General features: G+C 36.4%; 1 protein-coding gene across 2 annotated transcripts; it reads left to right on the forward strand.

Annotated features, from left to right (window-relative positions):
• Nucleotides 1–13,042: 13,042 nt before the first annotated feature.
• Nucleotides 13,043–46,425, forward strand: NUP35 (nucleoporin 35). Of its 2 annotated transcripts, XM_058549379.1 has the most exons (10): nucleotides 13,043–13,143; nucleotides 16,507–16,677; nucleotides 19,042–19,169; nucleotides 22,322–22,382; nucleotides 35,619–35,657; nucleotides 39,746–39,887; nucleotides 42,320–42,389; nucleotides 43,430–43,558; nucleotides 44,635–44,799; nucleotides 45,769–46,425. In XM_058549379.1, the coding sequence occupies exons 1-10, from the start codon at nucleotides 13,104–13,106 to the stop codon at nucleotides 45,844–45,846; spliced, it is 1,023 nt and encodes a 340-aa protein (XP_058405362.1). In that variant the 5' UTR covers nucleotides 13,043–13,103; the 3' UTR covers nucleotides 45,847–46,425. The 2 variants fall into 2 exon arrangements, with proteins under 2 accessions (XP_058405362.1, XP_058405363.1); XM_058549380.1 differs by lacking the exon at nucleotides 35,619–35,657 and having other exon boundaries at nucleotides 13,044–13,143.
• The last annotated feature ends 25,664 nt before the right edge of the window (nucleotides 46,426–72,089 follow it).

Consider the following 72,089-nt stretch of genomic DNA (forward strand, 5'->3'; position numbering starts at 1 on the left):
TCTTTTCACAGTTCATTTCTTCTACTAAATTTGTGAATTTACTTAATAATAGTTGTAATTACTGCTAATGCAACTTCATGAACTCTGAGGGGTAAATGAAAACAGATAATGTCTCACCACTAGAGATTTGTTTATATACACTTTTTATAAAAGCAAATGCATTCTTTTCTGAAATAAGGGCCCTAGCTCTGAAGTCAGATTGTCTTAATTTAAATTTCTACTCCACTGCTTACTTGGGTGAGTTAACTTCTCTAGGCCTCTTCTCAGAGTTGTTTCAAGGATTAAATGAGATAATGTAAGCTCATCTTTTTGCAAGGGCCTGGCACATAGTTCTCAATAAGTATTAGTTACTATTATTATAGTAGTAAAAGTGTAATAGTTACTGGGGTTGGATCAAGCTGGAAGCCTCAGATGATAAACCTACTCCCTCAGAAAAGACTGAAGAGACAGATAAGTACATATATAAATCTTCCAGAGCACAGCAACGCAAGAAACAATGTCACCCGTGGAGTAGAAATTTTGAGCAATTTCTGAAAGATAGCGTGTAAGATTAGAGATAAAAGGAACTACAGCTCAAATCATGTTACTTAGGACTACCGTGGAGGTGGAGTCATTCCAGAATTGCTCTAAGCTCAGAGACTATGGATGGATATTGTGCGGAGAAGGAGTGTTTTGGAGATGGCTCGGTGTAGGGAGCGGGAAGGGGGTGAGACTCGCATTTGGCTAGCTCCTCCCCACTTGTGCTGAAGAACTAGCAGTGAAGGCCTTTAGCCACTGGTTAAAACAGGGATGTAGGTGCTTTGGCTAGTGAGGCAGATAGCTACTGAGGAATAAGGAGCATTCCCCTCACCCTACTATTGAAAAGACAAACTCCCCAAATGCCCCTAATGGCAATTAGTGTCATTCAAATAGTGTGATTTTTATGCAAGAAGAGACAAATAGATCAATGGCACAGAGTGGAGTATAGAACAGGTCTATGTATACGTGAATATGACTTCTCTTGTTCTGGCCACTGATAGTTGCACTAGAGCAACTCAAAGTTTTATGCTTTCTCAGAAGCCTCATCACATCTCACATTGCATTTGTAATTAACTATAACTCCTGCTTTTTTTTTTCACATCTCCGTATTATACTTTTTTTTTGTCCCCCAATCTAAATAGAATTTAAATATAGGGGGGAAAGATGGCATATCAAAAAGGAATTAAAGATAATTCAATAAAGAGTCTATTTACAAAGATGTGGACAGAGTAAGGGAACATTCAAAGAGATGGAGAAGCACCTTGGATCTAACAATAGTGGACAGGCATTGCAACCTCTTGGATGGGAAGTGCAGGGGGGAAAAGAAGGTACCAGAATGTTGAGAGAGCTGTAGCCATAGAGAGGAACTGCTGGATAGGTGCAGTGGCCTTAGGCAGAGGCACACAGCCACTGCCAAACTGTGGCCCAACAGGGAGGGAAGCCCCTGGACTTTTCTTCCCTCCCATTCTACAATCTCTTGCCTATGACTTTAATTGTCCAAACTCAACTGGAAGCAGGAAGTCAGTGGAGCCCAGGATGATGCAGTCTTTTGATACTGATCTCCTAGTGTACAAGGCAGGACAGAAAAAGGTGGAAGGTAAATCTATACAAGCCAAGAGAAAATATCCAGCACATTAAACATTGAAAATCATTTTGGATCCTCATTCTGTCACCTCCACATTTATTACTATTCTTGGTATCATAAAATCTGTGAACTTTGTAAGAATGCCCTAGATATCTTTATTCAAGTTATTGACAAAAGGGTTGAACTGCCTAGGACAGATCAACTCTACTTATATATATACTTACAACTTAGACAAAATGAACCACTCCCTTGAAAAACACAAACTACCACAACTCACCCAACATGCTTAGATAATTTGAGTGGCTCTATAATGTTGGTTTGCAAACTGGCCCCTGTACATGGAGGGCAGGGAGAGACTGAAGAACGAGGCAGACCACTCCAGATTGGTAGGTGGCAGGTTTAATAAGCAAGGGAACTTACATATGAGGCTTGTCTTGGGTACCCGTGGGAGGAGTAGATCTCCACATCCACCAGCCAGAATCTTAAAAGTTTATATAGAGGCCCTTACTGGGTTCAGTCACATATACCATGCAGATGGTCTCAACAACACATTACTATCTCAAGGCTGTGTCCTTGAGACAGCTTCTAGTTCGAGGAAGGCAAGTGGAATGCACATTCCAACAGGGGAGGAGAGAGATCAGGAGCCTCTGATTGCCCGGGTCCAGCTCGAGCACATCCTCTTGATGACCTCCTCCAACATAAAACTATTCAGTAAATTGAATTAGTCATTTAAAAGCTGCTACAAAAAAGAAATATCCATGGTCAGATTTTCCTAGAATTTCATCGGAGAATGCTACTAAATGTTTAAGAGGCATTAACACCAATTCTACACAATCTCTTCCAGAAATAGAAGAAGGGGGAATACTTCCCAATTCATTTTATGAAGCCAGTATTAGTCTGACACCAACCAGACAAAGACAGTATGAAAAAACAAAACTATAGCCAATATCACTCCTGAAATATAATTTCAAAAATTCTTGACAAAATATTAGCAAATAGAATTCAGCTATACATAAAGAGAATTATACACTATGACTGAGTGGGGTTTATTTCTTGGATGCAAAGCTGGCTCGACATTAGAAAATCCATCAGTATAATCCACCATATTATAAGGCAAAAGAAGATAGATCACATGATAATGTCCATCAATGCAGAAAAAGCATTTGACAAACTTCAACACTCATTCAATACCATCCCAGAAAAATTAGGCAAAGGGGGAACTTTCTAAACTTGGTAAAGAGCAGCTACAAAAAACCTACAGCTAACATTATACTTAATGGTGAAAGACTGAATGCTTTCCTCTTAAGATCAGGAATGAGGCAAGGATGTGCACTCTCACCACTCTTCTTCAAACATTGCTGCAATTTCTAGCAAGTGCAATAAATCAAGAAAAGGAAATAAAAGGTATACATTTCAAAAGGGAAAAAAATAAAAGTGTTCCTTTGGCAGACAGCATGACTGTCTACATAGAAGATCCCAAGGAATCTACAAAAATACTAGAACTAATAAGTGAGTTTAGCAAAGTTGCAGGATACCAGATAAATATACTAAAGTCATTTGTATTTCTACATACTAGCAATGAACACTTGGTCACCAACATTAAAAATACAAAACCATTTACAATCACTGAAAAGAGAGAGAGAGAGAGATACTTAGATGTAAATGTAACAAAATATGTATAGAACTTATATGCCCAACACTACAAAATGCTGATGAAAGAAATCAAAGAAGATCTAAATAAGTGGAGAAATATACTGTGTTCTTGGATTGGAAGACTTATCATAGTAAAGATGTCAATTCTCCCCAGATTGACATACAGGTTTAATGCAATTCCTATCAGAATCCCAGCAAGAATTTTTGTAGATATAGGTAAGATTATTCTAAATTGTATATGGAAAGGCAGGGAACAAGAAGAGCTACAATAATTTTTAAAAAGAAGAATAAAATGTACTTACTATATAGCTATAAGACTTATTATATAGTTACAATAATCAAGATTGTGTGGTATTGGCAAAGAGACAGACCCATAGATCAGTGGAACAGAACAGAACAGAAAACCTAAAATTAGACCCACACAAACATGCTTTGTTCAACTGATTTTTGACACAGGTGCAAAAGCAATTCAATAGAGGAAAGATAGCTTTTCAACAAATGGTGCTGGAGCATTTGGACATCTGGACTTTCATAGGCAAAAAAATGAACCTTGATGTAGCCTCATACCTTCAACAAAAATTAAGTCAAAATGGAGCACAAACTTAAATGTAAAACTATAATAATTCTAAAAAAAAAAAAAAGGAGAAAATCTTTGGGATCCAGGGCTAGGCAAAAAGTTCTTAGACTTGACACCATACTCATGATCCATAAAAGAAAAATTTATAAATTAGACTTAATCAAAATAAAAGATTTTGCTCTGTGAAAGACTTTGTTAAGAGGATGAAAAGATAAGCTAACAGAGTGGAAGAAAATATTTGCAAACCATATATCTAACAAAAGAACAGTATATAGAATATATAAGAACTCTCAAAACTCAACAATAAAAAATTCATCTAATTAGAAAATGTACAAAAGACATGAAGAGACATTTTACTGAAGAGGATATACATATGGCAAACAAGCACATATAAGATGTTCAATATCGTTAGCCATCAGAGAAGTGCAAGTTAAAACCACAATGAAACATCACTACATACCTATCAGAATGGTTAAAATAAAAAATAGTGACAACCTCAAATGTTGGCAAGGATGTGGAGAAACCAGATCACGTACATGTTGCTTCTGGGATTGTGAAATGCTACAGCCACTCTGGAAAACAGTTTGGCAGTTTCTTAAAAAACTAAACTTGCAACTACTGTATGACCTAGTAACTGCAATCCTGGACATTTTCCGCAAAAAAATGACGATGTATATTAACACTAAAACCTGTACATGAATTTTTGTAGCAGCTTTATTTGTCTTAGGCAAAACGGAAAACAACCCAGATGTTCTTCAATGAGTGAATGGTTAACCAAACCGTGGTGCATCCATTCTATGGGATACTACCCAGCAATAAAAAGAAACAAACTACCAGTACCTGCAACAACCTAGATGAATTCCCAGAGAATTCTGCTGAATAAAAAAGCCAATCCCCAAATGTTACATACTGTATTATTCCATTAATATAACAGTCTTGAAATGATGAAATTATAGAAACAGAGAACAGATTAACAGCTGCCAGGGGTTAAGAACATGGTGATAGGAGAGGGAAGTGGGTATGGTTATGCAAGAAAATGGAAATATCCTGTATCTTGATCAAATTGAAATATTCTGTATCAACATTCAATATTCTGGTTGTGACACCATATTATAGGTTGGCAAGATATTACCATTCGAGGAAACTGGGTAAAGGGTATATAGGATCTCTCTGCATTATTTTTTACAACTTCTTGTGAATCTACAAATATCTCAAAATAAAAAAGTTTAACTTAGAAAAAACTTAACCAAAAAACCCCAAGTTTTTGACTTCATGGAGCTTACAACGTAGTTGGGGGGATAGATATTATTTTAAAGATTACAGAAGTATATACTGCAAATTGTGACCTTGTCTAGTTATAAGGGAAAGCTTTCCTGATTTTGAGTGACATTTGAGATGAGTTCTAAAAGATAAGTAGGTGTTAACTAAGTGAGAGGGAGTGGGTTGTTGGAGATCTTCCAGAACTGAGAGAACACATGTAAAGACCCAGGGGTGGAAAGGAGCATGACACATTGGAGTAACGGAGAGAAATCTGAGTGGCTGCATCAGTGAGCAAAAGGACATGAGATGGTATCAGATAAGACATAGCTGTTTGACCAGATCAAGCAAAGGTTTGTAGGCAGCCTTAGGATTTTGGTCTTTTAGAGCAGTGGAAGAAATCGAAAGGTTTAAAGCAGGAGAGCAACTTGCTCAGAATACTATTTTTAAAAGCTCACTCTAGCTGCACTGTGGAGAGTGGATTAGGAAGGGAGAGCAAGACTAACCAGGAAACTAAATCCAGGTATCAGATGGTAAAGCTGGGATTTGATTCAAGCAGTAAAAATGGAAAGAAGTAGGTGTATTTGAAAAGTATTTAAGGAGGTAGAATTCACAGTACCTGGCATTGGATCGATGTTAGAAAGAGGTTTTCAAAACCATTCCAAGGTTTCAGGCTTTAACAACTAGATAGTTGGTGGTGCCATTCTCTGAGATAAATATTCATGCTTCGCAGAAAAGACCATAAATTTGGCTTTTTATATGTGATTTTGAGGTGCCTTTGAGATATCCAAGTGGAGAAGTCATATAGACAGTTGAATATATAAATTCGGACCTCAGAGAATGATCTGGGTCGGTGGTACGAATTGAGAGTCATTAGGGCAATGGACGTGGATGACATCATATAGAGAAAGAGTTTAGAGTAAGACCAGACCATAAGACTGAGCCTTGGGAACAACATTTCAAGGCTGGATAGGGGAGGATGAATCAAGAAAAGAGACTTAGACATATGGTCAGGGAGGTAGGAGGGAAACCAAGAGAGTTCAAGACACTAAGGAGAATTTCAAAGAGTGTTTCATGTGAACTAATGCTGTTGAGAGCTATATAAGATGAAGACTGAAAATGTCTTGGATTTAGCGTCATGGAGGTCTTTGGTGGATTAATGGAGGAAGAACCCAAATTAGTTTATTAAAATATGCTGAATGACAGATAAGAGCATTAGGACAAATTTCAGTTATTGAATATATATTATATATAATATATATCTATCATGGGGTGAATAAGTCAATGTATTATATATGAGGTAGCTACTGTTATTTCCACTCTTCAGATAAAAAAACTAAGTCCAGATGTTAATGTCACATAACTATTGAGTATTTAAAGTCAAGATTTGCACCTGTCCTCACCAAAATGCTACTTCTCTAAATGAAGACATTATCAAGTAACGAAAGATTTATTTTTTCACTCTCATTTTTTCATACAAGCTGGGACAGAATGTATAACCTTTGAACACACTAGAATTTAGGCTTATTGATTTAAAAAAAGAATTTAATGAGGGAAAATGTCAAACATACACAAAATTATAGAGAAAAGCATAATCAATTACCCATCAACAATTATCAGCTCATGGCTTTTCTTGTTTAAAGGATACCGTCAGCCATTCTCCTCCTCCCCTGCTCCTGCACTCCCCAACCCCAGAAGATTATTTCAAGGCAAATCCCACACAAAGCTCTTTCTAAAGTCAATCCTGGTTTTGTTTCAACATCCATTTTGCCTGCTATAAACTTCCTCGGGGCTTTCAAAAATCTGATTAAACCTATCTGATAGTTCAAATGTAAAAGCAGGAAATAAAATTACACCTGAAAGTTATGTTTTTTAGATGAGTTTTTCACAGCAAAATTGAACAGTAGCTACAGAGATTTCCCATATACCCTTTGCCTCCACACATGCTTAGCCCCCTCATTATCAACATCTCCTACCAGAGTGATGCATTTGTTAAATTGGTAAACTACATTGACACATCATTATTACCTAAAATCCATAGCTTACATTAGGTTCCACTCTTGGTGTTGTACATTCTATGGGTTTGAACAAATTAATAATAACATATATCTACCATTATAATATCATACAGAGCAGTTTGCCCTAAAAATCCTCTGTGCTCCGCCTATTCATTCTTCCCTCCCACAGTTATGTAAGTTTTGATGTTACTATTTCACTTCCAACAGGCGATAGGAACCATTTACTTGGTTAAAAGACAACAGGTGAATCAGCTAAACTGATGCTTCCTCTGATGTTTGGCTGCCCCCTTTCTGCCAGTTGTTTACTGTAATGATCAGAAAAAAATCATAAATTTCCAAATGTAATATTTATTTTAATTTATAAAGACATAGTTTTGGTCATTATTATTTATAGAGGCAAATGACAACTAATGGATTTATATTTTTCTGGACATGATCCCTCCATCTTAAACACCACGAACCTCTTTGGGGGATCACTTGGCCTCGGGCCCTGTGAAGTCATGGTTCCTCTGTGTGCTTTATATGACATCACAGTCTAAGTGACTGACAGCCCATGCTACACTAGCTGCCAAATGCTGAGATGATAAGGACATGAGTGACAAGATGTTCCCTCTCCTTGCTTTCTTTCTGAAGGTGACAAACTCCATCCTTTTCCTAAAGTCTTATGAAAGGTGGATATCTTTTTTCTTCACTTCAATTTTTAAAAATTCTTTGTTTTTATTTTTAAAATAGACTAAGAGTGGGATTTTAAGACAAACAAGTTGAATTTATATTTATACACAAATACTGCATATTAATAGACATTTATAAATAGGATGATGAGTATTCAGCATATGTGATAGATACACAAGCAGTCTGGCTGTGAATATATCAAATACAGTGAAAATAAACAAATTTTGAGAGTTCACATATTTATGACTTTTTAAAAATTTGTTTTGAATCTAGAAGAAAGTTAAAGTATATATAGCCCAGGGCTAATATTGAGGTTGGATTCTCTGCAGCCCTAGGTACTCCATCCAAGTGTTTCTGGCGTCACCTGGAGCTGTGCGAGTCAGCAGACAGTTTAGGGGCAAGAACCCTGAGTTAGCAGGGCTTGCATTCTTCCATTTTTTCCCCCAACCAGAGCAGTTCTGTTGCATACATTAAGTATCTGCACAACACCTTGTTTAAAGAAAGGGTTCCCCATCCAAGTTTGAAAATCAATGGTCTGCAAAAATAGCACTTTGATGAAATCTTTTGTCACCTGAGGGCAGCATTCAGGGAACCACAAATCCAGGTGTTCCACTTGATGTGATATTTTATTTAATATGTTCAGAAAAGAAAGAAGGAAAGCAAACATTGTAATTAAGATAATATTCATGTGCAGAAGAATATGGTGAACATGCATTATTTCTAAAGATTGCAGTTTAACAAGAAATTTTATAAAAAAGTAAAATTGTGCCATACAAGTGTTTCTCATTCAAGATAATCCAAGTATGAAAATCTCATTTTACCAAAAAAAAGGATAAATAAGTGGAACTACAAATAGGTTTTCACTTTATAATATAAATAATAAGCACTTCTAATATAATTAATATGCAAAATTATGATTTAAAAAATCTGAAAACATGCAAAATTGCATCAAATAAGTTATGTCAGATAACTATCCTTTATTCAATGTTTATTTATTTAGAGATTGGCGTTAATTTGTTCGTTCACTTACTTTTTCAACATATATTTATTGAAAAGTGATAGAAATACAGAAAAGAAAAAGTTATGGTCCCTGTCCTCAAGAAAATCCATCTAGTGGGGCTGAAATTTACAAAACAAGTATCTTATAGCAAATGAGTTGTAGAAGTAGTGTGTTCTGTGATTGAGTGATTGAGGTCTGGCAGGGCTGGGGCAAGTTTCATGGTGCAAGAGACCTGCTACTTGCGGAAAGGATAGGACTTTGTAAAGGGGTGGAAAGCAAAGAGATGCTAGGCAGGGGGATGCTGCAAAGCAAGGAATACAATGTGAAGATCTTTCACAAGAGGTTGAAGGTTTGCAAAGGGGAATAATGGGAGAATTAACTGGAGCAGAAGGTTAGGGTGAAAGGGTGAAGAGACTTTATTTTTGAAGCCAGGGTTCTCAATCACACCAGATGAAGGTAGAGTGACCATGTGTATTCCCTTTAGGGGTACCTACTGAAATCTCTAAAAGAGATGCTCTACCCTCCTGTCTCAGTCTGTTTGGGCTGTTATAACAGAATTCCGTAGACTGGGTGACTTATAAACAACAGAAATTTATTTCTCACAGTTCTGGGAACTGTGGAGGCTGAGAAGTCCAAGATCAAGTCACCAGCAGATTTGGTGTCCTGTGAGAGCCTGCTTCCTGATTCACAGACAGCAGTCTTGTAGCTATATCTTCACATGGCCCAGGTGGAGGTGAGGGTGGAGAGCTTTCTGGGATCTCTTTTATAAGGGCACTAATCTCATTCATGAGGGCCCCACCCTCATGACCTAATCACTTCCCAAAGGCCCCATCTCCAGATTCCGTCATATTGGGAATCAGGATTTCAACAGATGAATTTTGGGGGACACAAACATTCAGTCTATCACACTGTCTACCCTAAGAGATTCTGGTTTCCCGCTTTCCTTGCTAGCCAGGTGAGAATGTATGTAGTGTAATGAGGGACGTTATTGGTTGGCATGCACTGCACACGTGAATCCTGTGGAGCTAAAGAAAAGCTGCTGTAGAGAACTGGAAGTCACTGAGGGTTTTTGGCCAGCCAGGTAACGTGTACAAAGTAGCTAGTGATGTGTTAGAGTTGCTGGGAGAGACTGAAGGCAAGGAGATGTTAAGAGTTGACTGCAATTGTCTAGGAATTGAGGAGAGAGAAAGAACAGGACTTGTATCTGAATGTTTGATGGCAGGGAAGGTGGAAGCCAAAAAAAGAAAAGTGGACCAGACACTGTACTAAGCATAACCACCTTTCAAAGTAGGTATTGTTTCTATTTTACACAAAATAAAATCTACAGAGATTTAGTACAAATCCAAGCAATACAAGATTTAAGCAGGAAAGTCGGGCCCTGAATTCAGGTCTGTTTGACCTTAAGTTCTGCTCTAACACCCTGTGCTTTTAATCTTCTGTTTCTAAGAGACTAACAGAAAAAGGGACAACTGGAATGGGACTGGTTTTAGGGATGGGTTTGTTTTTGAGGTTTGATGTGTTGGTAGGTTGCTTAGCATGCATCTGGAAAAGTATCATTTGGCTTTAGAGAAGGGTGGCAGACAATACTGGAAATTATTTGCATAGATGTGACAATTGACGAGGACTCCAAAGGAGACCATAAGGAATTGAGGAAGAGAAAGAAGACAAAGGCTTGACTAACAATAATATGTCCAGGTTAGAATGAAATGGGATCAGGTACGGAAAAGCCAGGGAAAGAGTAGAAAGTTGGGAGGAGAAGTAGGAAGTATAGCATCACCAAAACATGGAAAACACCCATATACAGGAAAAGATTGTCAAAGCTGTTGAATACTGCAGATGTCAAGGAGACAGGTCTAATTTGGCAATCAGGAGAAAAATAGTTGCGGTCAGTGGTTTCAGAAGAGAATTTACACAGGAGGCAGTGTTTAATGAATTAAAAAACAAAATGGTGAAGTTAAGGAAACAGACCATCTACTAAAGTCTGTAAACCTTTTTTTGAGATCTTGAAAAAAAGAGAAGAAATATGACAGAAATTAATGCATGGTAGCCAGAAGAAAGAGCAAGTTCTAGGGAAGGTTTTTGGATAGGGCAAACTGGGTCTTTTTATAATTTGATGAGGAAAGAGCCAGTCAAAAAGGTAGAAGATTGAAATGCAAGTGAAGAAAGGAAAATGACTTTCTTTCTTAAAGGAAAAAAAGTTTTTAATTTGAAGAATACTAAAAACAGTAAATAACACCTCTAATCAGCCACTAAAAATTATATAAAGTGAATTAAAGGCCCTTCTTAAGCCCTCCAATTTACAAACCCCTCTCCAACTCTATCTTTCCTGTTAATAGTTTGGCACAAATGTTTCCCAACTTCTTCCTTTATTTAAACAAGCATCTCTCTCTCTCTTTGCATCTATACCCAAATACCCTTTTTTTGTTAAATGAAAATAAAATGATGCCATATACATGTTTTCAAATTGCTTCTTTCAGTATATCAATCATGGAGATTTTTCTAGGTGAATACACACTCGTACTCACATATCAAATCCATCTTATTCTTTTTAACAGGTGCCTAATGTTCTTTTGTTTGGCTATATCATAATTTATATAGAAATTCCTTCATTGATGAACCTTTCTTGGTACCTAAGTTATAAAAATGGAATTGCTGGGTGTGGTGGGCTGAATGACAGCTCCCAAAGATATGCACACTCTAATCTCGGGAACCTATGAATGTTATCCTATATGGCAAAACGTACTTTGCAGATGTGATTATTAACTTAATCATCACAACTGGATATTGAAATGGGAAGATTATCTTGGATTATCTGAGTAGGTCCTAAATGTAATTTCTAACTACATCCCTACCTACATCCATACATCCCTCTTCTTTACAAACCTACTTCTTCATTACATACCTATATCCCTCTTCTCATAAGAGGGAGGCAGAGAGAGATTTTACTACAGAAGAAGACGGCCATGTAATGACAGAAGCAAAGAGAAGCAGTGTCAGAGAGAGAGAAGATGCTATGCCTCTGGCTTTGAAAGGAGAGGACATGGCCAAAAGCCAAGGAATATAGTTAGCCGCAAGAAGTTAGAAAAGTCAAGGAAACATATTTTCCCTCGGAGTCTCCAGAAGAAACCAGTCTTGCTGACACCCTGACTTTAGCCCCATAAGACTCATTTTGAATTTCTGGTCTTTAGAACCATAAAACATAAATTTGTGTTGGTTTAAGCTGCCAAGTTGGTGGTAATTCAGTATGACCTCATCTGAACTTAATTACATCTGCAAAGACTTCCAAATAAGGTCACATTCCTATGTACCGGAGGTTAGCACTTAAACATATCTTTTTGGGGGACACAGTTTAACTCACACGCTTGTAAAAAAAAAAAAAGATCAATTCATCTGTAAGTGGTTTTAAATTTTGATTTCTGGGAAGTTGTCATTTAATGGTGGAATTGTTATTGCCTCACTCAAATTAAAAAATTCTTGCTGGATGTGGGATTTCAGGAAATCCCAAAGGAAACAGTGACGGAGGATGGGTGGGTATTTTGAGGATAATGAGTTTGGTACGGACCAGAGAGCATCCCAGAATATAAACAACGTAGCACATCACTTTTATAAAGTTAGTAAGTGAGCAAAACTAAACAACATATTTTTGTACACACAAATATAGAATGTGTGTGTGTGTGATATTTGAATACACTCTAAAGAAAAGCACCACACCGAGGGGAGGAGGACCGTCGGGATGAGATAGGGAGGCGCACACAGGGTTCCGCGGCGTTGGTGGGTTCACGGATATTTGTTAGCCTCCGTTATTTAATATCTTTTGTATGTATTAGTGTGTAATAAAACAGTAAGTATGCGTTATGTTTTAATATAAAACTGTGCCTATAGAACATAAAATTTAAAAACGTGGCATACGGATGGTAGAAAATACGCTTTGAGAATGGAGCAGTCACTTGGAAAAGCTGACAGATAACAGAGCACTAGGTAAACTCACGCTAATTATGAAACCGTGAGTAAAAGAACTTGTGCTTCTATGAAATTCAAGCACCAACAAACCAGGAGGCTCACAGCGGGAGTAGCAGCATTCCCAGAACCATAGTTTCCACGCTGGCTGATCACCTTACCAGCGAACTGCTTCTTCCAGACGCTGAGATTGCGCAAAGATTATTGCCCTATTCCAAAATGACGGCTCCAGCGCCTACAACTTAAGTATAGCGCATGTCCGGAAGTTACGCAACCCCATAAGGTAGCGCGCCCCTACCCGTGGGGAGAGTTTCCGCCATTTTTGAAAATCGGGAAGGTCTGGGGCTAAGTGCAGTTGCCGACGCGATGGCAGCCTTTGCCGTGGAACCCCAGGCACCCACGCTGGGTGAGTGAAAAACTGCTTTTCCTCGCTGGCACTTCGATCCACGCCGTAGGCCTGGAAGCGGGCAAGACTGAAAGGCAGTAGTCACCAGGCTCTCGTCTGCTAGTTTCAGTCGCGGAGGGGGAGTCCCTGACTCGCCCCCAAGTTCCCGGGAGGCCCCCTGCCCGAGGCGTCGCCACACTGCCGCTACGAAGGCGGCTCCAGGAAGCTGCGGGCCCCGGGGAGGGTGAGAAAACGGCCGTCGAGTGGTGACTGAGCCGTTTTGTGCCCCCACACGCCGGCCGTGCCCCACCTGCCCATACCTGTGACTCTCACAGCGCCCCAAACGCGCCGCTGGGTTCCGGGGTCGCGGGCAGCGTCGGAGGGAAGAAACTGACCGGCGTACACGTGGGTGGGCGGTGCCCTGGAGGGGGGTTACAGCCACCGCTCTTTGGTCACCTAGGCTTCTAGTTCATGTTTGAGTGCTTCCCTTTTCTGGGCTTTGCAAAAAGGAATCTGTTAGCAATGGAAGCTTGAGTCGAGCGACATTTATTTAACCAGGTGATGGCAGCCATCGAGATAGTGGCCTTAATAGGAAGCCTGGAGCTCGCACCCGCCTTTATCTTGGGAAAGATTTTCCCCGCCTTTTATCTTGGGAAAGCGACCAAGTATTGTAGGAGATCTTTTGCTCTAATTAGTCACGTAATGAAAATTCATTCCATTGTTTAATGGGGAGCCTCGCTGAAATGTGTTGTCGTTGAAAGAATCGACCAAGTTAACAGGATGTCGATTTCCTTTTTGTCTGCTGAGTTTGGGGACTTGTGAGAACCGTCGAAAATTTTAGAACGGAAAATAAACCGTCTGCTATCATAGACGTATTTGAAAATTGGGTTACAACTTTCTGAGTTTGGAAAAGAGTAAGTGCGATATATGTCTGTAGAATGAGGTTTTTTTTTGGCTTTGAAGGCTATATAATGCCATATTTTGTGCAAAATAAGTTTTTTTTTGAGAATAGAGTAACGAACTGTTTTAGTGTTAGTCATAAGAAACTAAACGCATAATGTCAGTGCAGATACTCTGCTACATTTAAACTTACGTACAGATGTTGGTCTAGGTATTTGTTTTGTATTATTTTAGAGATCAGAAAACTGTTCATTTCCGGTTCCAGAGTTTTCTACTCAACAAAAACATTTTGGAGTGTGTATTTCTTAGGGTTACAAATGTGAATAAACCTTTTCCTGTTTATTGCCTGGTCAGAAATATGACATTAGCTGATATTAATTGTTCAAGTCCACATACTGCAGATATTCCAGGTGAAGAATAAACATTTTCCCAGCACCCAATGGTATGTTAAAACTAAGGGTTACTTCAACAAACAATGCCAGCTGAGCAAGGTACAGTACTTATTTTAGGAGTACAGATTGTGAAATGAAATGAAAGACTTGCACAATCCATTGGTGTAGTTCTCTTTAAGGGAAATTTAGCCTGAGGGATGGTTGATGACAGTCTGAGTCCTTTCTGTCCCCCTCACTCTGGTGCTTTCTACTGTCTCACAATATACATACAGATATATCAGAACTTTTCTTGACTTAATTCTTCTTATACTTGCCATATATATTTTTTCTTCTGGGGGATGGGAGAGTGAAGATAGTTGGTGGGACCTAAAACTTTGTGTTTATTACAGTGGGTTCCTAAATGTATGTTTGGAATATGCTTTTGTTTATGCTTTTGTGTAGTCTTTCGGTGTGTAATGTTCTTTGGAAATATGTAATAGTACCGTAGTAACATAATAACTAGCACTTCAAAATAATTACAGTGTAGTTATAGTTCTTTACACCTATTTCAGTATTTGTTTTACTCTTTTCCTGAATTACTTTGTCTTTTTCCTCTTGTATAGGCTTGCATTGTTAATATCTGGGTCTACTCTAATGAGAAATAAGAGGAAGATTAGATAATTGACAGCATTTGGATAGCAAGAAACAAATTTTTGATACTATTTAGAAGGAATGGTTAATAAAGCCCATATAAATAACATACCAAATGTTTGACTTTTCTGAGTGCCATGAGTCACATTCAGTCTTGTCACGTAGTTGAAAATTAAATTTTCGTAAGCAGAAACTGCAAATTTTACATTTATACGTTACTTAGTCAGTTTTTGCTATTATTATAAGATATTGTTAGAATAATAATAACTAATATTTGTTGAACACTTACTGTATATTAGGCACTGGGTCAAGCACTTTACGTGCTGTAATTCTAATCAGAGCTCTGTGAGTCAGGGCTACGATTAGGCCCATTTTGCTGAGACACTTGAACCCAGGTCTCTGAGTCCAGAGCCCATGTTTTCCTTACTGTGCTATTTTGCTTTGAAATTAGAGTAAGTATGACTTCCTTATTTTCATAATGGGAATAATAATACCTACCCTGTACTTGGTGTGAAGATTAATTTTGAATTGATTGTGAAGTGTCAGTTCTCTTTTTAAATTGGTTTTATATTAGGGAGACTTTTATTGATTATTTCTGACTTCAAAATGAATGATTTTTAAACATGATCCAAAAAATAAACTTTCCGTGTCTTTTCAATATGTTTCTCAGTTGGGATGCTAATCATCATTGTTACGTCATATATGCTCTAATGTGTGCATGATTACACTTTTATTACAAAAGTTATTTACAGTTTTTGTGTATGGGGAAGAAAAAATGGGACATATAGCAAGCTAAACCCATTGTGTTTGATTTGCTAAGCAACTTTGTGTAAGTAGCTAGTGCACAATGTCCTGGTTTTTGTTTGTTATATAGTAGAAGCTGACCCAGAAATGGAACGAGGTCATTCTGTATGTATTAGGGATTTTTTTTTTTAGATAATAAACTGAAGTTTTTATTTTTTATTTATTTATTTATTTTTTAAGATTTTATTTATTTATTTTTCCCCCAAAGCCCCAGTAGATAGTTGTCTGTCATAGCTGCACATCCTTCTGGTTGCTGTATGTGGGACGCGGCCTCCGCATGGCCGGAGAAGTGGTGCGTCGGTGCGATCCCGGGATCCGAACCCGGGCCGCCAGCAGCGGAGCACGTGCACTCAACCGCTAAGCCACGGGGCCGGCCCCTAAACTGAAGTTTTTAAATTTAAAAATGTGTTGATTCTTAAACCTGTGAAATAATGTAAACAAAAACAGCTGTCAAAGGTTAGTGTTGGTAACACAAAATACTTTCACATTTTTCTGGAAATAATTTTTATTGGTTTTAAAAATAATAACTGTGGTTCTAATATTTAACAGTTTTGATTAAATTCTCGAAATTATTTATGCTAGATTCTTGCATCTTTTTGTTAGATATTGTAACATCGAAATCCTTACTTTGTTTTATTTTATTTTTTGATTCATTTAGGATCTGAACCAATGATGCTGGGTTCACCCACGTCACCAAAGCCGGGGGTTAATGCCCAGTTCTTACCTGGATTTTTAATGGGGGATTTGCCAGCTCCAGTGACTCCACAACCTCGATCAATTAGTGGCCCTTCAGTAGGAGTAATGGAAATGAGGTCACCTTTACTTGCAGGTAGGTAAATTGCTTAAAATAGTTTCACAGTGCTATCAGTACATGTACTAGAATTTTAAAAAGAATAATGGTGCAACAGTCACCCTCATCAACACGTTTATTAAAAAATTAAGTAATGCATCTGTTTGTTATTTTAAGACTCTTAGAATAGAGGTGTAAGCAATATAAACACTAGAATACTATAATTCTAAGAACTACTTATTAAAAATATGCATACTACATTTCATCCAATCTAAGATGTTATTGATTGTAAAACTCAGCATTATTTTAAGTACCACGGAGAAAGAAAAAAACTAAATATGATACAATACCAAGATGCCAGTTTTTGTAAATTATGCCTGTCTCAGCATTATTTTAAGTACCACGGAGAGAGAAAAAAAACTAAATATGATACAATACCAAGATGCCAGTTTTTGTAAATTATCCCTGTTTCAGAGATGTTAAAGTGTGGGAAGGAGGGCCGGCCCTGTGGCTTGGTGGTTAAGTGCGCGCGCTGCGATGCTGGTGGCCCGGGTTCGGATCCCGGGTGCGCATCGAGGCACCACTTCTCCGTTCATCCTGGGGCCGAGTCCCACATACAGCAACTAGAAGGATGTGCAACTACGACATACAACTATCCACTGGGGCTTTGGGGGGAAAAAGTAAAATAAATAAAATCTTTAAAAAAAAAAAAAAAAAGTGTGGGAAGGAAAGAAATATGGTCGTTTAACTTCAACTGAATTCAATTTAAATAATTCATCATAAATATAATAATGGCAAATATTCAAAAGAAGTGTAATTTGAAATTTGCAGGTGTAAGTTCTGCTTCTAGTCATAGTGAATTAAGATTCTCACTTGTAGCGTGTTTTGTGAAAGGAGTTACTCCATAAACCGTGGGGAAGTTTTTTACGCAGAATTTGCGATTGTCAGCACAAACTATTGTTATCTAAATGCAACATGTATCTTTTATAAGACTCCTTTAGCAAAGAAATCTTTTGAAAGATAACTTTGTTGTTTTGACTATGAGTAGTGAGAATTAGCTACAAAAATGGTTGAATTCCAAATGTGAGCTGATATCCTTTTAGTAGGTGTTTAAATGGAAACTCTTCTTACTTTAATTGTCCTTAAGGTATTATTCGGTTTAAAGTGGGTTATTAATTTTTTTAGGATTGATCAGGGAGAATTACATAAATTACATTTGAAGTAGTTGAGAACATTATTCTGGACAGATTTTTTTTTTTTTTCTTTTTGGTGAGGAAGAGCAGCACTGAGCTAACATCCGATGCCAATCCTCCTCTTTTTTGCTGAGGAAGACTAACATCCGTGCCCATCTTCCTCTACTTTATATGGGATGCCGCCGCAGCATGGCTTAACAAGCAGTGTGTCGGTGCGCCGAGGATCCGAACCAGCGAACCCCAGGCCGCTGCAGCGGAGCGCGTGCACTTAACCACTTGCGCCACTGGGCCGGCCCCCAGATTTTTGTTTTTTATACATTTCAGATGTATTATTTTATTATTGTAGCTACCATATATTGAATACTTATGAGCAAGGCAGTATGCTAAGCATTTTATATGTTACTTTCATTCTTTTATCAATCTTAAAGGCTAGGTAGTAGTATCCCTATTTTTCAAAAAGAAAACTAAAGCTAAATACAATAAAGAACTTGCTGAAGCTCACTTGTTAATAAGTGACAGAGCAGGAGGTTAAAGCCAGGTCAGTCTTGTTGTATAGCCTGTGTTCTAAATAGCTTATGCTGTACTGTCTAGGCTCAGACGTTAGTCTTACAGAGGGCCTAGGCTGCTTCGCTATTTGGCATTGCTGATACTCTGACTTATAAAGACATCTTTATGTCCCCAAAAGTTGATTCTTTTCCTATATCTTTATTATGTACTTAAATATATTTCTATTGTGAGAAACATGAATGAGATCTGTTTAATCGTGACAGTCAAATTCCACATTAGGGGGTGATATTTATTCAAGTGTATACAAACTGGAGCTGTTTAATACCTACTTTCAAGTGAGAAATAAGATCAAGTTTTATATTGAAATGTTAAGCATTTTGTAGAGAAAGCAAAAGTTAGATGTGTTTACTAAAACCTCATCTTTCTATTTGCTTATTCTGGAAACTTAAGTGCAGTCTGTGGATCACCAGCATTGGCATTACTGGGAGCTTGTTAGAAATTCATAATCTCAGGCTCTACCCCACACATTCTGAATCAAAATCTGAATTTTAACAGGATCTCCAGGTGAGTCTTACATGTATTAAAGTTTGAGAAGCACTAGGAGATAAGTTTGTCAATATTTTAAAAATATAAATTAAAAAAATTTTATCAGAGAGATGAAAGATTTGTTTACTCACCTGACTATAATTTTTGTACATTGTAGGCGGGTCGCCACCGCAACCAGTTGTACCAGCTCATAAAGATAAAAGTGGAGCTCCACCAGTTAGAAGTATATACGATGACATTTCCAGCCCTGGACTTGGATCAACACCTTTAACTTCAAGAAAACAGGTGATATACATACCCTCACTCACAATCCACAGTTAATAATTTCATGTTTTTATGTGGCTATACAGTGAGGGTCAGAAATTGAAATGGTTCCCTGAGGTCTATTTTAGTGTAACTATTGCACAGAATAAGCATTAAGGACATTTATCATGGACTCTCCTTAAATTGTATTTTTTTTTTTTTTTAAGATTTTATTTATTTATTTTTTCCCCCCAAAGCCCCAGTAGATAGTTGTATGTCATAGCTGCACATTCTTCTAGTTGCTGTATGTGGGACGCGGCCTCAGCATGGCCGGAGAAGGGGTGCGTCGGTGTGCGCCCGGGATCTGAACCCTGGGCCGCCAGCAGTGGAGCTCGTGCACTCAACCGCCAAGCCACGAGACCGACCCTTAAATTGTATTTATCATGAAATATATTTTAAAATGTGATGTAACTCCAGATTATTTTCTCATATAAGCAACTCCGAGGTTTTTATAGATATGCCTCATTCATCTGTCCATGCCCCCAACCTACTTAATGTATAAGTAGAAATGATTATGGTTTAAGTCATTCCAATTGTTTAAAAAGTTCAATATTTATACATAATTTTGTGAAAGAACAAATGAAGATTCAGGGTTTTGTCCAGATGTAGAGCACTTAGTAATGATTTGAAATCTTTGTTTTCAGAACGATTTTATTATTATAAGACCAGTATCCTTTTAGAGCTGTGTTCACTGTTTACTTATTTTACTAAAAATGCTGCTTCCTGTGTATTTATGAACTGATGGTTTGGTATGTTCTGGGTGTAGGTGTCCTGATGGTGATGTTTGGTTTTGGTTGGTGCAGGTGTAGGTGTTCTGATGGTGTTATTTTCAGTCATAGATTATTGCAAGGTAGAGATTCTCTGTTTTGATGGGATTGATAGCTACAAGGAAGTGTCTATACTTATGAAGTACCTACTATGCACAGGCCCTGATCTTACAACTTCGCATGTATTATGTCAATTAATCCTCACAGTGAATCTGTGAGGTAGCTATTATGAGCTTCATTTTATCATTGAGGAAACTAGGGCACAGAAAGCTTAAGTACGTTGTCAAGGGCAAGGCAGCTAGTCTAGCAGAGCCAGGCTTTAAATCCAGGCAGTCTTGAATCTAGAGCCAATGTTTGTAACAGTCATGCTGTGCTAACACTACTGTGATAACTCTTGATTGTCACTTGAAAGGTATTATGGGTTTTTCTTTGAAGTAGAAAGTTTAGTAGCTTTTATAGTCACAAGTGTTCCCTCCTATCACTATCGTGCTTAGTAGGACATATAAACAAAGTGTCAGTTAAGCTGATAAGTTCTTGGTATAAAGATGTTTCTTGGGCCGGCCCAGTGGCTTAGTGGTTAAGTGCGCGGGCTCTGCTGCTGGCGGCCTGGGTTCGGATCCCGGGTGCGCACCGACGCACCGCTTCTCTGGCCATGCTGAGGCCGCGTCACACATACAGCAACTAGAAGGATGTGCACCTACGACATACAACTATCTACTGGGGCTCTAGGAAAAAAAATAAAAAATAAAAAATAGACGTTTCTGCTGTTTGGTTTGGAGAAATGTTTTATGCCTTTCCCTAAATAAAATATGGCATGGTTGTTGGAAAGTTTAAGAATGGTAGAAAGCATCTTTCAGTAAATTTTGACTGTTTATTGGCTTGATATGTCTAGCGTACTAGGCCTACTTATCAAGCAAAGCAAAATTAACTCTTTGTGTTGAACAGAATACTTTCTCTTTGCACTTTCTCTTTGCAACACTTCTAAACCTGCCCTCCTGTCCAGTACAGTAGCCACTAGCCAGGTGTGGCTGTTGACACTTGAAATGTGGCTAGTCCTATACTTAATTCAGATATACTTAAGTGTAAAATACACAGTAAACTTTGAAGACTTAGAAATAATGTAAACTATATCATTTACCTTTTTATATTGATTACATATTGAAATAATAATATTTTGGATGTATTAGGTTAAATAACTATACCTATTTTTACTTTTTTAATGTGTCTACTATAAAATTTAAAATTACTTATATGGCTTGTGTTATATTGGGACAGTGGTGTTCTGGACTTACTCAATCCAGAATATTGTGGTCCATGATATTTTTCTAAAGGTTGATAAGTAAATCTGATGTTTAGTTTGGTATGAGAACCACTGGCTTATAAATATCTGCTAGTTTTCATTACTCCTCTGATGATACATGAAAAGAAGGGTAGTTTACAGTCATTGCTATGTTCAGAATTTTTAAAAGTCTTGTGGGTCATAATTTGTAGAGAATATGTTTGACGTGAAAGTTGCTGAGAATATTATCATTAGATTAAAGCCCAAATTAGTTTTGCCCCCTGAGACTTTGTTCAACCTCTCTCTAATCATGAAAGAAGGTGGGATTAAGAACTGAACAAGACATTTTGTGTCTCTCCTAACCACCTCTCAACATTTGGTTCTGGTTGCTAGATAGTAGCCAGATTTTAAATTTCCTTTGTTTAATTAGAATCTGGTAAAAAAAAAAAGTCTATACCTATATATTTACTTCTGGAGAAAGAGTGTTCTCATTCTTGATTGGATATTGTTGTCTTTGTTTATAGAAGGACTTTTAACTACTTTAATTTAATCTTTAGTTTTCTCACATTTAAAGGAACTAGTATTGATAATTTTCCTGCTTTGTAACTTTCGTCTAGTAGAGGCATAAGTATGCTGTCTTTTATTATGTAGACTGATTTGAATCTGTACTGTTTCATGGTTTGTAAATTTCTGTTTAAAAATAGAATTCTGCAATCTTGCTATTTTTCTATGTGAGCTTGGTGATTTGAAGAATCACCATTATCTCTCTTATTTCAAATATTGTACCTTAGCTACTAAAAACAAATAGCAGTGTTACTTTCTACTACTGATAATGTCTTTTTACCTAATGTAACTTTTTTATTTTAAACAAATAATATGCTAAAAGATCTAGCATATTTTAGATTAATACTACTCAACTTAAAAAAAAAAGTTATAGTACTCTTAGATTGTGAGCTAATTAGAGACATCTTCAGTACCTGATAGACATTCAGTTGTCTATTGAAGGAAGCATTTCAACACTTACTGTGTGTATGGTATGGTTAGAACTTTGCGTTCTTACCTTAACACTTTCTTCTGATTTTGTGTAGCCAAACATTTCTGTAATGCAGAGTCCTCTTGTTGGAGTGATGACAACTACTCCTGGAACAGGTAAGCAACGAATTTTAACAGACTGTTCTCTGCTCTTTGAATGAAGATAATATACGATGTTTGTTGATAATTGCCAAAATTTTTTCTTTTCTATTTCAAATTTGGAGACTTTCTCAAATGTCAATAACTTCCTTCAGGACGGAAATACTTGGTATATTGATTCTTTTCTGAGTTTATAGATAAGATGTGATATTCTACTCAAAATATTAAGAATTAAAAATATACATACTTAATAGGATCTCCTGAATTATCAAAAACTGTAATTAAAAAAAGCTGTTACAATTGGGAAGAAAAGGAGTACAGAGACTGAATGATAAAGGTGTTTTGAGAGGTGGTAACGCATAGCTATAAATCTAAATGTTGTTGACTGCAAACAGCCACTGATTATATTTAGTTTTTCTTTAAGATTAATGGTATTTTTATCACCATCAGCATTATCATTAGCACCACTCTTCTAACATACTCACATATTTATAATCTATCAAATGTTCATTCAGCAAATATTTGAGCACATAACCATGTACCAGGCCCTGGGAAACTGAACAAAATAGATAACCCTTGCCTTATGGAGCTTTTATTTATTTACAGAATTTATATTTATAAATAAAATAAGTAAATTGTAAAGTTTGTTAGAAGGTAATACATTTTATGGAGGAAAATTAAGCAGCAAAGGGGAGTAGGAGGTGAGGGCTTATAGTTTTAGATAGGGTAGTGTATTAGTTTTCTGTTGCTGCCATTACAAAATTACACAAACTTAAAAGTGGCTTAAACAATACAGATACGTTTCACAGTTCTGGAGGTTAGAAGTGTGAGGTGGGTCTCAAAGGGTCAAAATCAAGGCGTTGGTAGGGCTGTGTTAGTTTATGGAGGCTCTAGGGGACAATCTATTTTCTTGCCTTTTCCATCTTCAAGAGGTTGTGCATTTCTGTTGTGGTCCCCTTTCTCCATTGTCAAAGCCAGCAACTTTGCATCTCTGTGACCATTCTTCTGTAGTCACATCTCCCTCTCTCGCTTTTAAGTACCCTTGTGAATACATTGGGCCCTTCTGGATAATCGAGAGTAATCTCCCTGTTTTAAGGTCAGCTGATTAGTGGCCTTAATTCCATCTGCAACTTTAATTCTCCTTTGCCATGTAATGTAACATTCCCAGGTTCCAGGGATAAGGGTGTGGATGTCTTTGGGGAGGCCATTATTCTGCCTACTACAGATAGTTAGGGGAAAAGTAACGTTTGCTCAAAAACCTGAACTAAGTAAGGGAGGTAGAGAAAGTGTTGTAGATAGAGGAAATAGCAAGTGCAAAGGTGGGAGTGTGTCTGGGGTGTTCAAACAAGAGTAAGGAGGCTAGTGTGAAATGGAGTGAAGGGCGGGGGGGGAGAGTAGGAAATGAGGTCAGAAAGGTAATGGGGACTGATATTACAGGGTCATTGTAACAACTGGTCTTTACCCAGAAAGGGTGGAAAACAAATAGGATGAGACTGCTGTTGTGGTGAGAACAGACTTTGTTGTAAGGGGCAAGGGTGGACACAAGGAGACCAGACAGGAGGCTACTGCCTTAATCTAGATGAGAGGAGGTGGTGGCTTAGACATAAAGGAAGGCGGGAAAGGAGGAAAAGAAGAACAACAAAAAGATGGAACCAAAGAAACAATAGCAAGACAGTTGATTTAAAATGAACTAAATCAACAACTATATAAAACAAAATGTACTAAACTCTCCTGTTAAAAGGCAGAGAGTGTCAGAATGGATAACAAAAGCAATATCCAATGACAAGTTAGATCTTTTTATCCTCCAAATCCAGATTTCTTCAGGCAGTCTGTGAATCCTCGCTGGCAGTATCCTTAAAGTCTCAATTTCTATTACCAGTTTGTTCAAGGCTATTTAGGCTTTTTCTATAATGCCCCTCAAATTTCTTACAGTATTTATTCACTGCTTGATTCCAAAGCCATTTTCACATTTTTAGGTTTTTGTTACAGCAGCACCCCACTTGTGGTACCAAAATCTGTATTAGTTTTAAGTTGCTGTCATAGCAAATAACCACAAATTTAGTGGCTAAAAACAACACAGATTTATTCTCTTTCAGTTTCTCTAGATCAGATGTCTGGGCACAGCTTGGTTTTTTGCTTTAGAGCGCAGATGTCAGCAGAGCTGTGTTCCTTTCTTGAGGCTTTGGGATGAATCTGCTTCCAAGCTCTTGAGGTTGTTGGCTGAATTCAGTTCCGTGTGGTTGTAGGACTGAGGTCCGTTTTTCTTTGATGGCTGTCATCTGGAGGTTCTCAGCTTCTAGAGGTTGCCCTCATTCCTTCACTTGTGGCTCCCCTTCCATCTTCAAAGACAGTGATGGCAGATCAAGTCCTTTTTTATCCTTGGAATCTCTGACTTCCTTTTTTCTGGTGTATCTCTGACTTGACTTTTTTGCCATCTGCTGCTGTTAAGGGCTTATTTGATTACATTGGGCCCACTGGAAATCCAGGGTAATTCCTTATTTTAGGATGAGCTGATTAGTAGCCTTAATTCTATCTGAAAGTTTCTTCACAGCTAAACCTACATTAGTGTTTCATTGAATTACCAACCAATCAATCAAACCAGGGGACAGAAACTTTGGGGGAATATTTTTAGATTTCTGTCTACCACATATATCATGGTGAAAAATCTAGGATGTCACTTCAGCCTCAGTTACATATTTGAGGTGGAATGTTCTAGGGGAATTAGTTTAGGTTTTAACAATCTTAATCTGATCAAACAAATAGGTAGATAACAGTGCTCTGTTATGTGACTGTTACACAGTGACTATTCAGTTTTTTAATTGAGTCAGTAAGTGATCCCAGGGACATTGAAAATGTGAAAACATAATGTTAAGTAATGTATTTTGTGCTTTAAAGGATGTCTTAGTTATCTGAAAAGCATGCATGATAATATTCTTATTGTTGTCAAGGGGAAGAGCACAGGATTAAAGTTAATTAAATATTCTTTTGTTAACTTGCTTTTTTCTAATACTGTAATTTCTATGAGGTTCTTGTAATTTTAGAAATCATATATGAAAATACAAGAACTGTGATAGGAAAATGTACTTTTCATAAATTGGCCACTGGGAGCCACTGCTGCTTCTGCTTTGAGTTTAAGGATTTTATGTATATAAAGTCTTAATGGGGCATAAATGAAAAAGAATGTTTTTGAAAAGATGTGACGGGCATGAGGAGCTATCATGCATGGCCAATAATAAGCAATAAATGGAAAAAAGATGTTGAGAAAATTTAGGGGAAGATGTAGACTTTTCACTTAGAGCTATTTTTTTTTTTTTTTTGATGAGGAAGATTAGCCCTGAGCTAACATCCGATGCCAATCCTCCTCTCTTTGCTGAGAAAGACTGGCACTGGGCTAACATTCATGCCCATCTTCCTCTACTTTATATGGGACGCCACCACAGCATGGCTTGACAAGCGGTGCGTCAGTGTGTGCCCGGGATCTGAACCAGTGAACTCCGGGCTGCCGAAGTGTAGCGTGAGAACTTAACCACTATGCCACCAGGCTGGCCGTAGAGCTATTTTTTTAGCTCCTATGTTTAGTGTTAAATAAATGAAAATTTCTTGTATAATTTGTAAATTTTAACTTTCTGAGATTGACAGCTTTTGTAAAGAGATGTCATTGGATTTAATGGCAGAACTGGTATTTAATTTTATTTATTTATTTTTTCCCCCAAAGCCCCAGTAGATAGTTGTATGTCATAGTTGCACATCCTTCTAGTTGCTGTATGTGGGACTTGGCCTCAGCATGGCCGGAGAAGCGGTGCGTCGGTGCGCGCCCGCGATCCGAACCCGGGCCGCCAGCAGCGGAGCGCACGCACTTAACCGCTAAGCTACAGGGCCGGCCCGCAGAAGTGGTATTTTATGTTTGTGTTCAATAAGGAGTTTTTTTGTTTTTAATTCTGTAACTGACCTTAAAATCTCTTTTAGAATCTTGTTTCTGCTCCTGGAAAACCTTGGTTATATGACAAAGTGGGAAATCTGGATTAAAGAATTTCAGAAACTTTTCAACCATGGTATTTTATTGCCCTGGTAAAGAATATTGAATATATTTGCCCTATCTTTCCCCATGATCAACCCTCAATTTTTGTCTGCTATTGTTTAAATATACTTCTGCTTTTCACACTATTTTCAATTTTTTCTTATTTTTTTTCTTGAGAAGTTCTTTCACTTATCTGTCATCTCTCTTCTCAAATGGTATCCCACGTCTGTCTACTGAATTAGAATCCTTATTTGTGTTAACGTATTGTTAACAGATTAAGTGTGATAGACCATAGCACTTTCTGGCTGCTTTTATTGGTGCTAGGAGCTCAGAGTTCTGATAGTGTTCCCAGAAGCGGGGAAGAAGGACTAATTTATCTGTGAGGGGCCTTTCCCTGACACTTCTTTTTCTGATGTGGGTTAGCTGCTCTGTATGTGCTTCTATCAAGCTCCTTCTGCTCAGCTCTTTTCTTTTGTCATTACTGGATTATGAACTCTCTTCAGGACAGAGATTCTTTCTGTATCTTCATTATTTACCCATCACAGAGCTGGGTATAAAGGAGCTTCAGTAAAAGTTTGTTGTCTGAATAGATTGGTGGATGTAAGTTGTAGTGAGTTGAATGGTGGTCCAAAATGATATGTCTACGTCCTAATCCTTAGAACCTGTGAATATTACTATGTGGCTAAAATAAATAATTAAGTAAAGGATCTTGAGAGGAGGGGCTCTCAGGGAGAGTTGAGAGAGTTGGAGAGGTGGGGAGGTAATCTTGGTAATTACCTGGATGGTCCCTAAACCCAGTCATAAGTGTCCTTATAAGAGAGAGGCAGAGAGAAATTTGACACAGACTGGAGAGACATGCAGAGGAGAAGTTGATGTGAAGACTGAGATGAAGATTGGAGTTTTGTGCCACAAGGCAATGAACACCAAAACATGCCAGCAGTCACCAGAAGCTAGATGAGGCAAGCAGTGGATTCTCTCTTACCGCCTTCAGCAGGCATTTGGCCCTGCTGAAAACTTCATCTTGGACCTCAGAATTGTGAGAGAATAAATTTCTGTCGTTTTAAGCCACCCAGTTTGTGGTAATTTGTTACAGTACACATAGGAAACTAATATGTGTATGTAGTGTTTTGAGGCAATGACATCCCGACACCAAACAAGGATTGGAAGATTTGCATCCAACTTGGCATGGCGTAGTTTTTCTTTAATAATAATTAAACACTAACCTTATTCTAGATTGCATTAGTTTCTTATTGCTACTGAAACAAATCATTACAGATTAGTGCCTTAAAACAACTCAAATTTATTATCTTAAAATTCTGGAGGTCCCAAGTCCGAAATTGGTCTCAATGGGCTAAAATCAAGGCATTGGTAGGCTGCATTCTTTGATCTTTTTTTCTTTTTGTTTTCCTTTTCCAGCTTCTAGAAGTTGCCCATATTTCTTGGTTCATGGCTCCCTACCATCTTCAAAGCCTGCAATGGCCAGTGGAGTCTTACATTACTCTCTTTTCCCTCCCCATTTAAGGACCCTTGTGATTATGTTGGAGCTCCTCAGATAATCCAGTATAATCTTTTTATTTAAGATCAGATGATTAGTGATCTTAATTCCATCTGCATCTTTAATGCCTCTTTACCATGTAATGTAATTTATATCTGGGTATTAAGACATAGACATCTTTGGGGGAGAATTTTCTGCCTACCACAGAGACTTTTTAAAATTAGTCACCAAAATTTATTTAGTCTCATGCCAGACTAACCATAGTGCCATTGAATGGTCTCTAGTTTTGGTGGGGGTAATATTTTGTATTTCAGGCAGTGTAAATGCAGATAGTTTTAAAAAATCAAATACAGTCATGTGCTGCATAGCAAAGACTCAGTCAACAATGGACCACATATAGGATGGTGATCCCATAACAGTAGTACCATATAGTCTAGGTGTGTGGTAGGCTATACCATCTAGGTTTGTGTAAGTACGCTCTGATGTTCACACAATGACAAAATTGCCTAATGATGCGTTTCTCAGAATGTATCTGGTCTTCTTTTTTCTTTTTTAAATGAAACATTTCTTTTTCTTACTCCTTTTTTCTTGCTGAGAAAGATTCACCCTGAGCTAACATCTGTGGCAATCTTCCTCTATTTTGTATGTGGGTCGCCGCCATAGCATGGCTGCCAACCAGTGGTGTAGGTCCGAGCCCCGGGGACTGAGCCCGGGCCGCCGAAGTGGAGTGTGCCAAACTTAACCACTAAACCACAGGGCTGGCCCCCTGTTTCCCAGTCTTTAATCGATGCGTGATGCTAGTACTTAAATGCTTATAATGAAATGCCAGCAGTCTTGAGCCTTACTTCTCCAGAACTGACTAGTCCAGATCTTTGAGCTATTCCTTGCAGTCTTTACCTTGATTTATCTAAATAAAGTGCTGTATTAGTTTCCTTTTGCCACTGGAACAAATTACCACAAATTTAATGGTTTAAGACAACTCAGATTTATTCCCTTATAGTTCCAGAAGTCAGAAGTCCAAAATCAATTTCATTGGGCTAAAGTCGAGGTGTTGGTAGGACTGGTTCCTCTTGGAGGCTCTAGGGAGAATACATTTTCTTGTGTTTTTTTTTTTCCCAGCTTCTAGCAGCTACCTGTTATTTGGTTTGTGGCCCTTCTTTCGTCTTTGGAGTGTATCACTCCTATCTCTGTTTCAATCATCACATCACCTCTCTGTGGTAAAATCTCCTTTTCCTTCTTGTAAGGACTCTAGTGGATATATTAGGGGCCCTCCTTAATAATCCTGGATAATCTTCCCATTTCAAGATCCTTAATCACATTTGCAAAGTCCCTTTTGCTGGATAAGGTAACATTCACAGGTCCAGGGATTAGGATGTAGTCATCTTAGAGGGCCATTACTCAGTCAACCATATATGATTATATTGCTAAGTCTTGATTTTCAGTTTTCAACATTGCTGTATTTATCTTAAGGTAATTGAAGATATTATATCTTACCTCCCCCACATTATCCGAATATAATTATATCAAACTTGATTCCTTTGTCAGTGTTTATATTATTATGACTATGTAAACACTCTTTAGTGCTGAACTAAGTAGTATAATTTATTCTTTCTGTCAAATTTTTATTTTTCTTTAGTTAATAATTGTCTCTTTTCCCATTTGTCTACTTGTCTATGTGCCATTTGCTCCTTTTATTTTAAGCGATTGTTCTCTTGCTGTGATACGTATTTATCTTTTAAAAATGCTCAAACCTAGTTTCAAACACATTTTGTTGTTGTTGTTTTAAACTGAACTCTCTCTTAGCCTCTCTTGGCTGTTTCCTGTTTCAGCATGGTATACAGCTATCATCCTCGGACTTGCCTTAGCAAGTTTCTGGAGTTGAGCTATTTTTCCTAGATAACATGTTTTCCTCTTTCTTAGTTTATTTCCTCATTTTGGTGAAGAACGTATTTGAGTAGCTTTCTAAGAAAGCTTTCATGGGAAATGAAATTTAAGACCTCATGTCTTGAAATGCAGTTTTTCTGTCTTCACGCTGGATTGCTGGTTTGGCCATGTATATAGTATTTTAGGTCAGAATTTTGGAGGCATCATTCCATTGTCTTCTAGCTTCTAGTGTTCTGTGGAAGTCATTTGCGTTGATGATTCCTAAGTCTTTGTATGTGGGCTGGTTTTGAAAAATTTAACATCTCTGTATGGTTAGTATTCTCAATTTCACAAATGTGCCTTGGTGTGGGACTTTTTCATTTGTTTTTCTGGGGAATTAATTGATGGATCCTTTAAATCAAGACACTTGCCTTCAGTTCTGGGAAACTTCCCTGTATTTATTTGATAACTGCTCTCCCTTTGTTTTCTCTGTTCTCTCTTTCTGGAATTTCTTGTTTTTGAGCACTGGAGATTTCTAATTTTCTACCTTTTCTCCTTTTCTTTGTCTTTTGTATATGTATTGTACTTTCTGAGAGACATCTTCTTTCTCGATTTCCAACTCTTGAGGTAATTTTTCATTTTGCCATTTAATTTTCAAGAACTTTTTATTTTGGTTGTTCTCTGACTGTACTTAAAAATGTAACATCCTGTTCTTGTTTCATGGGTAAAAGATCAGATCAGTGTTGGTCTTTTTTATTGCTACTCATATTGTCTGTTTCCTTCTAGTTTTTATTTTTTCTCTTTTTTCCATCTCTTCTGTCTTTCTTGGTGGAGGCATATTTACTTATTGAATGAGACACTAAAAAGCTACTTGGAACCTGTGCATTTGTGTGGATCAACATTGGCAGGCAGGGGGAAATTGGTGGAGAGAGGCTGTTGTCTCTTGTTGGGCTTCACTGTAAGGGGCCTGGGCAGTTAGCTAGATTTTTGTTGGGAAAATCTCTGATTTCAACATATGTAGGTCTTTTTTTTCTTTTAAATTTTCCCAAAGAAGAATTCTTTAATATTGAGCCTTAATGTCTAAGCTGGTATTCTGAATATAGAAAGGGAGAAGTCTCTTTTTCAGTATGCCGATTTTCACTTAATCAGCCTCCTTATAGTTGTTGTCTACTGTGACCGGATTCATTGAGTCTTGAGCCATTTAGATTTCTTTTCTTCAGAGACTAAATTCTTGGTTTTTTGGGCGTGAAGTGGCTAAGTGACAGTCATCTGGCTCCCTGAGATGAGGAGGGCCCTGCCATCTCATCCCTTATTATACACACTTTAAACTAGTTTTCCTTGATTTCAGCCAGCAGCCTCTTTCACACCTTTCACAATTCCTGTGGTCTCCAAAACCAGAGACTTTCTAGAATGACTGTTATTGGGTGTCTGACAGGGAGTAGACAAGTGTTCATTCATGTTTGATTGGATGTTGTATCCATTGTTCAAAATGCTTTTGGGTACAATGAGTTTGTCAAACTGAAAAGTCTGAGGAAACAGCCCCCACAAGATTGCCCTCATTTCAGATGCCAGCTGCAAGTTTTGGGATCCTCAGGGCCCCCTCACTTCACACCAGCTGGCTACAAAATCAGGGGTTCTCAAACCCACCCTAAGGTTTGATAATTCACTAGAAAGACTCAGACCCCACCGAAAGTGCTATATTTATGGTTACAGTTTTATTATAGCAAAAGGATACAAATTAGAGCCAAAGAAAGATGCGTAGGGTGAAGGGTGAAGTCTGGGAGGGTTTCAAACACAAATCTTCCATGGCATGTTACTCTCCTGGCACTGATATATGTCACTACACACAGAGTATTGCCAGCTAGGGAAGCTCACTAGAGCCTCCATGTCCAGAGGTTTTTTTCTTTTTTCTTGTGAGGAGATCAGCCCTGTGCCAACATCTGCCAATCCTCCTCTTTTTTTGCTGAAGAAAACTGGCCCTGGGCTAACATCCGTGCCCATCTTCCCCACTTTATATGGGATGCCACCACAGCATGGTTTGCCAAGTAGTGCATCGGTGTGCACCCAGGATCCAAACCGGTGAACCCTGGACCGCCACAGCGGAGCGCGCGCACGTAACCGCTTGCGCCACCGGGCTGGTCCCTGTCCAGAGTTTTTGTAGGAGTTTCATTATGTAAACATGATTGATCAAATCATTAATCAAGTGGCTAAACTCAGTCTCTAGTCCTCTTCTCTGCCCGGAGGTGAGTTAGTATCATGTGGCTCAAAGCTCCAACCTTTTTATCACATGCGTGGTCTTTATGGTGTGACCTGCCCCCACCTTGAGTCACCTTGTTACCATAAACTATCAGGTGCGCTTGAGGGGCCTGCCATGAATAACAGGAATGCTTCTGTGGCTGGGGGAATTCCTAGGCTTTGGAGGTTACCTTCCAAGGAACCTGACAAAGGGTCTCTTTGGGCTGAGGCCAAATTCTTTTATTACTCATTGTGCTACTTGGTTTCATGGTAAGAAAAGGTACCGCTGCCAGGAACCTCTTTGTCCCAAGTTTCATATGCCATGTTATCTGTTTAAAATTTATTACTCTTCTTATCTCTTTTGTTTTCATTTAGGTTAGTGGTCTATTTTGAAATAATTGAATCTGTTTTTTAATTGAAGACATTTTCATAAAGGGTAATAAGGTCTTTTGCCCTCCACTTTAGTCTGATCTTAGGAAGTGTTTGAATAGTGGTTTACCAAGGGAGACACATTACAGGCCAATTTGATGTGGTTTGATAGGCACATTTTTTATTTTCATCTTATAAAGCATAGCATGTGGGTACCAGAAGTCTGATTGAAAGAAAATAAAATCGGTGGAGCAATTAAACATTAACAAGGTGGGGGGGAATTATGCTCAAGTTATGTAAATAGTTTTAGATTATGTATAAGTAATTATGTTTTTCAGAGTAGTTGACAAGGCAAAAATTAGATTGCTTATTCGTTGAGACTTAATTTTGATTTGTTTTATTTTTAAAGGTCATAATGGTTGTCTTGTTTTGAGCCTTCATTTAATTACTAGCTTGAAGGTTATTACATGATGTAGCATAACTAAATTGTACCTTCCTAATGGTAATACAGAACATAAAAAAATTTGAATTGGCTTCAGATTTTATGCTAAAATGCCTTTACTATCTTTTGTGTGTTAAAGGTATGTCTTTGTAGTAAGAACTAAATGTATTTAAGAGTATCTTCTGTGCGCTTCTGCATATTTACTAAAGGGATAGTTGATAAGTAAACACTTGTCAAAGTGGGATGTTTCATTTTAAATCAGCCTCATTTTAGAATTATGTTGTACCTATTAAATATATTTGTGATGAGGAAAAAGAATAATTGTTAAATGTATCATGTATAGCATGTATGCTGTTTGACGTACCTTTCAATTATTTACTTTGTATTGTTTCTTTTTTTTTTAAGCATGAACTGAGTTTTACAAGTCAGATGAATCTATCAGGGTGAACCATGTAATATGCTGGGATTCCATTTCCTTCTTGTATATCTTTTTGTTTTCTCTAGAGTTAATAATTGTTGCATATCTTCCTTTGCTTGATTGCTTTTATAAAAATATATTTGAATATTCCTTTCTCAAGCTTTTTGTCTTCTAAATTAGTTTTTAGCCTGGTTACTTGATGACTGAACATAACCAGTCAGTCTTGAGCATCTTTCTTTGTTTTCTAGTAGGATCTAGGATAGTGTTCTGAATTAAATAGATTCTTTAATAAGCGTAATAAATAGATCTGAGGTGATTTGAAATGTATTTTTTTTAAAGAAAGGCTGCATTAATAGATTAAATTAAATTAATTGTGGTTTCTAAATTTGAGTCCAAATGAAGTGAAGGGATTCAAGTTGTATGGCATACTTAAAGAGTTAAGAATTTTGAAATCCTTCGGTGACCATATTTTTTTCTTCTTAGTTATAATCTCATGGTTGCATTATAGTTTTTACTCGATTGATACTTTTAGCTTTTGATCCTTTTGAGGGTGTAGTACTGTTTGGAGACAAGAGATGGATGTCATTTCTAGAAGTGTTTTAGACTTAACTCTGAATATATTTGTGCTGTTGATGCAAAAGAATAATTGTACCAAGTGCATCATTTATATTGAAGTTATATGTTGTTAAAATAGTTCTTTTTTGTGAGTTCTTGTCTACCTACTATTCCATTTAATTCTTGGAGTAGCAGGTAAGTCTTGTGTTACAGGTTAATTTATGGATATAATAACTAACGGAAACAAACATTTATTTATTATAGGTTTATTTATTGAGATATAATTGACATAAAACATTGTGTAAGTTTAAGGTATGCGATGTGTTGTTTGATACACTTACATATTGCAAAATGACCATAATGTTAGCTAACACCTCTGTCACGTCACATAATTATCATTTCTTTTTTGTGATGAGAACATTTAAGATCTACTCTCTTAGCAGCTTTCAAGTATATAATACAGTATTATTAATAATAATCACCATATTGTACCTTAGGTTCCCGTTATGCATCTTATGACTAGAAGTTTGTACCCTTTGACCAACATCTCCCCATATACCCCAGCCCCCAGTCACCACCACTCTGCTCTCTGTTTGTATAAGTTTGGCTTTTTTACATTATACATATGAGTGAGATCCTACAGTATTTGTCTTTCTCTCTCTGACTTTCACTTAACAACGTGAACATCATGTCTTCAAGGTCCATCTGTATTGTCGCAAATAGCAGGATTTCCTTCTTTCTCATGGCTGAATAACATCCATTGTATATTTGTACCACATCTTTATCCATTCATCATAGATGGACACTTAGATTGTTTCCATATCTTGGCTATTGTAAATAATGCTGTAATGAACATGGAAGTACAGATATCTCTTTGAGATCCTGTTTTTATTCTCTCTGGATATATACCCAGAAGTGGATTGCTGGATCATGTGGTAGTTCTATTTTTAATTTTTTGAGGAACCTCCGTACTGTTTTCCATAGTGGCTGTACCAATTTATATTTCCATCAGTAGTGCACAAGGATTCCCCTTACTGCAAATCCTCCCTAACACTTATCTCATATCTTTCTTGATGATTGCCATTCTAAAAGGTGTAAGGTGATGTCTTGTGGTTTTGATTTGCATTTCACTGATAATTAATGTACCTGATAAATAATGTAGCTTTTTTTGTACCTGTTGGCCATTTGTATGTCTTCTTTAGAAAAATTTCTGTTCAGTTCCTCTGCTGATTTTTTTATTGGATTGTTTATCTTTTTTTTTTTTTTTGGCTTGAGGAAGACTTGCCCTGAGCTAACATCTGTTGCCAATCTTCCTCTTTTTTTTTTGCTTGGGGAAGATTCACCCTGAGCTAACATCTGTGCCAATCTTCCTCTATTTTGTATGTGGGTCGCCGCCTGAGCATGGGTGCTGACAAGTGGTGTAGGTCCATGCCCGGGAACTGAACCAGGGCTGCCGAAGCGGAGTGCACTGAACTTAACCACTAGGCAACAGGGCTGGCCCCAGATTGTTTGTCTTTTTGCTATTGAGTTGTATGAATTTCTTATATATTTTGAATATTAACTGCTATCAGATACATGGTTTGCAAATATTTTCTCCCATTCCACAGGTTGCCTTTTCATCTTGATAGTTTTGTCAGTGGCTTTGAAAAGTACGGACATTTTAACAATGTTAATTCTTAAACAATCCATGAGCATGAGTTTTCTTTCCTTTTCTTTGTGTCTTCTTCACTTTCTTTCATCAAAGTATTGTGGTTTTCAGGATACCAATCTTTCACCTCCTTGGTTAAATTTATTCAAAAGTGTTTTTTTTTTTTTTGATAGTATTGTAAACGGGATTTTTTTCTTTATTTCTTTTTCAGATACTTTGTTGTTAGTGTCTAGAAACGGACCTGATTTCTGTATGTTGATTTTGTATCCTTCAAGTTTACTGAATCCCTTGATTAGTTCTAACACCTTTTTGGTGGAGTCTTTAGGATTTTCTATAAATATCATATCATGTCATGTGTAAAAAAATACAATTCTCACCTCTTTCTTTCTGATTTGGATGCCTTTTATTTTCTTGCTTGATTGATCTGGCTAGGACTTCCAGTACTTTGTTGAATAGGAGTGATGAGTGCGCACACTTGTCATGTTCTTGAGAGGAAGAGCTTTCAACCTTTCTCCATTGAGTATGATGATAGATGTGGGCTTGTTGTATATGGCCTTTATTATGTTGAGGTATGTTCCTTCTATACCCAATTTGTTGAGCATTTTTATCATGAAAAGATGTTATATTTTGTCAAATGCTTTTTCTCTGTCTATTGAGATGATCATGTAATTTTTATCTTTCATTCTATTATTGTGGTGTATCATGTTTATTGATTTGAGTATGTTGAACCTTCCTTGCATCCCAAGGATAAACTCTGTTTGATCATGGTGTATGATCCTTTTAATGTGCTGTTGAATTTGGTTTGCTAATATTTTGTTGAGAATTTTTGCATCTATATTCATCAAGGATATTGGTCTGTAGTTTCCTTTTCTTGCAGTGTCCTTATCTTGCTTTTGAATCAGGGTAATGCTGGCCTGGTAAAATGGAAACTAACATTTATTGAACCTCTTAAACATGCTCTCTTAGTTAATCTTCAACTATGTTGGATAGGCACTTCATATACATTTGTGCCTTGTGTTCCTCGTATGTATAAAATGGAGATGGTAGTTTCTGTCATAGAATTGCTTTAGGAAAATATGAATACATGCAAAGAATCTGCAATAGCACCTTGTATATAGTATAAGTGCTCAATACATGCTGGCAATCATCAGCATTAATATTGTTATTGTTTTTATTTTTGTTGTAATATTTGGGAAGTGAGGCTTGATAACTTACTCTAGTTGTGACAGTAAGTAATAGAACTGCAATGTGAACTGACTACAAAGCGTATTACTCTCTTCCCACTACATGATGCTCTCTAGCAAGGTGAATGATTGGCTCAGGGCTAGCAGTGCTAGCCATCTGCCATCCAATCCAATCCAGCTGCGCTCCTAACCCAGTTACATGTTGCTTTCCAAAAGGCAAGATGTTGTGCTGCCTTTTTCCGTCTATACATTAAAGATACTTTCATTATTGTAATTTAGTAGCAGTTGGAACAAGAGGTTCTAGAATAAAATAATAATCTCCCAAGTTAATTTTGGGGGGCTGTTTAGGGTTTTTTTTTAATTTACTTTGACTTGTTGAGTGTTATAGTTGTATCTTGAGTAGCTTGACTCTCCGGTCCTTGTCTGTCATGGGTTAACAGTGTGTCACTGTGACTGGTTCCTGAATATAAGCTTGTTTGTCAAGAGAACTTCTTGTATGGTTCTGAGGAAATCAGTCTACATTCATGAATAGGAAATTAAAACTCAGTTGGTAACCCTTCTTGCACCTCAGCTTTGGCTTGAATAGGAGCTTTACTATTCATTTCCTCATAGGCTTGGTGCCTGTAAATTCTTGTGTTAGTCAAGCATTTAAAAGGCATACAGGAGGTACTTGACACAAGATTGGCACTTACCAAAATATGTGTTTTATGAGGGTAAAATGTGGTTGGGTATAGTCTAGGAAATTTTGGGTTGAATGAAGTTATAAATATTTCTTTATTGAATAACCTTTGAGCGTTTTTTATGTGCATTGTAAATCTCCCATTAGGACAATACAGTATATGGCCTTTAATAAAACTTTTACCACAGTAGCTTTTTTTCCCCTCTGTAGAGTACTTTATTTTTTAAGAGCATACTTTGAAAATCCATTTGACTATAAACACTCTGGAATGTCTTAGGGATATTTTCAACTCAGTTGGAGATTCAGGACAAATGACAAGGCAGCAGATAATAGAGTTAGAATGTGTTGAGCAGAAATCCTCCAGAAAATCAGTAAACATGGAGTGTGAATCATGTGCAAGGTCCTGTAAAACATTTGTTCTCAGACATCTTAATTTTAGGGCCCTTAATACACTCTTAAAAATTGAAGACCAAAGAGTTTTGGATTATAGCTATCGATATTTACTGCGTTAGAAATTAAAACTGAGAACATTTTAAAGTATGTATTAATTCACTTAAAAATGTTTTATGTTAACATAATAACATTTTTTAAAGTAAAAAATAACTTTTCTACAAGAAAAGGTTTTTGTGAGAAGAGTGACATTGTTTTATGTTTTTCAAATCTTAATGTCTGGCTTAAAATATAGCTGAATTCTCATATCTGCATCTGTATTCAGTCTGAATCGATTGAATCACATCATGTAGCCTCTGGAAAAGTCCATTGCCCGCTCATGAGAGAGTGAGAGTCAAAAAGGCAAATGAAACTTTAAAATAATATGAAAATCTTAAAAATTGGTATTATTTGACTTGGCTGAATCTGTGAGAAGGTCTCGGGAAGCCCAGGGTCTCTGGACTACACTTGTAGAACTGCTGCTGTAGTGAATACAAGTACTAGAGTACTGCTTAAGAGCTCATGCTTTGAATTTTGATTGCCTAGATTGGAATTCCACCTTCTCTTCTGGATGTTAACATCACCCAGTTTCCTAATTTAAATAGAGGTACTAATAGAACCTGTCTTATAAAATTGTTAGAATTAAATAAAATTATACGTCAAGACTGGTGTAATAAGTACTCAATAAAACATTACCGTTCATTATCATTTCAAAATTTCTATCCTGTTATATCACCTTTGTTCACAATTTTCCATTGGCTTCCTAACTCATTTGAGGTAAAAGCCAAAGTCTTTACAGTGGCTTACAAAGTTTTCCTTCATAATCTGACACCTTGTTACCTCTCTGTGCTCACGTACTTGTTCTGACCTCAAATCCCCCTCCTCACTGTGCGAATACTTGTCTTCTTGCTGTTCCTCAAACACCAGTTGTGTCCTTTCTCAGGCCTTTGTACTTGCTTTTTTCTCCACCTAATATTCACTTCATCAGATATTGGCATATTTTGCCTCCTTTCTCTTTCAGGTTTTTGTTTTAATGACATCTTAGTGAAATCTTTTTTTCATTTAACCTTTCCACATACGTACGTACATGCATGCATACCTACTCCCTAGCTCCCTTCTCTGTTTTTCTCTTTTTTCCCTCTGTAGGATTTTCTGTTCTCTAACATACTAGGTATTTGCTTACTTATTTCTCTTCCACTGGAATTTAAGCTCCATTAGAGATAGGTGGGGTTTTTTTTTGGTCTAACTTGTTTACTACTATATCTTCAATACCTAGAATGATGCTTGGTGCCTGTTTAGGTGCTGAAAAAATATTTCTTGTATGAGTAAATCATAATTACTACTCCAAAAATAAAAGAAAAATAATCTGTGCTTTTCAGAAATGTGTGGTCTCAATAGGATAGTGTCTCTGAGATAAAATGAACATGTAAAGTGTTTAGCTTGGCATGTTGGACATGTAGAGGTACTCGTTAATTGGTAGCTGTTATTGCAGGATAAGAAAAGAAAGAACAAAATCAGACATTTCAAATAGAAACAATCTGAATAAAAGAAACTGCATTCACACCTTAGGGACTAGGGTAGATACTGTTTAGGGGCATATTGGAAAAATAAGATTGCAACTCTATTGTGGAGGCCAAGGCATTTGAATTTTGGTTTGTGGGTAATGAGCAGTTATTGAATATTTTTAAGGCCGAAGCGCCATGATGAAAGTGGTAGGTTTGGAAGATGAATCCAACAGAAGTCCTTGAGATTGACTGACTGGAGATTCTTCTGGCATAGGCTTAACCTGAAATTAATAAAACATTTAGCAAATTTGAAATAAATAATAAAACATTTGCAAAATCACAAATTATGCTCAATTATTAATGACTTCCTCTCAAACTGTACAGTAGTATAAAATTATCATTTGATTACAGTTGGATATTTTGAACTATTTATGCAATTTCCATCTTTTGATGTACTTTTTCATTTGAAACTAAGAGCTTTGATTTAAAATAAACCAAGATGTTTATATTCATAACTAACTTACTAAATATACTAATGTAGGGCAAAGTATGTTTAGTCCAGCAAGCATTGGTCAGCCACGAAAGACAACATTATCTCCTGCCCAGTTGGATCCTTTTTATACTCAAGGAGATTCTCTGACTTCAGAAGATCACCTCGATGACACTTGGGTGACTGTATTCGGGTAAGGTTTCTGGATCATTTACCTTTAAAAAAAAGAATACTCCCTCCCCAGTATTTCATAATGAATATTATCAAACATACAAAAAAGAAAGGCAAGAATTGCACAGCAAACACCACGTAGATTCTGCAGTTGTTAACAGTTTGCTACATTTGTTTCATCTATCCATCTATCCTTCTATTAATTCATTTTTTTGTTGTTGGTACATTTCAGAGTAAGTTGCAGACATCAGTAGGTATCACCCTGACACTTAAGCATGCATATGATTAACTAGTGTTCAATATTTGTTTATAGTTTTTTCATCATTTATCTGTTTGCGTCTTCTTAAATTATTTTCTCTTCAGCATATTTGCTGGATATTGGAATAGAGTTGCCCCTTTAGACTTAGGGAGCTCCTTTCTCTTTTTCTAGTGGCTATTTCTCTGCTTCTAGTGGATTTAACCAGTTTTGAACTAACAAATTAAATTTCATTTGTAACATATGTACTATATTACAGGGTTGATACTTTCTAGTCACAGAATATTGAATATTAATGGAAATTGTGCATGACAGTCCTAGATGCATTTTGAATAGATTTTTAGGTCCAAAAAAGTACTTTAAGGCATGTTAGAGATCATATTGCATCATTTACAGATGATAAAAGTGGTGTACACAGATTAAGTGATTTATTCAGAGGTTTACATCTAGTTATTATTAAAGCTTCGGCAAAAACCCAGGTCTTTTGATTCTTTCAAGCTGGTATTGTTTACACTACATAAGATTTGTTTCTGTAAGTGTGATATGACATAGTGATATTGGGCCGTACTATATATAGTTCTGGGGTAAAAAATAACACGAGCCCCTTGAAGAAAGAACAATGCACAGTAAATATTAGTGGACTTTATATGTTCAATTTATTTGAAATTTAAAAATTCAAAGAAAATATAAGAATATACAGTGAAAAATCTTCCTTCCCACTTTTGTCCCAGGCTACAATTTTCTCCCCTTCTTGATTTTTTGTTGTTGTTGTTGTTCTTTTGTGTTTATGTTTTTGTATTCTCTCATGAAATGGCTATATGTTGTTGAGCTTGGATGTCTACTCCCAGGTCTGTTTTTTAGACTCATTAGTAATGGTGTCACTTTTAAGTTTCCTTAGTAATTAGATAAATTACTTCAAGTACTTCTGCTAGTCCTTTTTTTGATTTTTAAGACATACACTTTCCCAGCTATTTATTTTCTGTTGGTTTTATGTTCTAGTAACCCTTTATATGAGTTAAATTGCAAGAACTGAACCATTTCTTCTAAGGGATAAAACGTTTTATTTTGATCATTTATAGGAAAGTACATCTAAAATACATTATATATGTTCTTTCTTTGATAATTTAACTTTTTCCTGCTGAGTCAGGGTCATCATGAAATATCCTTCATTGTTTTAGGGTGATTCTTTTACAGAAGTTTGGAATGTTTTTACTCAGTGCAGTCCTAGAGTCCTGGAATTGTGTTGTATTTCTCAAGTACCTCCCTCACTTGCAACCATTATTTCTCTATTTCATTTTTATTTTCTTTAGCTCTGCTTTGTAGGCACCCTGCCTCATTTGTGTTCTTATTTGGGGTTAGAAATTTATATCCAAACTTATAAAATAAAATTCCAGTTATGAATGCAGTATTTTACTCATATAGATTTTAATGTATGAAGCTTCTCATTTATTTTTGCGATTCACATTTTTTTCTTTAGGGTTCTAATCTAAGCTCCAGGTAACTGAAGTTACTGGTTAATGAAACTCCAGACTTTCAAATTGAAAATCGATTTATTGTTGGACTATAAAAGTAATAGTGTCTCATTGTAAACTATTCAAACTATACAGAACTTTATAAAGAGGAACGTAAAAATCACTTATAATTTTGCCATTCAGAGATATATGGCTATTAAAATTTTGGTAACCCTCCTTTTAAATGTTTTTATACCATTGATATTGGTACTGGCTTTTATTTTTGTTTCAGGACTAAATTTCTGAATTTTCAGGTGGTGCTCAATGTATAATGAAAAAACTCTATATAATTTAAAATTCTTTTCCTTTTAATAACCGTAGTATACTTAAATATTTCACAAACACACACACACGCTTGTAATATAAATTATAAACTGAACTGCAACTTCACAGTTCTTTTCTAAGGACTCTGATAATGGCAGTGAGAGTAGAATTTTAGAGCTTTTGGAGGTAGAACCTGGGGATCGAGAACAATGGCTGAGTCAAAACTAATTTTAACCTATTCGTTTTTGGGTGATGGACAATGATAGATTTAGCTGATAAAGGGGGAAAACAGGATGATCAAGGATCTCCTATTAATGTTCTAGATAGTTGGGGGGAATTTATCTTGAAACACTTGTGAGTATGGCAATTTACATTTGTATTTATTGTGGAAGTTGACTTTTTGGGCAACTCTTTTTCTTTCAGGTTTCCTCAAGCATCTGCTTCCTATATATTACTACAGTTTGCACAGTATGGGAATATCTTAAAACATGTGGTAAGGCTTGATTCTTTTCAATTCAAGGTTTAGGCTGAGGAAAGATAAACTGTGAATTGAGGGAAACTTTGCTGCTGAATTTTATCCTTTTTTTCCAAACTTAAATGTTTTTCTCTCTTTTTTTAAGTTTTTGTAGACTGTCTTTTGGAGTCTGGAAGGCTGGGAGTTGCATATTATTTGATAAAAAGGGATAAAGAGAGAAGATAAGAGAGTGAGAGTTTCAGGCTTCCCTCCACCCCATTTCTTAAATAGTTCAGTCTCTTAAAAAAGATTATGCCAAATATTATATTACTGTTTTTCAGTTTGAGTTTGTTTATTGGGGATAAAGGAAAAGGAAGAAGTTCCTGACTTACAGATTTCTTAGAGATTTTTTGGCTTGTAGAGAGCTTTTTTAAAAAAATTATTTTACCTTGCACAAGTTATAAATAACAAATCTTTTTTCTGTTACTAGAGATTGACTTATTAACTCCTACACAAAATCAGATTGATGAATACAGTGTCAAAAAATTTCATAGCAAGTGTTGATATGACCTTTTTACAGAAACAGTTATCTTTTGAGAATTACTTTACTTTCAGAGCTAACATCTCTTGCCAATCTTCCTCTTTTTGCTTGAGGAAGATTGTCGCTGAGCTAACATCTGTGCTAACCTTCCTCTATTTTGTATGTGGGATGCCGCCACAGCATGGCTTGATGAGCGGTGTGTAGCTCCGTGCCCAGGATCCAAACTTGTGAACCCCGGGCTGCCGAAGTGGAGGGCACAAACTTAACTACTACGCCACCGGGCCGGCCCCCGCATATTCTTTATATTAGAGAATTGAGAGCAAGATAGGGATTATTGAAATTATTATTGAGATTATTGTTTAATAGGATTTTGTGAATTCTAGTATACAGCTTTTTACAGGGCATCAAATAAAGAGTGGAAGCAGATTTACATTCATTATTTTCTGTTTTCTAATAGAATTCATTGTTTAGATTTTATGTATTTTATTTTTATTTTTTTTATATTTTATATTTTAAGAGACAATTTCATTCTTTGCAGATGTCTAACACAGGAAATTGGATGCACATTCGTTACCAGTCTAAACTGCAGGCCCGGAAAGCCTTAAGCAAAGATGGGAGGATTTTTGGAGAGTCCATCATGATTGGTGTAAAACCATGTATAGATAAAGTAAGTTATTGCTGATGTAAGGAATAGAGCTTAATCTCTTGAAGAGCACAAGTCTGAGTATCGACATGGGTGGTTATGTCACTTTGCTTCACTGTGCCTCTTTTTCTTAGTTTGTAAAGTGTAATGATGTTATGGTATTCTTTTAATAGTAAGGCAAAGGTATTTAGTCACAAGACTTTAGAATTTAGAGATAATCCATCTCGACTCCTTCATTTTACAGATAAAGATAAGAGGCCAAGAGGACTTAAGTAACTTATCCAGAGTTGTTAAAGGTGAGGCCTAGATTCTAGGTCTCTTAACTTGTAACCCATTCTTTCTTGTGCAAAGCAACATCACATTCAAAAGAAATGTGCTATTTCAGAATGAAATATTTCACATGAATGGTAACTGAAGGTTAACTTAAATGGCTGAAGCTTTTTATTAGTCATTTCTATTTTAAAATATTAAAAAATTATTATAATTTATATACTCATAAAACAATACTGAACACAATTTAAACTTTTCTTTGTGACTTGTAAAATCATGATGACCATTCTTTAAGTAAATATATGTGAACTTCTACTACCTACCAGGCACTGTGCTTGGTGCTTGTATGTGTACATTAGTGCACAAAGCAGACAAGGCTCATGTTCTCAACATCTAGTGTCACTGTGTATTGTGTAATTTTTATACTGTGCTGTAACAGGTATTTGCAGAGTCTAGAGGAGAATTTGGGGTTACTGGGTACTAAATAGCATTGGACTTTGATTCCCCCATGTCCCCGGGTTTCCCCAAGAATTCTCTTTTTCTTCCTTGCTGATTTTCCATAGTATTTGTTAGGAGACTCTTACTCTTGTGAGTCTGTAGTCTTCAGGATGTTTGAGGTCATTGAAGTGAGATTTCTGGCTAAGCATTAGATCTCAAATGCTAGCAGAGAAGCGTATATTGTTTTATCAAGACTAAAATTATTTGAAAGGTAAATTAAATCAAATAAGGTGTGCATCTTTTAATAAAGTTTTCTTTGTAAGTAGGATGTAATATTGTATAATATGTATTATGTTTGTAAACAGAGAAGTTCTTTATCTTTGTTTCTCCAGAGTGTTATGGAAAACAGTGACAGGTGTGCTTTATCATCTCCATCTCTAGCCTTTACACCACCAATCAAAACCTTAGGTACACCAACCCAACCTGGAAGTACTCCTAGGATTTCTACCATGAGACCTCTTGCTACAGCATACAAAGCTTCTACTAGTGACTATCAGGTATTTTAAAGATTGGATAAAAAGGATGTACTTTAAAGACTGAAGTGCATGGTGTGTTTTAACTTTTTCATTGGATTGATATGTATGTCATTAAATATTTCCTACTGAAGTGATTGGCTTGATGAAACCTGTAAACATCACATTCTTAATTTCCTATTTTAAAAATTAGAATTTTGGCCAATTGGAAAGTTATCTTGGATTTAAAAAGAATTTCTTTGCTGTTTTTTAAGACATTTTGAGAGTTTGTATGAGTTATATTTACATACATAAAAAGTTTCTCCTGTGAACATCTCTAGCATGAAGAAATATTAAAACCCTGTTAAATGGATGACTAAATCTGATGGTATCACAAATGAAGTGTGATACCATCACACTTCAACAAAGTGTGAACAAACAAAGCCATTGGTTTTGGTTATCAAAAGAGTATTGATCAGCTCCCATTTCAAAATAGTTTAAAGGAGAAGTTCATTATATTCATTAAAGAGTAGTAGAAGTATTGTGACTCATTCATTATGTTATTGTCTTCTGTTTAATTAGCCAGGAGTTCTGAACTTGCCTAGCTGCAGATACAGGTCTTGAAACAGCAGATAAAACACTTGTGCTTTTATAGGGCAGGTAGTGACAATTTAATCTTTTGACTTCCCCTAAAATTTTTCCGTTAGTTTTTTCTTCTTTCTTTTTTAACCAATGTTTTAAAGTCCTCATCTCTTGTAGCTTTTGTGTTATTTGTTGGTCGGTTCCCTAGTTTAAGGAGCAGATGTAATTTGCCTTGCCAAAGGAATAAGATTTTGCCATTCTTCCTACCATAAGGATATTCTAACTAAATTCCTATTTTAATTTTTAAATATACAGTTCATTGCTACAAATGCGTTTTAGTGTTTGGCTCTTTTAAATTAGCCATTAACTCTAGAATTGACTATGATATTGAAGAAACCATAACCTAACAATTGTGTGTGTTTTTTTTAATAGGTTATTTCTGACAGACAAACGCCAAAAAAAGACGAAAGTCTTGTATCCAAAGCAATGGAGTACATGTTCGGCTGGTAGTATAGTAAGAGCTAAGAACTCAACTACAAAGGAGGAGGCTGCTACACTAAAACAGAGTTAGCAGAGTACTGCTGGGTTTCCTTCGGTTAGTTGTATAACCACTCTTGGCAGTATGGGATTGCTATCTCATGCTTCCTTTAGAAGCCTTTTTCTTTAAGGATACAGCGTATTTGTAGCTTGCACTTTAAAAGATGTTTGAGATACGTTTTAAAGAAACAAAAAATCCCTGTAAATAGGATTTTGTGCTTTCTGGGATAGTGCATGCTTAGCACAAAAAACTCAGCATTGATTACTATAAATTATATAATTGAGTTTGTGGTGAGGCTTTGTAGTCTTCATGAGTTGGTGGGGTGAATTTCATGAAGAGTAACTGTACAGTTGCTTCTAACAAGACACAAAGATAACTAACAATTTGAATTATGGTCTTTTAATTTAGATAGTATTTAATATTTTAATTATCCTTGTTTGTATCTGTCCTGTTGTGGATTGTCATCTTTCAGTATTCTAAAACCAAAACAGTCTTTTAAAAAAACCTGCTAACTTTCTTGATAATAAACTTTGTCAATTGTACGTATTGAACATTTTTTGAAAGAGTGATTTATTATTTTATGAATTATTACAAAAAGTTCTAAGTGTTTGCTGAAATAGACAAAATATGAGCCACCATATACCTGTAATCCAGCTTTAATACCAATCAATATTTTGCCATACTTGTTTCTTCTTTTCCCCTTTTATTTTGTTTAAAGCTGATCTCAGATGTAATGCCATTTTAGTCTAAACACTTGAGGATATATCAAAAAAGAACATTTCTGTATGTAATTACAATGGTAGTATCACACCTAACAGAATTAACAATTTCTTAACATCTGATATCTAGTCAATTTAAAAATTTCCCAGTTGTCTCCAAAATGTATCTATGGTTTGTTTGTTCAAATCATTATCTAGACTAGGTCTACACAGTGTGTTTGATTGTTTTGTCTTTGGAGTGTCTTGAAATCTAAATCCCTCTCTTCTCCCTTGTCTAACACACCATGACTTGTTGAAGGAACCATGTGAGTTGCCAATAGAGTGTCCCACAGACTCAATTTCGTTGATTGCTTTCTTGTTTACTTATTCATCATTTATCCCATATCTTAGAAGTTAGATCTAGAGAGGATTAATTAGATTCTGATTTCATTTTTTTTTTGAGAAACCATACTTGATAGTAGTATGGTGCACTTTATATTATATTACATCAAGAGGGACTTAATTCTGGTTGTCTGGTTTTAATGATACTCAGATTGGTCATTGGGCACACAGGCCTGACGCCTTCATTGGAAAGTTCCCTGTAGCCTTTTTACATAGTACTTTTAAAAGCATGGATTAAATATGAGACTTGCCTGAATCAGTTATTTCATTAAAGTTTGCAAAATGATGATTTTCCAAATCTATCATTCCTTTTGCATTTATTAGCTGGAATTCTTTTAGATAGAAGAACCTTGCTCCATCAAGCTATTTGGTTATTATGGAATACATTGATACCAGAATGGCAGGACAAATATTTACTCCTTTTCCTTTATCAGTTTTCAGAATAATTTTTGATACTCTGGCAACCTCCACAGGTGTCCTATGAGTTAAAAATTTTTTTCCTTTGGTATCACTATCCACTCATGGCTTTTTTTTTTTCAATTCACTTGAATCACTTGCAGTCATTATTCTTTTGTTCAGATTATCCCCCTTGACCAGGGAGAACCTCATCAAGTTGGCTCTTGTCTGAAAAGGAAGTTTTTAATTGAAATAATATTTCACCATAGTACATGTATCTAGAGAATCTGCATCTTTCCTTATCTTTAATACATCTTTATAAAGAATAACTAACACATTGTATGAAAGATTTTGATATGCTTTTTAAATCACAGCGAAGTAACATTGAAGTCTTGTTTAGTTCTCTGTCATGAAGTGATACTAAGGAATGTAATGGCATGGATGAAAATCCATTTATTATTACATTTATAGAGTATTTTTCATCTGGAACTTTTATATTGAAGTCTTTCTCTTACAACTTAAAATAGGATTATATTTTGTATCCTATTTCATTACATACAGAACTCAATTATTCAAGGTGGAACTGGCTACTAAATCCCATTAAATTCTTGCATTTGTACTTGTTATATACATTTTTGTATAAGGGCTGTGTTTTTGATTTTTTTCAGAGGGCATTTTATTTCCATAGACCTTTGTGGACCATGAAGTTTGCTTTCTGGCAAAAAATATTTGTTTGCTATGTTTGGGTTTGTTTTTTTACCTAATATTGTATCTTACCTATCTTTGTATCCATCACATCTTTTATTTAAAAAGCCAGGAAATATATAAATGTATCAAACCAAGATGTTATATACCTCAAACTTATACAATGTTATGTTAATTATATCTCAATTAAAAAAATTTAATAATAAACCAAAAAAACAAAAACAAAAAGAGCCAGGAAAGTCTCAGAAATCAAGCTGCCATATTTTCCAGTACTATAGAAAAACAACAAAAGTGGGAACTCTGTGAAGCTAGAAAAGTTACCTTGAACCAAGCCTCTTTCTAAATTTAGAAAAGCTGGTTTCACACAAAAATAGGTAACATAAAATGATAGTCATGCAAAGTTGTTACCAAAAATAGAGGATAAGGAACAAAATATCATCCTGTAGACATTGAAAGCACACCAGAAAAGCATGCCCATAAAATACAGTCATGCATTGCTTAATGACGGGGATACGTTCTGAAAAATGTGTTGTTAGGCAATTTTGTCATTGTGCGAACATTACAGAGTGTACTTACACAAACCTAGATGGTATAGCCTACTACACACCTAGGCTATATGGTACCAATCTTATGGGACCACCATTGTATATGTGGTTTGTCGTTGACTGAAACGCCATTATGCGGTGCATGGCTATAGATCATAACTGTGACCTATTATTTAAAAATGAGTTACAAGACATTTTGAAAATGATAAAAAAATATGAAGGAATACCAAAAATCAGAATTTGAAAAACTTGGGAAAATACTAGAGATAAAGGGAAAAAGTAATTTAGAAATGAAGGCTAAACTAGAATCAACACAAAAGCAGGTAGACAACAACAGATAATGCCTTAAGAGAAATAGAATGTAAAAAAGGAGGATGGTTTTAGAAATCAGAAAAGATAAAAAAAGATTAGTGGGAAAATCGACAAATTTTAGAGATAAAAGAAAAAAACATGTATAGAACAAAATTATATGAAGAATATTTTTCTGAAAAAAAAATACGTGAAGCTATATATTGAAAGAACACCCTGCTTACCTGAGAATATTATTCCAGATAAAATGTTGGGATTTGGCTATCTAGACAAAAACAGCAAGTGACTTACAAGAGAGAGACTTAAATAGCAGCATTATGCCAGGAGAAAGTAACACATTTAAGATATTTGGGGGGAAAAATGTGAGCAAAATATTTTATATCTAACAAAACTGATTTTTCAGTATAAAAGTCACAGTTCAGACATTATCAACATTCAAGAATTCAGGAAACAGTGTTTCCCTAAGGAAAGCACTCCTTAGGAGTGCTTCCTAAGGAGTGGATGCGAGAATGCCCTCAGACAGGCTAAATAACTAGAAAGATGTTGATATAAAGTGTGTGGTAACCATTAAATTTGACATCACGACACTAGACCAAGTACTGACCAGGTTTATTGCTTGAAGTTCAGCCCATTGACGGGATTTTCCCTCATCAGGAATTTTCCCTCATCACTGTCTTTCAAGTCCGCTCTGAGTCTAATATGGTAATAGTCAAGTTTTGGCTTACAGCAATATATCATGCCAATCCATCTGTGAACCAAGCCTGGGTTTTTTTCTCCTCTGCCATCTGATGGTACTGAACTTCAATGAAGTCATAGATTGTGAGTTGAGGGAGAGATGTTAGTGTCTTGGAGGTAAGTGATGTGGGGCTCTGGGCCACCTTTTCACGAAACTTGGAGCCTCTGGACGTGCCTGGCCCCCATCCTGACTGCACCATGGGTTACTGCTATGCTGGTCCAGTCTTACGGCTTGATAGATCTGACAATACTGAGCTTATGATGGATAGCTCTGGCCACCATAGTTATTATGCTATGATGTAGTTGATGGTTAGATGTTGAGTCACTTGTTCAGTGCCCTCTGGGCCCCAATAAAATCTTCCAAGTCACCTGAGAAATGAGTCAAAGCATTTTTCCCATCTATATTTTGTGTTGTCTCCAAAATCCAGAAGCTGCCAAGTGCTGTATCTCTTTTTCAGTGGTAGGAGGAGCAAGGTGAATAACTTATCCTTTAGGAAGGGATGTCTCATCATGCCCCAGACCACAGGACCACTTAGAACTTCACCAATATGGTAAACCTGAATTTGTGGCTTATCTTTCACTTTTTGGCATACGTGTGCCTCACTGGGATGTCCACGGTATTTGCCACTTGATTTCTTACAGGTTCAGTGAGCATGATGCTATCAATGTAGTGGACCAACACAAAGTCCAAATGATCAAGAGTTCTCTGACTATACTGTGACTTGCCCACTGTGAGACAAACATGGACCAAGGTTCTGTTTATCACCTGGCTTCCTTATGGCCCCACTCTAACAGGAACCGTGAGAATGTTTTGGTTCATCAGTGTCAACTAAGACCCTTGTATCTAACAGCCCTTGAAATAACTGGGTATACCTCTTCTTCAGCGTACAGTTACTCTGAGAAATGAGGAAGTCCTGGGAGAATTGCTACTGTAAATACTTGGCTGTGGCATTGAAAATTCCTTTCTCAATTGGAACTGGCCTGCCATGTAGTTTGGGTCTAAGAATTGACTCACATCTGGAAACTGGGCTGTGTGGCAGCTGACATCAGTCTTCTGCATATCTGCTCTTAATTTTTAAATTATATGTAAAGCAATACCTTTGTTGGCCTCCCTCGCCTTCCCTTTTTAAAAAGCGTTTTAGTTACCAAATAAAATATAAATACACAAAATTAAAACACAGCTTAATAAATTATAAGGTGAATAATCTTGTAACTACCACTTGGTCAAGAAAGAATTTTAACAGCTGTCTCCACCAAAATGCCCCATTCCAGTTTATCCTCTCCTTCCCCACAAAACTAATATAACTTTTATAATTACTTTGTTCTATTTTAATAGTTTTATTATCCAAATGTGCATTACTAGACACTATAGTTTGCCCTTTAAAAAAGATTGATGTCAGGCCAGCCCTGATGGCCTAGTGGTTAAAGATCAGCGGGCTCCACTTTGGCGGCCCAGGTTCAGTTCCCGGGTGCAGAACCACACCACTTGTCTGTCAGGCTGTGCTGTAGCGGCGGCTCATGTTAAAAAAAAACAGGAAGATTGACAACAGATGTTAGCTCGGTGAATCTTCCCCAGCAAAAAAAAAAAAAAATTTGATGTATTTTAATCTTTCTTAATCTACAGACTGTTCCTGCATCCTTTTCTTTCCTTACAATTTATAGTTGAAGAATCAGTGTCATTTGACATACAGAGTTTACCACGCTCAAGATTTGCTGATTGTATGCTCTTGAGCAGTTCTGCATGTTCTTCTGTTCTCTGTTTTGCAAATTGACAGATGGATCCAGAGACTTGATCAGATTCAGGTCAGATCTCTTGGCAAATGTTGTGTTCTTTTTTTTTTTTGGTGAGGAAGATTGGCCCTGAGCTAACCCCTGCTGCCAGTCTTCCTCTTTTTACTTGAGGAAGAGTGGTCCTGAGCTAACACCTGTGCCAGTCTTCCTCTATTTTGTATATGGGACGCCTCCACAGCATGGCTTGATGAGCAGTATGTAGGTCTGTGCCCTGGATCTGAACCTGTGAACCCTGGGCTGCCAAAGCAGAGCGCACAAACTTAACTACTTTGCTACTGGGCTGGGCCCTAATGTTGTGTTCTTTTATCAAGATTCTGTTAATTCACTGTGGATTAAAAAAGATGATATTCTAATTTTATTATATTTAATAGTGTTTTTATAAAAAGACACTTCCCCTTTGCTTGTCTTTTGTTAACCAAATGGTGTGGTTAATATACAAAAAGCAGAATGTGTACTTATCAGTTTTCAAGTTAATGAATTGGTTCCCTATACATCCTCTGGAGGTGACCAATACATTTATTTCATTATGAACTCCTGGCATTAAGTATGCTTCATGGTTTCAGCCCATTATAACAAACACATTGAAGCTCAAATCATCCCATCCCTGGGAGCTTCTTTGTTGGCTCAAGGTTGCTCCTGAGTCCTTTTAACTTGACCCTAGTAGTTTTTGATAGTTTCTTCATTATCTGCTACGAAAAGGTGTTCTATAGTCCTCTTGGTTACATTTTACTGCCACATTTCTCCAATAGACCCTGGCTTCTTTTAGGGAAAATAATTTTTTAGTACCGTAATCTGGGTACTTGGAATTGCTCATTTCTACTAAATTGGTTATATTTAGTAAAGTATCTCATGAGCTCATACTGATAGAATTCAAACTTAGGACTACAGTTTCGTTTATTTGATAGACAGTATCTTCTGTATTACACTCATATCTCTAGAATTCTGGTTTTTAAAGACATAGGTAATGTAGAGAGCCAAGAACAATGGAGAAAGGATAGTCTCTTCCATAAACGGTGTTGGGAAAACTGGATATTTACATGCATAAGAATGAAAATGAACCCTTATCTCACACCGTGTATAAAAATTAACCCAAAATGGATTAACAAATGTAAGACCTGAAACTATAAAACTACTAGCAGAAAACATAGGGAAAAGCTTCTTGACATTGGTCTTGGCAACAGCTTTTTAGTCATGATGCCAAAAGCACAGGCTGCAAAAGCAAAAATAGACAAGTGAGATTGCATCAAACTAAAAAGCTTCTGCACAGCAAAGGAACCATCAAAACAAAAAGGCAACCTACGGAATGGGAGAAAATATTTGCAAATCATATATCTGGCAAAGGTTAATATCCAAAGTATATAAGGAACTCATACAACTCAATAGCAAAAAAAAAAAAAAAACCCTGATTTAAAAAAATGAGCAAGGACCTGATTAGACATTTCTCAAAAGAAGACATACAAATGGCCAAAAGGTACATGAAAAGGTGTTCAATCATCAGGGAAATGCAAATCAAAACCACAATGAGATCACTTCACATTTGCTAGAATGGCTGTTATCAAAAAAGACGAGATAACAAATGCTGGCAAGGATATGGAGAAAAGGGAACCCTCCTACACTGCTGGTGGGAAAGCAAACTGGTACAGCCACTATGGAAAACAGTATGGAGGTTCCTCAAAATTAAAAATAGAGCTACCGGCGCCGGCCCGTGGCTTAGCGGTTAAATGCGTGCGCTCCGCTACTGGCGGCCGGGGCTCAGATCCCGGGCGTGCACTGAAGCACCACTTGTCTGGCCATTCTGAGGCGGCATCCCACATACAGCAACTAGAAGGATGTGCAACTATGACATACAACTATCTACTGGGGCTTTGGGGAGAAAAAGGGAAAAAAAGGAGGAGGATTGGCAATAGATGTTAGCTCAGGGCCGGTCTTCCTCAGCAAAAAGAGGAGGATTGGCATGGATGTTAGCTCAGGGCTGATCTTCCTCACACACACACAAAAAAATAGAGCTACCATATGATTCAGCAATCCCACTTCTGGGTATATATCCAAATGAAATGAAAACAGGATATTGACGTGATATCTGCACTCCCATGTTAATTGCAGAATTATTCACATTAGCCAAGATACAGAAACAACCAAAATGTCTGTTGACAGATGAATGAATAAAGAATATGTGGTGTGTATATATATCATAAAATATTATTCAGCCATGAGAAAGAAGGAAATCCTGCCATTTGCAATAACATGGATGAACCTACAGGACATTATACTAAGTGAAATAAGCCTGACACAGCAAGGTCAGTACTGCATGATCTCACTTATATATGGAATCTAAAATAGTCAAATTCATAGAAGCAGTGAGTAGAGTGGTGGTTGCCAGGGGTAAGGGAGAAGGGAAAATGGAGAGATACTGTTTAAAGGGTACAAAGTTTCAGTTTTGCAAGATGAATGAGTTCTGAAGATCTAGTGTACTGCATAGTGACTGCAATTAACGGTACTATACTGTATAAGGTACATATTGAGATTTGGTGAGAGGGTAGATCTTAAGTATTCTCACCACACACACAGAAAAGAAGGAAGAAAGGGAAGGAGGGAGGGAGGAAGGAAGAAAGAAAGATGATAACTGTGGTGCTATCTTAACTAGCTTGCTTGTGATCATTTCACAATGTATACAAATATCAAAACATCAAATTGTACACTTTAAATATATACAATTCCTGTGTCAATTATACTTTAGTAAAGCTGAAAAGAAAAAGGCGTATGTAATGATAGAATGATTATTAATCATTTACTTTATCCCACATTATGTTATATACACATCAGAATAATAATGCTAATACTGCTTCCATCTATGTAATTGTTGAGAATAGCTGAAAACCATTTGTTTTAATCTGCTCTCCCCTGCCCCATCCATTTTTAATTGTTGTACTATATGTACATTTTCTGAGCATTTGGCCTTTACAATACTATACCCTCTCCCTTTTAACTTTATCTGATGTTAGTTGTGCAAGTAACTATTTAATGTTCATACTTACATAGATATCTTTTGATTCATTTTATTTGTTGAAACTCTTCCTCTAGTACATACTCAGGAAGTGTTTATGGAAATGTGACCACTGAATTATTACATGTAGATAAGTTTTTGCCCTTTATACTTGAAAATCAGTGTTGCTAGATGTAAAACTTTTGGTTTATATTTTCTTTCCTTAAGTATCTTAAATATGTAACTCCATTTTCTTCTGGCATATAGTGTTACTGTCAAAACATCTGATGATATTCTAATTTTCCTCATAAGTCACATATTTTTTTTTGCCTAGATGAATAAAGTTTGTTTTAAATTTAAAATTTAGTAATTTTACTAGAATATGTTTTGGTGTTGGTCATTCTGGGTCAATATTCTCAGATACACAGTGCAGTACCTGTGAATTTTGACCCAAAACCTTCATTATTGTACGTAAGGATACTGATCCAGAAGGTTTTCATATGTGGTTTCAAATTTTTTTTTTTTTAATTTTAGGAAAATTTTCTTGACTTACTGTTCTTACTGTTTGTCATGTTCCATAGATGGTTTTCCTTTGCAGAGACCCCTATTATTGGTATGTTGGATCTTCTTTGCCTATCTTCAGTATTCATTGCTTTTTCTTAAATGCATTTAAAAATATATGAACAATACATTTATTTTAATATATCTCATACACCCTTTATACATGTGCTCATCTTTAAATTGTTTTTGTAATTATAGTGTTGTTTAATGTTAGCATACGTAGTAGAATCTACTTAATTTTCTACTTAACTTTAATTAGAGGGAGTGACTTTAGAAAAATTTGTTTCTCATATGCAGTTGTTCTCTTGAAAAAGCATGTGAATATACAGGAGAATCTAGACAAATGCTTTATTCCCCATGTGACATTTTTTTTCAGAGCAAGTTTTATAAAGAAGTTAATCATATTTCAATTTGATTATTTGGTTGTCAGTATTTGGACAGCACAGGAGTGTTTGGAAACACAAGAAGAAGGTAGTAGTAGAAATGTATTTTATCATTTATAAATTAAAAACCAATAAAAGCACTATCTTGGACATTCTTGGAGTATGTATTCTTGTCCACTTGAGTAGGAGTGGGCAAAATTAGTAAAAACAGAGAAAGTGGGAGAAACTAAATTAAATACTTTCTATAGCTTTTTGAGTTTTTCAATATTTCTTCTTTTTACTCTTTTTTTTTAAGGCTTTATTTCTTGTATTTTTTCAGTATTGTGTTCCTTCTGGTTTAGTCTTCATTTTGAAATGATTTTTTTCTGTAATTTTTTATTCTTTTCTAAATTTTGTACCTCATTTCTTAGTTTTTCGAATTCTGATTTATGTTGTTCTTTCATACTTTGTATTGTTTTCTTGATGTTTTTTATCTCAGTTTGAAATAGAAGGTCACAGTTTTGATCTTTTCAGGGTCATGTCTTTCTGGCATGCTTTCACTGTCTTTAGGGATGTCATTCTTCTTTTTATTCTCATAATAACTTTGTATGGGATTTGACCTCAATAGTTTGCTGTTGCTTATTTTTATATGAAATTAGTTTTCCTGAACTTTTAGAAAAGGTACGTTTCAGGGAACCCTTTCTAACTTCACAGTGATTCCTTTTCTTTTGTTTTCTTGTAGTGTTCAAAAAGACAGCACTTGCTTTTTGTTATTTTCTGACTCTGTATGACTCCCCCACTTTTAAAAAGATTTCTCTTTTTTTTTTGTGAGGAGGACCAGCCCTGAGCTAACATCCAATGCCAATCCTCCTCTTTATTATTATTTTTTTTTTGCTGAGGAAGACTGGCCCTGGGCTAACATCCGTGTCCATCTTTCTCTACTTTATATGGGATGCCACCACAGCATGGCTCAACAAGTGGTGCGTCAGTGCGTGCCTGGGATCCGAACCGGCGAACCCTGAGCCGCTGCAGCAGAGCGCACGTACTTAACCGCTTGCACCACCGGGCCGGCCTCAAGATTTCTTTCTTTTATCTGCACTGTTGTTATCCTGCTCAATGTTGATTTCACCTTTCTTCCTCTTCCAGCTTTGCAGTGTTCCTTCTGTACCCTCTATTGGCAGAGTCCAATATCAAATTTGCCGAAAAGGAGAAATGTCGTCTGCAGGACCTACTTCTAGTATCACAAACCAGGGTAAAGAAGGGTGGGTTTGGAGCTGAGAGGAAATAAGTTAATGTGCACAGCAAGGTTGTGCTTTGAAGAGTGGCTTCCATTTTCACTGAGGTCCATTCACTTGTACACTGTGGGCTATTGTAGCTGTTCGTACACTTCCACATGTTTGCTCTTGTAGAAATTTCCTACAATTCTTTGGTGCTGATTGTTCCTGTTATCTTTGGTGTTATGTTTATTTTGGCATTTACTACAGTTATTTAGGTTGGCTATCAGAAAGGAGATGAAGCAAAAGTGTTTTTCAGACTATTGTCTTGAACCAGAGTCTCTTTAAGTTCTCGAAAACACACCCATCTTCACGTTCCTTCCTATTCACAAGCTCTTAGGACTCAGAGCTGGATTCATGACGGATGGAGTCTCAACACAAATTTAAATGGCAACATCGTATCGTATTCAGAATTGCTTTTGATAGTAGGCCAAATTAATCTACTTGACTTAATCTTCCCTTAGTATAAGTTATTTCTCAGGAGACTATCACTGAAATTTTAACATTATGTATGCAAATAGGAACATTGAAATGAACAGCATTTGAAGCCATAATGGATTTTTGAGGGAAGCGCATGTAGTGAAGCTTTGGTCTAAGGGCCCCCTATCCACTCACCTCTGGTCCTGCATGAGAGAGGACAGAAGTGTGTGTGTGTGTTTGTGTGTGTGTGTGTGTGTGTGTGTGTGTGTGCGCGCGCGCGCTGTCTGCTGAGTTGTTGGGTGTTTTTGCAGATGGTGAACTGTGGTGTTTGTTACCAACTATATTTTTTAGCAATCAGAGTGAAGAAATGTAGGAATGTGTTTAGGAGCTGAAGTTCCACAAAGAACCCATTGTTGGCTAAAAATATGGTAATTTGTAGCTTGAAAATTTGCAGTTAAATCCCCTCATTCCTTTCTGAAATGTTTTGCCTTTTCTCCAAAATGTCTTAATCGGGTCTTCCTAAGGTGTGGTCAGTCTAAAGAGCCCTTTCCCTTCCCTGCTTCCTCTTTCTACCTGATCTTGACTCTTTTGAAGTTCTTGATCATTCATTTGGCAAATGTTTATTGAGCATTTATTGTGTCTCATCCTTTATGCTAGGTGCTGGAGATGGAGCAGAAATGAGACATGGGACTTGGATCTTTTTTTCTGGGACTCAGGATGATTAATTTACTTAGTGCCCTCCCCACCCCCCACCACCATTTTTTACCCTTGTTTACCCCGAATTTACCATACTCTTCCTTTAGTCTCACTACCTTTCATGGTTCTCCAATCCCCATCTCTTTTCATACTATGAAGAATAATAGACAAATAGAATAATAGGAAAAAAAAACTAAAAAACTTTCATCGCATCGTGATTTCCTTTTTTTTTTTTTTAATTTTTATTTATTTATTTTTCCCTCAAAGCCCCAGGAGATAGTTGTATGTCATAGTTGCACATTCTTCTAGTTGCTGTATGTGGGACACGGCCTCAGCATGGCGGGAGAAGTGGTGCGTCGGTGTGCGCCTGGGATCCGAACCCCGGGCCGCGTGCATCAGAGCGCACGCACTTAACCGCTAAGCCACAGGGCCGGCCCTGTGATTTCTAAAACAAAGTTTAATTTTGAAATACAGCTTGTATTTGCAAGTAAGAGAAAGTTTATGGTCATAAACAAATCTTGAGCTAGATTACATTGTGTTTTGATTGTGTTTTTTTTCAGACTTGTGTTTTCTAGCTCATCTGTATCTTGAACTTCCAGTGTAACTTAAGTGGCAAGTGCTTTCTGTGCTTCTTCATCTATTTTATTCCTAACACTGGATACTTTCATGCTCTGATAGTGTGGGGAATGGTGAGTCTGTTTCTGTCATTTCCTGTGAATTGATTGGCAATAGCTCTGTAATTTAGGGCAGGAGGACACTCCTGTGAATTACAAAGTTAGTCTTAAATATGAATATTCTTTTAAACCTCAAGTACTTTCCAATAAATTTTTTATCCCTAAAAGGTAAGGATAGACTAGAAGTAAAATAGACTAGTATATCTTTTCCAGACACTCTAGGTACAAACAGGCTTTAAAAGCGTTGGGATTTCTACTTGATGTAGAAAGCTGATTGAAGTTAAAGTTCTTAATGAACTTGGAAGAGTTTTGAATGTGAATGCAGGAAAAGTGTGGGTATCGTACCTAAGAGATCCAGTTTTGAACATTAACTGCAGGTTAGTAAATAAGTTGAATCAAAATTATTTTAACTTACAATTTTTTAGCTAGATCATTAAAAGGTAATGATTTAAAGTAGAAACAATCCCTTTGACATAATCTCAAATATCTTTCCAAAGAGGATATCTGACTATCTAACTGTCTGATACCCATTTTCTTGACTTGATGTCCTTATGTTAATTTCTGTAAACATTCTGCAGTGAATTTATGTGGTTCAGGTTACTGTAGTACTAACTGGTTAATTAAAAAGTAGTGGTTAAAGTTACTGGAATCTTAGAATTTGCTTTTTATGATGGTTGAGAGCATGGATTTTTGAGTGAGACTGGTTTGAAATCCTGTTTCTGTCTACTAGCTCTATAACCTTGGACAAGTTTCGACAGCTTTTTTCTACCTCAGCTTCATCATCCAGAAAATGGTGATAATGGTAGTATCTTCTTCATAAGATTCAATGAATGAATATATGTAAATCATTTAGAATAGTGCCTGGCATGTACCAAGCACCCATTAAATGTTAACTATCATTATTAAGTAGTTAGCAAGGTTAGTTAATTTGCTTGCTAATTAGCCTCATTTAAAAAAATGAGTATGCGATAGATTGAGGATGGCTGCAAATTTTTGACATTCCTCTCCATTGAGAGACAGGGTCTATTTCTCCTCCCTTGTGGGTTTTTTTTTGCCAATATAGTACAGGGGAAGTGATGCTATGCCAGTTTCAGAACTAGCCTGTAAGAGGACCAACAACTTCCACCTTGGTCTCTTGAAGTCCTGATCTTCCGTGTAAGAAGACCTGTTACCCTGCAGGAGCGATATGGAAAGGGCCTGAGATTACATGGAGTGGGGGAGGGACTCAACTAAACCCAGCCTTCCAGTGGACCAGGGTACCAAGTATGTGAGTGAGGCTGTCACAGACCTTTCTGCATGGCCCGACTGCCTGCTCACTATCACCAAGAGCCCATTCACATCACGTGAAGCAGGAGAATTACCCAGCCAAGCCTTGCTTGAATTCCTGATTCACAAGATTGTGAGATATGATAAAATGGTGGTTGTTTGAAGCTACTAAGTTTTAGGGAGGTAGGTTACACAGCAACTGGAACAGAGGGTAAGAACACAGAACACATAAATGTCTCATCTAAGATCATATAGATATGTATTGATAGCAATAGGACAGAAACCCAGATTCTTTACTCTAGAATTTAGCGTTGTGAAATTATAGTGTATTTTATTTAATATGTATTCAATTCTTTCTTCTTCTTCAATAATTTACTTGATTTTTAAATCATTTAAATTTAAGATGCGTTGGAGATGAAGAGTATTTTAAATGAATCTCCTGGGTTCCAATTGCAGGTCTAGATTTAACTACCGTGTAAAAGAGTATTTGAAAAGAAAGTATTAAAAACAATATAAAGCCAAATAAATGAATTATCTTTGGCCATATAAAGTTTGTTTAAAAATTTACAATATAAAAAGGATTATCTCAACGTAAATCACTGTACACATTCGTTAATTGTGAATATTTAAATATCATTAAAGTTTGCTGAATTCTTCATATATTTGTTTGTCCTAGCACTTATTATCTAGGCTCGGGCATAGGGAAATTCTTGGGACAAAAAAGCATCTCTGGCCCTGAGGACACATATGCATCCTTTAGCTCCAAGTTTCTGCAAACAGGAAGAAACCTCAGGGCAATGTGTGCTGCAGTGCAGTGGGGACACTGGTACTGGGAAGGGACTCAGAGCTTTTTTCTAAGAGTTGGGTCAGTGAAACAGGTTTCTTTGGAGCCTTTGGGTCACATCTTAAATTATCAGGTTATTTCTTGGTTAATCCGTGGAACATATTTTATAAGTTTTACCCATCTGTCTCTTCCTGATTGTTTCTTATAGGTAGCTGTTAAGTCTTGCAGAAGCAGTTTGTGAGGCGTAATTTCAAGTGGAATTTAAATGATTAGATTTTCTATAGTTTAAAATAACGTTCATGTTCATAATATTTCAGAAACACATTTAACTCAAAATGCAGATGTACCTCCATCTTGTGGTGACTCTCAGAAGTGTCCAAAATGAAAAGATTTTAGAGTGAACTTTAAAAACAGAAGCTGGAAAATCAGAGATAAAAAGCAGTTGCTGTATTTAAGCTTTTGGAAATATTGACAACTTGTTTTTTGCATCTTTGTTTCTTTCTGCCTTTTTTTGAGGCTTGATGTTAGTCATCTTGTACATATTTGCTTTTATCATAAAAAATCAAAAATATTTTTTGGAGGGAATGGACATGTATAAATAAGTCATTTTTCTTTTTCAAAGTTTTCTTTTGAGCCAGAATAAAAGGAATATTGATCTGGATGAATTGAAATATGGAAACATTGAGGTGTGTCATTGACTTAAAAAGGAGAAATTAGTAAGGATCAAGAAGATATAATTCAGTATTTCAAGCAGCTCTCTGCGGTTTATATGACCTACAAAAGGAACATAGAATATATACCTGTAGTCCCATCAATCAGTCAGTATTTGGAAAACTTTGTTCAACAGCCAATTCAAGTAATATTTATTGAACTCCTAATATGTTCTAGAGCATTGGGATACATCAGAGGAATAAAGATAGGTTCCTACTCTTGTGGAGCTAACATTCCAGCAGAAAGAGTCAGCAGGAATAATCATAGTAAATAAGTTATGGAGTAATTAAAGGGTACATAGTTGCTCTGGGGGAAAAAGTGATCAGAAATGCTGGAGTATTAAACAGGGCACTAATGGTAGGCCTCATTGAGAAGGTGAACTTTGAGCAAAGACTTGAAGGGGATGAGGTTGTCAGAGTGGAATCTGAGGAAGAACATTCCAGGTAGAGGGAACAGCAAAGAAAAAGGCGGGAGTTTGCCAGGCGTATTTAAGGAACAGCATCGACGAGGCTAGAGTTGAGTGAGCAAGGGGAAAAGTAGTAGGAAAAGAGTTCAGAGGTAGTGTGGCTCAGATCACATGGGATCTTCTAGACCTTTAGAAGGATTTCGGCTTTTACTGTTTGTAGTAGGCAGAATAATGGCCTCCAAAGGCGTTGATGTCCTAATCCCCAGAGCCTGTGAATGTGTTACATTATATGGCAAAGAGGACCATGCAGATGTGATTAAAGGTATGGGCCTTGACAACAGACACACGAAAAGGTGCTCAACATCACTAATCATCGGGGAAATGCAACTCAAAACTGCAATGAGACATCACCTCACACCTGTTAGAATGCTATTATCAAAAAGACAAGAAATAGTAAGTGTTGGCAAGGATGTGGAGAAAAGGGAACCCTGTGCACTGTTGGTGGGAATGTAAATTGGTGCAGCTACTATGGAAAACAATATAGAGGTTCCTTAAAAAGTTAAAAATAGAACTGTCATATGATTCAGCAATTCCACTTCTGGGTATTTATCCAAAGAAAACAAAAACTTTAATTAAAATAGATATATGCACTCCCATGTTCATTGCAGCATTATTTACAATAGCTAAGATATGGAAACAACATAAGTTTCCATCGATGGATGAATGGATAAAGAAGAAGATGTGGTATGTGTGAATATTATTCAGCCATAAAAAAGAATGAAATCTTGCCAATTGCAACAAACATGGATGGGCCTTGAGGGCATTATGCTAAGTGAAATAAGTCTGATAGAGAAAGACAAATACCATATATTTCACTTATACATAGAATCTAAAAATAAAACAACAAAAAACCAAAACCAGGTCATAAATACAGAGAACAGATTGGTGGTTGCAGAGGTTGGGGGTGGGAGTGGGCAAAACGGGTGAAGGGAGTCAAAAGATACAGACTTCCAGTTATAAAATAAATAAGTCATGGGGATGTAACGTACAGCAGGTGACTATAGTTAAAAATAATGTATTGCATATTTGCAAGTTGCTAAGAGAGTAGATCTTAAAAGTTCTCATCACAAGAAAAAAATTCTGTAACTATGTATGGTGACATGTTAACTAGACATTGTGGTGATCATTTTGCAATATATACAAATACTGAATCATTATGTTGTACACATGAAACTAATATAATGTTATATGTCAATTATACCTCAAACAAACACAAAAGTACGGACCTTGAGATAGGGAGAGTACCAATGAATATTCAGGTGGGCCCAATCTAATCACATTAGCCCTTAAACTCAGAGGGACCCCTCTTTCCCCCAAATCAGAGGTAGAGCCTCTGGAATCTGAGAAGAGCCCTCAGCTGACAGCCAGCAAGGAAAAGGAGACATCAGTCCTACTACTGCAAGAAACGGAATTCTGACAACAACCTGAATGAGCAAGGAAACGGATTCTCTCCTAGAGCCTCTCACAAGGAACACGTCCTGCTGACTTCTAGATTTTGGCCTTGTGAGACTCTAAGCAGAGACTCATCTGAGCTCGCCAAACTTCTCACCTATGGAAACTGTAAGATGATATACTTGCCCTGTTTTAAGCCACTAAGTTTGTGGTAATTTGATTTGGCAGTTAATAGAAAACTAATACACTGTGAGTGAAATAGGGAGTGATTGGATACTTGTTAGTAGATGAGTATCGTGATATGACTTGTATCTTTTTTACTAACTATGCAAATTTCTGTGATCTCTTGACAACACAAATGGTTTTTACAATTAATCTCTCACTAGGGGTAATCACCTTTTGACTTTGGTAGTTAAAAGGCAAGTAATTTACATCCTTGATATCAGACACTATTTTGACAGTTTGAAAAGTCTGTTTTTTACACTGTCTGAATTTCAGCATTAGTATATATTTCTTTTCTGGGAAATCCAGATTAGTATGATCTGGAACAGTTAATTGAATTTAAAATTATTTCATTCATTTAGAGAAAAATAATACTTATTAGCAAAGCCAAGCCTGAATTATCTTTGAAGCCAATCCTAATCCTCTACTTCCAGTTTTTTTTCTGTTTTTTGCATTTTTCTTTCCACAAACTAAGTCCGTGTTAAAACCAAAGTTACTAAAGATTGAGGAATAAAAAGAGATTAAGATTGTCTTTAAGCTCCTGTCTCCATGTTTCTTAAAATTTGGATATATTTTCCAGAGCATTCCAAGCAGAAACAGCACATGAGTTTTGTGAGTTCAGTAAGTAACTATTTATCTTCTAAATTTGTATGGAATAGCAGCTCAATAAAGCCTAGCTCCGTTTGAGGGAACGCATTTCAGCTTGGGACCACAGAGCTTCTCCAATCAGCTACGGATGAGAAGTGGTAGCTGTAGGAGAACATGACAGAGGAAAGCCTCTGGGCCAACATTCAGAAAGGCCTAAAATGGGACTTAACAGTTACTAATAGAATATTCTTAAAAAGAGATTTCCTCAAAATCATCTGTATTCACTATTGTATACACATCGACGGAAGCTAATCCTCTAATGTGCTTTTGTGTTTCAAAATAAATTGACCAACTCTGTGCACTAGAAGGCCGCTAGCTTTAAAAAATCACTTTTTTGGAACTATACTATATAAGCATTCTTAGGGAGAAATTCCCATTCCTCTGGAGAGGAAAGAATTTAATCCTCTTTCTTTGTGGTAAAATGCTGGGCACAATGGATATGCTGCTTCCACAATTCTTTCTAAACTAAAAAAGGTGAAGTTACTTACCTAAGATTAAATTCACTTAGCATTGTAAATTGCACCAAACACTAAGGCAATTGGTTCTCTAAGGGTCAATAAACCCTGTTCTCGTGGAATTTTTAGCATAATGCAATTTCTTTTAACAGCAAGTTCCTATTCCCACTGAAACCCCAACTCCAAAGTAACATTGTCAGATTTAAATAAAAACTTTTGAAATATTAATGATTAATATTATGATTAATTTAGGAAAGAAAAGTTAGTACTATAACTTTTGAAATATTAATGATTAATATTATGATTAATTTAGGAAAGAAAAGTTAGTACTGTGCAAAACTGAAAACCAAGGAGAGTGAGGGCTTGTAAAATTTAATACAAACTTATTCATGATGAGTTAAGAGGCTTCCCTCTGGGAATTTTGTTAAGGAACCCAGACTCTATTGTGACCATTCAAGTCAGACTTACAATATTCCACTTCTACAAATTAAGACTTTAGCAGGCTGCCTGTATAATTCAGTTCTAGGGACACCGAGATCAATTACCTATGCCGAAGATGTCTATTTATGTCACACTATTCTGATTAACGCTTTGGCTCTACTACCCATTAAGGCAAGCACATCAACCTTGTCTTTGGCAATTCAGTATTGCAACTTGGTCTCCATCACTCTGCCACTATCCCTATTGAATTCAAGGAGCCCAGTTCAATGGCAAGCAGTTTCCTCTACCTTTCCTGGCCTGCAGAGAACAGCCACCATAGAGCTTTAAGGATGCTGGGACTCTCCTCTGAATGTATATCGCACAGCCTTGGTGAAAGGCATGTCCTCTGGACCCTCGCAGGGGATACAGTTAGGGGGTAGATGAGCAGGTCTTATATGATAACTTCACTCTAGTATTCCAGTCTACCTAATCCTTTGATAGCTTCCTCTTCAGATTCTCGAAAGTATTGTCTGGAGACACGTGGGGATTGCTGAGAGCCTGTCTAGTGTCCATGAGCTCAAAGCTTTTTTGCATAATAATAGGACATTATTTGCCTTTTCCATTCTTCTTTCATGAGTGCACAGTGGAATTTTTCAGAGGCTACATGACATGTGATGATAATATCTCTATGATGGCTAATGGAATATGTGATTGTGTATTCTTATGTTTTAAATTTTGGTGCGGGGGTTCTCAATAATTTCTAAGAGTGTAAAGGATCTTGAGACTAAGAAGTGTGAGACCCAGTGCCCTATAATATCTCAAGGAAGTTCTCATTTCAACTTCATTTAGTGTGAGCTACCTTTGATTTCATAAATTTTTCTCAATTGTTTTTATAGTTTTAATTTCACTGATTTCTGCTCTAATATTTTGTCCCTTCTGTTTGCTTTAGATTTAATTTGTTCTTTTTCTGGTTTCTTAAAGTAGCGTTTAAGTTATTGATTTTAGATCTTTCTTCTTTTCTAATATAGGCACTTAATGCTATAAATTTTTCCCTAAGCACTGCGTTAGCTGTATTCTATTAATTTCAAAATGTTTTATTTTAATTTTGATTTACTTCAAAATATTTTTAAATTTCCCTTGAGACTTCTCTTTGACCTATGGGTTATTTAGAAATGTGTTGTTAACTTTCCATGTATTTGAGCATTTTCCATATACCTTTCTATTATTGATTTCTAGTTACTTCTGTTATGGTCTGAGAATGTACTTTTATGATTTCTATTGTTTTAAATTTGATAAGATTTGTTTTATGGCCTTGAATATATCTTGTTGCATATTCTCTATATACTTGGAAATAATTGGGAATTGACCATATATTAGAATGTTTCAGAATACTACAAAAGAAATGACATGTTAAATGGTAGATAGATCACAAAAAAGCCCAATTATTCACCTTATGTCCATACCCCTTGCAATGTGACTTGGCAGTTTCTTGCTTCACAAGTTGGAGTCCATTTCCCCACCCCTTGAATCTGGGATGGCCTAGTGAGTTGCTTTGGCCAATGGAATCAATGGAAGTGATAGTGTTAAAGTCCCAAGTCCTGAAGAACCTTGCCCTTTTCTTTTCTCTCTCTTGCAGCCGTGCCGTCACCATAAGAGCAAGAATGGGTTAGCCTAATGGAGGATGAGAGAGTAGGTAGAACAAAGCCGAGTCACCCCAGGTAATTGAATCAACCCTGCCTGGCCCAGATCAGCAGAGTTGCCTGCCCTACACTGACTGCAGAGGTATGTGTGAAGCCAGCTGGGACCAGAAGAACTGCCCAGCTGACTGACAGACCTATGAGAAACAGTAAATGGTTGTTATTTTAAGATTCTAAGTTTTGGGATTGTTGATTAAGCAGCATTATTGTGACAATTGATAATTTCTATATCGCCGAAGCCTAAATTTAGTTACCCAAAGTATGTTTACATGGAAACATATATAGACACTAAAAAAAAGCTTATAAAGACTTTCAGGCAATTAAATTCAAGGTATCACAAATTTTGTGGTGACAAAAGGTCATGTTTCCCTGTGAAGGCACATCTCTCCCTCATCCCAACTTTGATCACCTATATCCATTAAAAAAGGCATCCCATTCAGTAATGCTTCTAAAAATAATATGTTTCCCAAACAGAGACAAAGGAAAGACAGTTTAGTACTAATGATTCTGAGTGTGGACTCTGGGGCAGATTCCTCCACTCACTAGCTGTATGCTCTTGGGAGATGATATCTATCGCATGGGACTGTTGAAAGAATTAAATGAATTAATGTATGTAAAGTGCTTAGAATAGTGCATGGCAAGTAATAAATGTTATATACATAAATGTTAAGCAAGTTATTCTTAGTATTATTAAGTGTAGACTTCCTATTAGTGGGAAATTACAAAGCTTATGTACTTGCAGAAAATTACTTCATAAAGAGATAAGTCTTCAAGAAATAATTTTATTAGTGAGGTGGATAAACCTTAATGTGCTTGAAATATCTTATTCTGTTTCCAATCACTGCACTCAAAATGCTGCTTAGACTTACTTGCTGGTAGAGAGTAGGAAGCAGGCAGAAGAAAAGTGATAGCACTTATAGATCAGCTCAAGGAGCAAATGTCCATTCTGTTAAATGTTCTAAAGCAAACTTCCCTGAGGGATTTCAGAGCTATAGAAGTTTGAGGTTAGCAATTCTGTGACTGTACAAAATAATGTGATCCTTATAGCTTTAAAAACATCCTTAAAGTTTTAGCTTTGGTTTTTTGCTGGGCATAATGCTAATTATATTACCATTCGGCTATAAGGCCCTTTGCATCCTGCTAAAGATGGTGATATTTGAGGCTCCTAAAATAGTTATTTATATTTATATTAAGCTTGATAGATGCTGCTTTAACTTTTTTTTTTTTTTAAACCACAGTCTGTGTAAAAGAGAGGTTTTTCCAGAGTGGGGAAAAATATTTTTACGGGAATTAGAATGTGAAGGGTCAGAAGAAAGTATAATATAACTGTATTATGTGAGTATATATGTCTATATTTGTACTCTGGTCTTTTCCAAAAAGCATTTAAGTAGCTTCTAAAAATATATACAATATAACAGGATAAAAATTATTTAAAGGGAACATCAGTTGAAGAACATAAATAGGAAATTGCTTCTTCATTTTGTCTATTCCACTTTTGGTTTTCTCTTTGAGGATTTTTTGCATAGAATAGAAAATCAGGTGTTATGGGAAAGCTGATATTACCAAATTAGTAATAAGGAGACTATATACTAGCTCTGAGAAGTGGCTGTCCCATTTTCAGGTTGAACTACCTAAGCAAAGCAGAATTTTCAGGAATAAAAAGTCATCAGTAGATCTATCTGTCTATCTATCTGTCTATCTATCTAGCTACCTACCTACCTACCTACCTACCTATCATCTATCTATCTATCTATCTATCTATCTATCTATCTATCTATCTATCTAATATCCATCCAGTTAACTCCAATCCACTGATTACTTTTTGGTATCAAATTGAATCAGAGCAGAGGGTTGGGTAATTCTGTGGTCTCTTTAATGTAGATTGTCTAGAACACTTCTCTATAGGGTGCATATTTCTAGTTACAACATTCAGTCATGTCTTCCAAATACGAAGTCTCCTTTGGGCAATGCTGAACAGAAACTATAATTAATCTCACATTGCTGAGTAACAGAGGCAAAGAAAAGTATTTATTAGAGTTGAGTTCCAAAAAGTTTTAATTCTTTTCTTACAATAAAGACTATATAAATGGTTTCACAGTAAATAATATTTTAGAAAATTTAAAATGAATATTTAAATAGTCTCACCATTAAGAAATCAAAAGTGTGTGACAAATTCATAGGAAAGGAGAATGTTGAAATGGTTGCTTCCTAATCTGTTTAATGTGGCTAGTTCCTGAAGAAGTGAAAGTTCATCTTGGATGGATTTTGGAGATGGTGGAATTGGGTCTAAGATTAATGGAAAGATAGTACTTGAAGATGAAGAAAACAAGCACAGAATAACATATTCGAGTAGACTCTAGTGATAACTATAATGGCTCAGATACCATAGGATATCTCAGATTTAGAAACTTCTGGTCTGGCTCCTGATTTGGGAGAATGCAAGTGGTATTATAGACTGATGAGATGCAGAAGGGCCCAGAGCATCTGACTAAGATGGTCTCTAAGACAGAGCCAAAGACGGGGAGCAGAAGCCTTGTAAACCAACTGGGATGTATGATTAATAAACCTTAATTTAGAAATTTGAGAAGAATTTTATTTGGCAGCATTCTTGGTGGACTGGTCTCTTAAGAAAAGCAGTCATCCTGGGGTACAAAATCCTTATCCTAAAAGGCTAGTAAGAAGTCTCATAATTTGAAAATATATAGGGGCTGTGAAGAAAGTTAAATAACGGCCATGTAGGTGACACTTTGAGAGGAGGGAGAAATGTCAAGAGGAAGTTTAGGCAACTTTCTGTGTGATGTGCTATGTAAAACTTACCCTGTACTGCCTCTTGTAGGAAAACTGTGGTAAATACATAATTTTTCAAGGCTTCTGCAATACTTTTTCTTTTTTTTTTTTTGGTTGATGAGCAGAAATAGGCTTTGCGGAAGCCTAGGTATATTTAGGTTATGGGTACATCTCCTCTTACCTAGGGTTATCCAGTATATTTCCTTTTAAAAGAATGATCCTTCCCTCTAAGAACTCGCCATATACATCAAGAATTCTCTAGGAGATGGAAAATTATTTCCCCAAGTTTGAAGATAGGAATACAAAATATTAATTCATTTTTTAAAAAAGAGAATAAATCATTATCTCTTCTACAGACACCTACTGCCTAAAACTCTATATCTAACTCCTTTTTATGAGCATACTGTTTATCTTATTGAAATAAAATGCACTTTTAACACAAATCAAATTCTTGTAGTTTTCTAGACAGCTGATGTCATAACATTTCTCTATTTTTAAAAATTTGGATCTATTTTATTATTATCCTATATTATTAGTGTAATAAAATACTTTCGTTTAATGTTCTTATAGTGTCCACAGTCCACAACTGTAGACTGAGTAGTGTTGGAGAAAAAGTCCCTGGGGTCTGGTAGAGGGACACATTCTAGACCACTAACCATGGTATATAACAAAGCGGTAAGCAGCCAACTAAATTATTTGAAGTTTAAAAGTGGCCAGCAAAATCTTCAAAGTGATGTGGTGATTGTAGTAAAAAGCATCTGTAATTTTCAAAGGCTACATAAAATCAATGCCAAAGTGAAGATCAATGCTAGTCATAGCCCTGAAAATCTAGCACAGTTCTAAGGCTCCCTTTACATAACACATGTTTCATTATGCTTCTTTTACTACCTTAACATGGAATTCATAGATAATTTAACCTACTTACGCTCACAAATTTAGGAAAATAAATATAATGCCATAATTGTAATATAAAAAAGGAATAAAAATAAAATAATATAAACAGGTATTTCAGTGTGTAAATCCATGAGCACAGTTACACTGGAAGACAGAACGATTTCGTGAGGGGCTTGCACGTGTACATAGAAGCATATTGAATGCAATAGCTCATAATGCAGATTGTATTGTACTAATACGTTGAGGAAGCATGACTGATGATGATATGATTTTCCAAAATGATGAGCAACTCTTGGTTAAGTTCTGAATTTAAAAAATGCACTTTTTCCTTGATTACGTGGTACCACATATATGGTCATTGCATAAAAGAATGCAAAAAATACTTTGTATTTACATGTAAAGTGGAATTAGGTTCTAGGGTCAGCTACACAAATCATGTGGGTTACCATTGCATACTTAACTTGTATAGTCCTAGTCCTCATATTGCAATGTGTCTACCCAACTCTCTACCCAACTACCCAACTGACATACCCACTAACTACCCACTAACTCCAGATTTTAAATATTTTATTATTAATATTTTATTATTAATCTTGTGTTCTCACTCAAGTATTTATTTCTGCCAGGGGGTCCTCCCACTGTTATTCTCAACTACACATATTGGAAATGGAATTCTATCACCTTTCCTTTGTAAATCAATGTCTCTTACCAATTTCTTTAATTCCGTTCACCCAGTCTTCTAGGTCTGACACCTTGGTATTATTTTCTGGATTTTTTTATTGCCTTTATTTTCAAAATTCAATTAATCAGAGTCCTTTTGATTCTTGTCTAGAAACATGCTTCATATCCACCACTTATGTTCCATTATCACCTCAACTGGTCTTGTCTAGTCCTTGAGAATTTCATGACTAGGTTAATATAATAAGCTTTAATTGTTTTTCTGTACTCTCAATTCATTCTAGACATAGCTGGAAGACAGATCTTAAATCGTGACTTTTTTTCCCTATGTTATTCATCCAGTAAAGAAAATCTTGCAGAGTTCTTTGCTTTTCAAAGTGCACTTGCATGATGCAGGACTGCTGCTTCAGAATCACCTCCAGTATTTGCTAAAGGTATAGATTGCTGGGTGCATCCCACAGCCCCTGAATTAAATCTCTGGATAGGGGTTCCAGGAATCAGCATTTTTAGAAAGCAACATAGATAATTCTGATGCACACTAACATTGGAGAACTATTTGAGGGTAATATTCAGCCTAATATTCAAAACCCTTTCAAATATGGCTGCATCTTGTGTATTCCAGTCTATTTCCTACTAGTTCTCATATGAACTCTTTTCTTATAAACAGTCACTCTGGTTGTGCCATGATCAATTTGCTTCGGAGATTCTGGTCATAATACCCTCACAAATGCCTTATACTTCTTCTGCATGCAGCCTTCCAGTCCTCCCTTTTAATGGAATTTTTCAAGCTATGTTTTAATGAGCACCTACCATATGTTAGGCACTTCATAAAAAACTGTCACTATCCATAAAGCAATCTGGCAATAGTTGTTCCCATTTTACAGGCAAGGACATTGAGACATCGTACAGTCAAGCAGCTCGCCCTAGGCCATAGAAGTAGTAAGGAGTAGAGTTTGATTCAAACCCAGGACTGTCTGACTCGAAAGCCCATGCTCTTCCCAGTGGTGGTTTTCAAGTTGGCTCTGCAGGACCCTCTGATGCAGCTGCTTAACCAGGGCATGTCTGTTCATCTGTGTTATGTTTAGGACTTTCACACAAAGTGACTTTTGAATACAGCTTATATGTTTTTGAAACCCATTGTATGATTTACACAGGACAGTTAGGGCACTCAAATAGAACTACGTTAGATTATTATTTAACTGTTAAACGTGTCAGCTTCTTGGAAGCTAGGTCATAAGCTCGTT

The sequence above is a fragment of the Diceros bicornis genome, chromosome 10 (assembly GCF_020826845.1).
Source record: "Diceros bicornis minor isolate mBicDic1 chromosome 10, mDicBic1.mat.cur, whole genome shotgun sequence".
In the NCBI taxonomy this organism is placed as follows: domain Eukaryota; kingdom Metazoa; phylum Chordata; class Mammalia; order Perissodactyla; family Rhinocerotidae; genus Diceros; species Diceros bicornis.

Coding starts and splice junctions, on each gene's coding strand:
- NUP35 (XM_058549379.1), top strand. CDS start 13,104: ATGGCAGCCTTTGCCGTGGAACCCCAGGCACCCACGCTGG. Junction 39,888..42,319: donor ACTTGGGTGACTGTATTCGG/GTAAGGTTTCTG, acceptor TTTTTCTTTCAG/GTTTCCTCAAGCATCTGCTT. Junction 43,559..44,634: donor TAAAACCATGTATAGATAAA/GTAAGTTATTGC, acceptor TTGTTTCTCCAG/AGTGTTATGGAAAACAGTGA.